General features: G+C 45.7%; 3 protein-coding genes across 6 annotated transcripts; 1 reads left to right on the top strand and 2 right to left on the bottom strand.

The window, feature by feature from the left end:
* Positions 1 to 14508: 14508 nt before the first annotated feature.
* On the bottom strand, positions 14509 to 29163 carry kif28 (kinesin family member 28). The gene is made up of 25 exons (XM_070443290.1): positions 29110 to 29163; positions 28707 to 28898; positions 26877 to 27080; positions 26610 to 26645; positions 26372 to 26491; positions 25296 to 25403; positions 24733 to 24887; positions 24489 to 24600; positions 24004 to 24071; positions 23771 to 23913; positions 23479 to 23600; positions 23299 to 23389; positions 23065 to 23125; positions 22699 to 22822; positions 21579 to 21741; positions 21128 to 21246; positions 20272 to 20379; positions 16745 to 16966; positions 16592 to 16662; positions 16058 to 16192; positions 15771 to 15937; positions 15316 to 15413; positions 15025 to 15160; positions 14789 to 14940; positions 14509 to 14667 (listed from the first exon to the last, which is right to left on the bottom strand). Exons 1-25 carry the CDS (start codon positions 29161 to 29163, stop codon positions 14509 to 14511), a joined length of 3120 nt encoding a protein of 1039 aa, XP_070299391.1.
* A 2860-nt stretch (positions 29164 to 32023) lies between these two features.
* On the bottom strand, positions 32024 to 59901 carry LOC111963117 (protein ELYS). The gene is made up of 36 exons (XM_023986347.2): positions 59645 to 59901; positions 54897 to 55026; positions 54322 to 54575; positions 54014 to 54194; positions 53668 to 53875; positions 53463 to 53579; positions 49388 to 49472; positions 48663 to 48813; positions 48247 to 48379; positions 47802 to 47983; positions 47156 to 47217; positions 46886 to 47014; positions 46621 to 46711; positions 46251 to 46340; positions 45844 to 45984; positions 45521 to 45625; positions 45209 to 45305; positions 44846 to 44969; positions 44618 to 44674; positions 44264 to 44407; positions 43413 to 43603; positions 43161 to 43305; positions 41679 to 41810; positions 41282 to 41429; positions 40839 to 40989; positions 40584 to 40691; positions 40226 to 40385; positions 39736 to 39942; positions 38601 to 39393; positions 37915 to 38020; positions 37716 to 37831; positions 37234 to 37466; positions 35026 to 37081; positions 34741 to 34838; positions 34356 to 34435; positions 32024 to 34187 (listed from the first exon to the last, which is right to left on the bottom strand). The coding sequence occupies exons 2-36, from the start codon at positions 55015 to 55017 to the stop codon at positions 33989 to 33991; spliced, it is 7395 nt and encodes a 2464-aa protein (XP_023842115.1). The 5' UTR covers positions 55018 to 55026; positions 59645 to 59901; the 3' UTR covers positions 32024 to 33988.
* Positions 58995 to 67879, top strand: LOC111963118 (vacuolar protein sorting-associated protein 4B-like). 4 transcript variants are annotated; one of them, XM_023986348.2, is made up of 4 exons: positions 59202 to 59270; positions 63004 to 63233; positions 66919 to 67059; positions 67237 to 67879. In XM_023986348.2, the coding sequence occupies exons 2-4, from the start codon at positions 63231 to 63233 to the stop codon at positions 67336 to 67338; spliced, it is 246 nt and encodes an 81-aa protein (XP_023842116.1). In that variant the 5' UTR covers positions 59202 to 59270; positions 63004 to 63230; the 3' UTR covers positions 67339 to 67879. The 4 variants fall into 4 exon arrangements, 1 of the variants encoding a protein (XP_023842116.1); XR_002877213.2 differs by lacking the exons at positions 59202 to 59270; positions 63004 to 63233 and adding an exon at positions 58995 to 59193; XR_002877212.2 differs by lacking the exon at positions 63004 to 63233 and having other exon boundaries at positions 59191 to 59270.
* Positions 67880 to 72089: the final 4210 nt, after the last annotated feature.

The following is a 72089-nucleotide window of genomic DNA, read 5'->3' as shown; positions in this document are numbered from 1 at the left end:
CAGTCGAGTGTGTGCGGTCATCTCTTAGGGGCAAGAGAAATGACGAAAGCTACCTTGCACTGTATGAGAAAGCAACAACTTTGAATTGACTCTATTGAATCCATTGAGACGCACTCAATACGATTTGCTGGCAAAGCAGTGGATCACTATAAGGGCAAGATTTTTTTAAGTGTTGGATGGTGTGGAGGTTCAGTTTGGCGACCGTTTTGACCAGGACAGTCTAAAGCGTCCTGCAAAATTTGGAAAGAGCGCTTCTCACGGGGGAGTTGGATGAGTCTCTAGATCAGTACCCTGAGCTGAACATAGATTCTCTTTCAGTGCAGATCCCTCTCTTTCACAACAAATACCCTGTAGCAGCGTGGAGAGGCAGCAGAGGTCCTCAGGAGGCTTCCAGTGGAGTGCGGGGGTTGTTTGACCAAGTTGAGGTGCTGATCAGAATTTGTTTGTGGTGCCAGTGTCTTCATGTGAGGCTGAGAGGAGTTTCAGTGCACTCCGCAGGTTAAAGACTTGGCTACGGGCCAGCATGGGCCAAGAGAGACGAACTGGAACGGCGTAGTTGTCTGTAATGTACATAAAGACAGGCTGGACAGTCTCAAGAGGGAAAATATCTGCCAGCAATTTGTTGGATCCATTGAAACCCGCAAACATATGTTCGGTTCTTTTGTTCAGTAGTGTGTATAGCAGTGGTTCTCAACCTTTTTGGGGTACTGGAACCCCTGCATATTTTGAGGCAAGGCAGGCAAGGTTTTGAGCGGTCCTCAGGGACCTCCACTCTATATTATATGTAAACTTACTGGAAACCTTGTGGTACTGACTACATTCATTACACTTTTTTATTTCACGGACACCTTGCAATTAGTCCATGGACCCCTGTTGGAGAACCCCTGGTGTAATTGATATTTGTTCTTTTGTTTAGTAGTTTTCAGTTTTTAGTACATGACAGTACACTTACAAATGATTTATTTAATGTTATTTTATTTAAAATTGCATACTTTGTGTGACATACTTGTCCATAGCTGCTGTTTGAAGAGTTGAGACACTGACTGAAGGATATTTTGTTTGATTTATTTGGGTTTTCCTACTGGCCTTTCTTGATATTGCTGGTTGTAAGTATGAATACCTGCATACATACTGGACTGATAAGGAACACTGCTATAACTATTATTAGTAGTAGTATTATAATGATTTAAACAAGTTGGGACAACCCTTCAGTTAACTACTGTACCTAACAATTATCCAGTAGTAGTGATTATGGTCCCTCAATATACATTTAACATATTACAACGTAGGCTGTGTTACAGCACTACTTTTGGTGTCCCCCTCAGGAATTGCTCCTGAGAAAATGTCATGTAATTGTCCCCTCCAAGGTTGATATCAGATTTTCGCCCCTGGGACCACTGCAGTATGCTATGCCTTCTTCTCTGTCATGTACTGACAAGTGACAGGACAAATCTGTAGGCTCTTTTCCTGTATGGACAACATCAATTCTATGAAGAACTGTATCTTAAAGATCACGTGCTGGACACCTATTTTCTCAGAAAGGTGTTTTTGACACGAGAAAATAAATGAGGTTCTATCCGATCAACTGCAGGAGTGAATGATGGTTCCAGGCAGGAGTGAGGAAGTAGGAGAGAAAGAGCATGCAACAATGGCTGCCAGTGGATTAATCACACTGTTAGGTAAAATAATGTCTGTCATAATCTTGGCTTCAAATAAAACCGGCTTCGAATCTATTTACTGCATATGTGAATGAGTGACGCACTATATTAAAAACCAAATGCAGTACAATTGTATTATTTACTAAAAAAAATGAATTGAAAGTTTGCAAATATAGCATACATAGACAAGATATTTGACTTGATTTGATTTTATTAGGATCTCTTTTAGTCCTCACTTGGACTAATCTTCCAAGAGTCCTCAAACATTAAAATACAATTTATAATACGATCACATTTTCACATTTAACACATTGTTCCAGACATAATACACTGACATATTGACCAGATAAATACCCTTAACAGTCTGAAAAGATAGACTGATTACTTCATTTACCATAGTCCCGCACAAACTTCCTATGTATTATATTTAAATGGTTCTAAAGTATTGTTTGAATTTCTATATTGAAAGGTTTCTGGTTTGCTCAAACAAATTATTCAATGTCTTTATTGCTCTGAATTGAAATGTTATTTTGCCTATTTCTCTTTTCTGTCTGGATAACACATACAGTTGAAGTCGGAAGTTTACATACACTTAGGTTGGAGTCATTAAAACTCGTTTTTCAACCACTCCACAAATTTCTTGTTAGCAAACTATAGTTTTAGCAAGTCGGTTAGGACATCTACTTTGTGCATGACACAAGTAATTCTTCCAACAATTGTTTACAGACAGATTATTTCACTTATAATTCACTGTATCACAATTCCAGTGGGTCAGAAGTTTACATACACTAAATTGACTGTGCCTTTAAACAGCTTGGAAAATTCCAGAAAAATTATGTCATGGCTTTAGAAGCTTCTGATAGGCTAATTGACATCATTTGAGTCAATTGGAGGTATACCTGTGGATGTGTTTCAAGGCCTACCTTCAAACTCAGTGCAGACCATGCAGCCGTCACACCGCTCAGGAAGGAGACGCATTCTGTCTCCTGGAGATGAACCTACTTTTGGTGTGAAAAGTGAAAATCAATCCCAGAACAACAGCAAAGGACCTTGTGAAGATGCTGGAGGAAACAGGTACAAAAGTATCTATATCCACAGTAAAACAAGTCCTATGTCGACATAACCTGAAAGGCCGCTCAGCAAGGAAGAAGCCACTGCTCCAAAACCGCCATAAAAAAAGCCAGACTACAGTTTGCAACTGCACATGGGGACAAACATTGTACTTTTTGGAGAAATGTCCTCTGGTCTGAGTGAAACCCAAAACATTATAAACTGTTTGGCCATAATGACCATTGTTATTTTTGGAGGACAAAGGGGGAGGCTTGCAAGCCGAAGAACACCATTCCAACCGTGAAGCACGGGGAGGCAGCATCATTTTGTGTGGGTGCTTTGCTGCAGGAGGGACTGGTGCACTTCACAAAATAGATGGCATCATGAGGAAGTAAAATTATGTGGATATATCGAAGCAACATCTCAAGACATCAGTCAGGAAGTTTAAAGCTTGGTTGCAAATGGGTCTTCCAAATGGACAATGACCCCAAGCATACTTCCAAAATTGTGGACAACAAAGTCAAGGTATTGGAGTGGCCATCACAAAGCCCTGACCTAAATCCTATAGAACATTTGTGGGCAGAACTGAAAAAGCTTGTGCGAGCAAGGAGCCTACAAACCTGACTCAGTTACACCAACTCTGTCAGGAGGAATGGGCCATAATTCACCCAACTTATTGTGGGAAGTTTGTGGAAAGCTACCCGAAACGTTTGACCCAAGTTAAACAATTTAAAGGCAATGCTACCAAATACTAATTGAGTGTATGTAAACTTCTGACCCACTGGGAATGTGATGAAATAAATAAAAGCTGAAATAAATCATTCTCTCTACTGTAATTCTGACATTTCAATTTCTTAAAATAAAGTGGTGATCCTAACTGACCTAAGACAGGGAATTTTTACTAGGATTAAATGTCAGGAATTGTGAAAACTGAGTTTAAATTTATTTGGCTAAGGTGTATGTAAACTTCTGACTTCAACTGTAGATGGTGGACAATCTATTCCTAGTATTTACTGAAGGTCTCTTACCAACTGAATAAAATACATTTTTATTTGCCACATACACGAATACTGTTGTGAATGGAGTTTGACCGTTTTAAATGGTGTACATTGTGAAATAAAATAAGCAGTTTTTTTCTCCCAATTATCTTGTTGATTGATGACCAACCAAGGGCATTGCGCATGACTACAACTTGATGATGCGTTTCCCCAGACCACAGAACAGTAGTTTACCTGACTCCCAATTAATGCTTGGGTTGTTTGTATAAGAATCTTTCCCGGTAAATATTTAGCTATCCTTATGATCATGCAAGCAGTTTTAATTCTTTTTTTTACATAGATGAGTTATTTGAGACGGCCATGATAAGCAGGTGTCTAGCTGCACTCCTAGTAGTTTGGTTTCTGCCACTTCCTCAATTTGTACTCCCCCCATACTTAATTGTATCCCATGCTGTGTTGGCCTTTTCCTGGTGGAACAGACCAACATAACCTTGGTTTCCTTGGTGTTCAAAACAAGTTTGTTCCGGCAAACTCACTCCCTGATATTTCCCAGATCTATTTGTAGAGCTTGCTGTACCCGTTGAACCGATTGTCTTGCTGTATAAATTGTAGGATCATCTGCAAATATAGTAGCTTGAGTTTTAGATACGGAATAAGGAAGGTTGTTGGTATATATTAAGTAAAGAAGTGGCCCAAGGCAGCTGCCCTGCGGTATTCCACAGTTTAAAGCATGAAGCATGTAAGTTAGATATGACTCTACCCAATTCAATGGAGCTTCCTAAAACCCATAATGCATTAATTTTGTCAAAATGATTTCATGATCCACTAAATCAAATGCTGCACTAAAATCTAAAAATAGTACACCTACAAACCTGCCATTATCCATAGCATTGAGACGCTGGTCAGTCATGTCAACCAATGCAGTGGTAGTGGAATGGTTTTTGCGATAAGCATGCTGATTGGCTGTGATCAGATKATTTTTTTCCCCATGTACTCCCATATTTGTCTACTCACAATACGCTTCAATATCTTACTGAGTGAAGGGAGTATCCTAATTGGTTGACTATTGGCAGGAGTAATGGGTTGTTTGCTGTCTTTCAGGATTGGACACAGTTTAGCATGCTTCSATACATTTGGAAATGTCCCCTTTTCCAGTGACCAATTAAATATGTATTTCAGTGAAGCTGCAATCTGGGGAGCAGTATAGCGAAGCAAACATTGTCCATAAGATCATAACCTGTAGATTTACCATTGGGTAATGACTTCAATAGGTTTAACACCTCCTCTACTGACACCATTTGTAGACTAAAAGCGCAGGGTTTTTTGCTCATAATATGATCATCAATCCATTGGACAATAGCTTTTTTGGAAGAATGGGTGTTTACATTATCGCTCAGTAAAAATATATATATTTTTTTATCAGCAAAATGAATGGCTGGTTTTGTTATTGTTCTCCTGTCAACCTCCATACTAGATGGATATGATGAGATAGATGTACCAAGTAAGCCCTTATTAACTTTATTCAATAGCTTTTTTCATCATTTTTACAATCAATAAAAGCATTTTTGTAAAATAAAGTTTTTTTCTCATTATTTAATTTAACTGCATATTTACGTAGTGTTCTATAATTCTGTTAATCAATTTCTAGTTTAGATTTGGCTGCTAAGACTTTATTTGAGAAAATGCCTCACCTAGATTCATCAATCTACGGAGATGGACGAACCCCAACTGTACTCCTTCTTACTGATGCATGATGGTCCATTACCTCAGTGAGCAAATCAATAAAACATTCTGTAGCGTGATTTAAATCCTCCTCTAGATAAATCCGCTCCCAGGGTACAGCAGCCAAATCATTTAGAAATTGCTCATGATTAAATGTTTAAAAAATTATCTTGACCACAATCCTTGGGAGTTTCTTTGGAACCTCGGTGTTCATGGTTATGGTCACAATATTATGGTCTGTCCAGCCCACAGGCATTGATCTGGCTTTTAAGCATTACAGAAGATCAGATCAATTCACGTGCCCGAACGGTGACCTAACTTATTTGATTATCTAGTATTAAACCACAGCTCTCGGCATATCTCATTAATTTAGTTATATTGGAATTATTATGATCCATCCAATTTATAACAAAATCACCCAAGATAAACACATATCTGTTACTATCTGTGACCTGGTCCAACCCAGTGCATAAGTTATTCAGATAGGACACCTTAGAGCTAGGAGGTCTATACACACATCCTACCAATATGGGTGCCTGGTGAGTCAGATGTACTTGAGCCCATAGTGCCTCTATCTGACATACAATAAGGTCATCCCTCCTCTTAAAAGGTACAGTGGGGAGAACAAGTATTGGATACACTGCCGATTTTGCAGGTTTTCCTACTTACAAAGCATGTAGAGGTCTGTAATTTTTATCATAGGTACACTTCAACTGTGAGAGACGGAATCTAAAACAAAAATCCAGAAATAACATTGTATGATTTTTAAGTAATTAATTTGCATTTTATTGCATGACATAAGTATTTGATCACCTACCCAACCAGTAAGAATTCCGGCTCTCACAGCCCTGTTAGTTTTTCTTTAAGAAGCCCTCCTGTTCTCCACTCATTACCTGTATTAACTGCACCTGTTTGAACTCGTTACCTGTATAAAAGACACCTGTCCACACACTCAATCAAACAGACTACAACCTCTCCACAATGGCCAAGACCAGAGAGCTGTGTAAGGACATCAGGGATATAATTGTAGACCTGCACAAGGCTGGGATGGGCTACAGGACAATAGGCAAGCAGCTTGGTGAGAAGGCAACAACTGTTGGCGCAATTATTAGAAAATGGAAGAAGTTCAAGATGACGGTCAATCACCCTCGGTCTGGGGCTCCATGCAAGATCTCACCTCTCACCTTTGCCCATCATTTACAGATGCATCCAAATGTGTTTCGGTCAAAGCTAAAATATGAATATTATTTATGTTGACCAAGTTAAAAACCTAATGTATTTTGTTAGGAAGGCTACATACATTAACCTGAGCTATATGAAACCCTTTCCTTATCAAGTGTAGATCAATAGAGCATGTATTCATTATAGTTGAAGTTGTCATGATACACTACAACACACAAACTCAGATTTGACCATTTGATTAAAATAGCCAGGGAGTTACTCTAGAGTCCCGATACAGTTGATGTAAAGTTTATCCATCACCAAGGAGACTCGTTGGTTCAGGCAATACTTTTCTTTCATCATGGGATACAGTGCTTTTCTCCTTTCATTGATCTCCGTGGGGAAGTGATCGTTCATTCCAAAAACAGTGTTTTTGAATTCTCTGCCTCTGCTCTTCGCCATTTCCTTTTGCTTAAAATGTTCAAAATATGTAATAATAGCTCGTGGCCTTTTCCCAGAGTCCTTACCCATTATATGGACTCTGGAGAAAGTGACATTACGCTCGACGTCTGTGGGCAGTTTCAGTTGAGTTGACATAAAGTCTCGGACAGTGTCCTCGCAGCAGCTGCTGTTGTCATTCTCCGGTATCCCTGAAAATATGAGATTGTCCCGCATTGATTGACACTACATCAAGCAAGTTTTCTTTAGGTTGTTTGTTCTCCCTTTGCACCACCTCCACCTTCCCATGAATATAGTCTACAGTACCTTTCAGCTCTATGTTCTCTTTCCTTAGATCATCAATCTGACATCGATGTCCTCTCGTAGTATATCCAAGATATCAAGTTTGGCAAGCCTTTCATTGATGGATTTCAACATCCAGATCCGTAAACCTCTCCCTACACTCCCTCTTGCTTGGGGATGGTTTGATGCCATCGTTGATACCACTCGGCCAACTTGGCTTTGGTTTGTTTTGTTGATTGGCTTGGATTTGTTGTCCTTAACAGTGCTTGAATCCTCCGAAACGAGCGACATGTTTCTTTGAGCTTCTGAGTATCTCTCGTCAATTAATTGTTCAAGCTCTTCAAATGATTCTGAATCATCCAGCGTGTTTGCAAGCAGAGTAAAACAAAACAACGGATGTATCTTTCCGGTCCTATACAGGCCTGTCGGGAGATACACCCAATACAAAAACTTTTTTTTTACGATTGTGAACTCACTCTTGCCTGTTATATTGAAATATTTGCCGCAAACAATTAATATGTATAATGCACTTGCTGCAGTGAGACTGAACTGTTTCCGATAGTAATGAACACTGTATGATTAATGTGCTTTCTGAAAGCAGGACCACTTTACAATTCTTACATACTCAGATTATTATTATTCCGCCCATGCTAGCATTTAAAGAGCGACTGACTTTAAAAAGCAACAAATCTGTTTAAAAACGGCCTATCTCTCATCGATATGAGTCCGAAACAATTATTCTAGTGTCAAAATTGACTACAAAGTGTAAATAGGAAAATGTTGGTCAAGAAGTCAGTCTCGTCTAAAACGGAGTTTGGAACATCATTGCGTCACAACGGATAAATGAAGGTTGGGTTTTGATTTGATGTCCGTTTGCCCACTAACATGGGGTGAACAGCTGCAGTGATTGCCCTCTATCCAATAGCATAGACAGTGAGACAGACCTGACCAGCAGACAACTCCTCAGGAATTTTGGGACTTGAGAAATACTGCGCCAAACACCTAGTTAAATGTAAAATTGCGCAACTAAAACATCTTCAGCAAAAACGTCAAAATTAATTACAGATTTCTTGAGTTATTTTTAGATTAATTKTTGGGATTTTGAGGAACTGAAATAGGCTTCCTGTGAGAGAAGGCTCAATATCAGGGGATATCTTTATCTATATATTTCTGGATATCTGACATTTTATTATACAGAGCTAGATATTCTCCGTAACGGGACTGTTTCTACATGTATCCAATTCGGACCTCCGAAATCTCCCTGCTGCCATATAACTCCAGGGAGATATCTGGTGTGATACATTCAAGCCACGCACCTAATGCACATGCACCCATTTTGTAACGTCTGCTTCTAGCTCACACTCTCAAACACCCCTGAACGCAGCTCACACTCCAGATCCCAATCACCTGAATTCTGATCACCTGTTCACACCTGTATGTCCTTATCACACACTATTTAGTTCAGTTCTTTGCACCCCATCATTGTGAGGTATTGTTTGTTTTGTGATACATTTCTAGTTGGAGCGCTAGGTTTCCCGTAATTTAATCCCCCCCATGTATGATAGTTTTGCCTGGCTCACTAACGACGCCTTTTGCCTATTCCCTGCCTGTACTTTAGCCTGTTGGATTTCCTGTTATCAACCTATTGCCTGTTCTCCCGGACGACGTAACTAGCCTTTTCCCTGCCTGTACTGTTGCCTTGTTGGACCCCCTGTGTATGATCTCCTGCCTGCCCCTGGACCCAGCTACCTGTCTCTTCCTGTGGTCCTTTACAATAAACACCGCGTTACCAAAGTATTTCAAGATAAGGTAACGCCATTTAAAGCAACAGTGGCAGCAAATGAGCCTTGCATCTGCGTGCTATTTTAGAAGCTACGTCAGTGTGAATGCTGTTAGGATTTATGTTTATGCACTATAGCCTGTTAGCATATTGTTTGAAGATTAATATTGTTTTGTTACACACACACAAACAATACAGAGGGGGGTGTGTGTGTGTAGGTGTAAGGACTGACCAACACAGGCCATAAAAGCTGTTGTCAGTCTGGAGAGGGGAGGGGTGCATCTCTCTAGGCCAACCAGGAGGTTAGAATACTGGACAATACCATATTAGGAACTGTTTCAGTGTAGAATCGACAGACAAGACGGATCTAATCTACCCAGCAACCAGATGTGGACAAAAGGAACGCGCCAAGGGGCTTGGACAAATCCGAGGGCCAGCAAAGGCGGGGCAAAGTCTAAACCGCGCCCAGCCTCTACTGTGATAGGCCAACAGACGCGTTGGAACTACGTCATCACGGTATAAGAACAGCTGTTTACGTACTTCCTGCAGTTCCCTGTGTACCCTGCGTGGTGATACAGCGAACCCGTATATACGAAAATTGCATTTGCCATTCATTGTTTGCGGTAATTAAACATAATTAAAGAAAGTTAGCAGAACTTGCTTTTTATTTATCCTGACACCGGATGTGTTACACGCAGCGTTCACAATGCGCAAGACTCATATGGGTTACATATCAAACTGAATATGCACAGTCAGGGGGAAAAAACATTGGATATTAAATACAAATCTCAATTGGATTCTTAGGATGGCTGTGTGAACGCAGCCATATTATCAGATGTAGGCTGATACTACATGCTGTATATTTCATGATAATACTTACCTCATGTTTAGTTCACTTTGTTGAGGTGTCACCCAAGCTTTAAGGTGCATAGACATGCATGTTCCATGCAACCCAGTAAGGGTGCTTCATTCCACAGGAGCATGCTCGTTAAGTTCTATAATAATACACATATTCACAATTAGCTATCACCCTTGTTACGCTGCATCATGCCTCCAAAAATGGCAAGGTTGCTCCAGCTATGTTCACTGTTGCCCCTTTAATTGACCGACTGGATCTGTTTCAGATCATTTTGTGCCCTATAGGAATTAATGGTAAATAATGTATTGTGTCATTTTGGAGTCACCTTTATTGTAAAAACACTCCAAAATGACACAATACATTATTTACCATTCACCTCTATTGGTCACAAAATAATCTGAAACACAACCAAAGCCAACCCACCAAAAATGTGTAGAGTCATCATTCAAAATAACCCCAAAAGATGTCTTGAGCACACTTGGATAAGTTCAAATACTGTGCAGTAAGGTATCAATGTGCTAACTTAGCACTTTTCCCACACTGCATTTATTCAAATGCAACATAGACATGTGCCAATAGAGTCACAACATATTCTACATGACATGATAATCACCTCTATGATAATGTGATTGATGTTGACTGCATATAGCAATTGAGTAAAATATGAATTACTTRATTTTTGTTAAATTATTATCATGATTTTCTCAATTTTAATCTGTATCAATAAAGATATTTCCAATTATTACATTGAAATTGATTGATTGTCTCGGTATTCATTTCAATTTTTTTCWAAACTGAAATAAAGAAGTTATTAAACCTCTGATGTTGATCAGGGCCCATATCCTAAAAGCATCTCAGAATAGGAGTACTGACCTAGGACCAGCTTCCCCCTTTAGATGCATGTTTCATGCATGTTAACATTAGAAGCCTCCTCCCTGTGTTTTATTCACTGCTTTAGCACACTCTGCCAAACCGGATGTCCTAGCCGTGTCTGAATCCTGGCTTAGGAAGTCCACCAAAAACCCTGAAATTTCCATCCCTAACTATAACATTTTCCGACAAGATAGAACTGCCAAAGGGGGCGGTGTTGCAATCTACTACAGAGATAGCCTGCAGAGTTCTGTCTTACTATCCAGGTCTGTACCCAAACAATTCAAACTTCTACTTTTAAAAATCCATCTTTCCAGAAACAAGTCTCTCACTGTTGCTGCTTGCTATAGACCACCCTCTGCCCCCAGCTGTGCCCTGGACACCATATGTGAATTGATTGCCCCCCATCTATCTTCAGAGCTCGTGCTGCTAGGTGACCTAAACTGTGACATGCTTAACACCCCGGCCATCCTACAATCTAAGCTTGATGCCCTCAATCTCACACAAATGATCAATGAACCCACCAGGTACAACCCCAAATCCGTAAACACGGGCACCCTCATAGATATCATCCTAACCAACTTGCTCTCCAAATACACCTCTGCTGTTTTCAACCAAGATCTCAGCGATCACTGCCTCATTGCCTGCATCCGTAATGGGTCTGCGGTCAAACGACCACCCCTCATCACTGTCAAACGCTCCCTAAAACAATTCAGTGAGCAGGCCTTTCTAATCGACCTGGCTCGGGTATCCTGGAAGGATATAGACCTCATCCAGTCAGAGGATGCCTGGTTATTCTTTAAAAGTGCCTTCCTCACCATCTTAAATAAGCATGCCCCATTCATAAATTGTAGAACCAGAACAGATACAGCCCTTGGTTCTCTCGAGACGTGACTGCCCTTGACCAGCACAAAAACATCCTGTGGCATTCTGCATTAGCATCGAATAGCCCCCATGATATGCAACTTTTCAGGGAAGTTAGGAACAAATATACACAGGCAGTTAGGAAAACTAAGGCTAGCTTTTTCAAGCAGAAATTTGCATCCTGTAGCACAAACTCAAAAAAGTTCTGGGACACTGTAAAGTCCATGGAGAATAAGAGCACCTCCTCCCAGCTACCCACTGCACTGAGGCTAGGAAACACTGTTACCACCGATAAATCCACTATAATTGAGAATTTCAATAAGCATTTTCCTACGGCTGGCCATGCTTTCCACCTGGCTACACCTACCCCGGTCAACAGCCCTGCGCTCACCAAAGCAACTCGCCCAAACCTCCCCCATTTCTCCTTCACCCAAATCCAGATAGCTGATGTTCTGAAAGAGCTGCAAAATCTGGACCCCTACAAATCAGCTGGGCTAGACAACCTGTCCCTCTCTTTCTAAAATTATCTGCCGAAATTGTTGCAACCCCTATTACTAGCCTGTTCAACCTCTCTTTCGTATCATCTAAGATCCCCAAAGATTGGAAAGCTGCCGCGGTCATCCCCCTCTTCAAAGGAGGAGACACTCTAGACCCAAACTGCTACAGACCTATATCTATTCTACCCTGCCTTTCTAAGGTCTTCGAAAGCCAAGTTAACAAACAGATTACCGACCATTTCCAATCCCACTGTGCCTTCTCCGCTATGCAATCTGGTTTCAGAGCTGGTCATGTGTGCACCTCAGCCACGCTCAAGGTCCTAAACATATCATAACAGCCATCGATAAGAGACATTACTGTGCAGCCGTATTCATTGACCTGGCTAAGGCTTTCGACTCTGTCAATCACAACATTCTTATTGGCAGACTCAACAGCCTTGGTTTCTCAAAAGATTGCCTCGCCTGGTTCACCAACTACTTCTCAGATCGATTTGGCACACTGAACTCTGAGGGCCTGTTGTCCGGACCTCTGGCAGTCTCTATGGGGGTGCCACAGGGATCAATCCTCGGGCCGAKTCTCTTCTCTGTATACATCAATGATGTTGTTCTTGCTGCTAGTGATTCTTTGATCCACCTCTATGCAGACGACAACATTCTGTATACCTCTGGCCCTTCTTTGGACACTGTGTTAACTAACCTCTAGATGAGCTTCAATGCCATACAACTCTCCAACTGCTCTTAAATGCAAGTAAAACCAAATGCATGCTCTTCAACTGATCGCTGCCCGCACCTGCCCGCCCATCCAGCATCACTACTCTGGACGGGTCTGACTTAGAATATGTGGACAACTACAAATACCTAGACTGTAAACTCTCCTTCCAGACTCACATTAAACATCTCCAGTCCAAAATTAAATCTAGAATTGGCTTCCTATTTCGCAAACAAAGCATCCTTCACTCATGCTGCCAAACATACCCTCGAAAAACTGACCATCCTACCGATCCTCGACTTCGGCGTTGTCATTTATAAAATAGGCTCCAACACTCTACTCAACAAATTGGATGCAGTCTATCACAGTGCCATCCGTTTTGTCACCAAAGCCCCATATACACTACCCACCACTGGGACCTGTACGCTCTCGATGGCTGGCCCTCGCTTCATACTCGTCGCAAAACCCACAAAAGCCCCGCCTTATCTCAGCTCACTGGTCACCATAGCAGCACCCACCCGTAGCACGCGCTCCAGCAGGTATATCTCACTGGTCACCCCCAAAGCTAATTCTTCCTTTGGCCGCCTCTCCTTCCAGTTCTCTGCTGCCAATGACTGGAAGGAACTGCAAAAATCACTAAAACTGGAGACTCTTACCTCCCTCACTAGCTTTAAGCACCAGCTGTCAGAGCAGCTCACAGATCACTGCACATGTACATAGCTCATCTGTAAATAGCCCATCCAACTACCTCATCCCCATACTGTATTTATCTTGCTCCTTTGCACTCCAGTATCTCTACTTGCACATTCATCTTCTGCACATTCTACCATTCCAGTGTTTAATTGCTATATTGTAATTACTTCGCCACCATGGACTATTTATTGCCTTACCTCTCTTATCCTACCTTATTTGCACATGCTGTATATAGATTTTTCTACTGTATTATTGACTGTATGTTTGTTTATTCCATGTGTAACTCTGTGTTGTTGTATGTGTCGAACTGCTATGCTTTATCTTGGACAGGTCGCAGTTGCAAATGAGAACTTGTTCTCAGCTAGCCTACCTGGTTAAATAAAGGTGAAATAAAATAAAAAATCATAATTATATAGACAGGGGACCTGATTCTAGATCAGCACTCTGAGACACTTCATGAATACGGGCCCAGAATTGTCAGAGTTGACCTCTGCAGTGAAACAACTCTATTTCTGGTAATACAGCAAAGTCAAGATGTAATGGAGTGTAAACACACAAACACTAGTTGCACTACATTAGTATTGTTAGCATTAGCGTTTACGGGAGTCCAATATATAATCCCAACTTGTTGACGATAAAACACAGGATCAAAAACCTAACTGACCCTTTTCCTCGGCACTTGTGTAAATCTGAAGGGAATGAAAATATGAAAGCAATATGTTGAAACTCCCACCCAGCCAATCATTCAGCAAGGTGGAAGTACAGCACGTTTTTACCTATCAGATCCTTTCATATCTACATGAAGTGCCCTGGCCATAGAGGTTGTGTCCAGGGGTCAATTGGGCATTACATTAGTTTGATGGGGGAGTTCCAGTTGTTCCGTTCAGGACTAGACGAGGATGGGGGTCAGGACCAGATTCCTGAGCGTTCCCGTTTGCGTCGTACAATGGCGGCCACATCCTGTTTGAGACAGGAGACGCTCTGCTCCAGCAGCTCTGAGAAATCACGCAGCAGACCACCCTGCTCATCCACAAACAGCCTGAGACCCAAGAGATCTGACTCCTCCTGGAACACACACACACACACACACACACACACACACACACACACACAAACAGCAGCGATTCTAGATCAGTCAGTCAATAAGAAGGTAAGTAGATTGATTCATTGACTGATTGATACATACACTGGGCCTGTGCCTGCGCAGGCGCTGAAGTTGAACCCTGACAGAGGTCATGCTGTGGTAGAAGACCTTCAGGGCGCGGGCGAACTCTGCATCACAGCTGGGCCGCAGACTGCTGCCCCGCCTCTCTGACCGACCACGTCCCCACTCTGCTCCTACACAGAGAGAGTGAGTGAGAGAGTGAGTGAGTGAGTGAGAGAGAGTGAGAGAACAGTTCAGTTGTTTAGTGCATGTCTGACCGGTCCTAGTTGTATTGAGCTGATCCCTCAGTGTGTTGTTCTCTGTCTTCAGTGCAGCGTTAGTGTTCCTCAGCTCCTCTACATCCTGCTGTAGAGCCCTCAGAGAGCAGCTCAGCTCTGAGCCAGGGTCCACTGTCTGCAACACACACACACACACACACACACACACACTATAGTGGATACACATACTATTTAACCCTTTGAGGTCTCATGTAAATCTATAAGCCTGTCCTACAAATATGACACATTCTAAACCTCTGAGTGGTGTACAGATGTCTGATGTAGACTCACAGTAGCTGTCTCAGTTGCGCCAGCGTGGTCGATGATGAAGCATCCCTCTGGAGTCATCCTCACTCCCTCCAGAGACGACACCAAGTCTCTACATCCCTCTGGACAGGAAAGTATCAAGCGTTATTCAGGTGTGCGTGTACGTGTGGCAGATGGGATCTGTGAAACTCACTCCTCAGCCTGAAGTGTCTCRACTTGCGCTGCGGCATKGCTAGCTTTTCATGGGCGTGGCTGGGTGAGATGCTTCAGGATGGCAGTCAAGTGTGATTGCGAGGCAGAGGTCCTGCGTTCAATCATCGGTATGAGCCGAATCAGGAGAAAGGGGTACTCGCCAAGCAAGCAGCATGACGTCCTTTACACATGCATACAGTATGAATACAGTACGAGTTCCAAGTCGGCAAGTCCCAGGCTTACCCTTACTGGGCTCAGGTTTGTAGGCAAGTCCCAGGCTTACTTACCCTGTAGGCCCCAGAGCTCCAGCACCAGGGCGCTGGTCTGAAGGTGTTCTAGCAGGCCTTGGGAGGTGTGCAGAGAGGTGAAGTGGACCCGCTGGTCCAGCAGGGGGTTGACATTGTGCCACACGGCCGGAGTGTAGAGGGGCTGGGCACTGTCGAACATCCTGAACCTGGCAGGGGAAAGGTGACGTCAGTTATTTAACCTTCATTTCTCAAGGCAAGTCAATTAAGAACAAATACTTATTAATACTAAAGAACAAATACCACCCCCAAACCTCTAGCCCACTCACCCTATCTGAACGCCTCTGTTCCTGGCCTGTTGGACCCAGCGCAGGCCACAGCACTGATCCAGGACCAGCTGGAAGTCCAGCCGTTTCCCCAGTAGCTCAGAGGGGTCGATCAGGATGTCATCCTCTCCCAGAGTCCTGGACACAGGAGGGCCAGGGGCCATATGTATCAAACCTCTCAGAGTGCTGTTTTAGGATCAGTTTTGCCTTTTAGATCACGATGAATAACATTACATGGACAGGGACCTGATCCTGGATCAGCACTCTGAAATGCTTGATACATATGGCCACTGGCTACATAAAGTATCTAACACCCCTGATTCAACTAGTCAACCATTCATGTTCTTCTTCACGTTATTCTAGACTGCAATTATTTAAATCTGGGTTGTGTTCATTAGGGCACAACATAGCAAAATAAAAATTAAGATCTGAGTTCTAATTGGACAAGTTCAGGTTCAAAACGTTTTCTKTGTCCGTACTGAACACAACCCAGTAAAGTGTCTGCCTCCCATTCTTCTGTAATGTAATGTTACCCACAGTCCTGTGGGGCTGCATGGTAGAAGCTGAGCCTGCAGTATGGCCTCCTCAGTGCCCTCTGACCCCAATACCTGTAAACACAGAGAGGGATGAGATTGAACGACGCGTGCACACACACAAACACACACACACAAACACAAACACACACACTACCTCCAGCTGTTCCTCCAGTGCGATACGGAAAGCCAGAGACTGCAGCCAGAGGTGGGCGCTGCCCAAGAGCAGGGGCTCCAGCGGATCCCAAAAAGGGTCTCTGTCTCTGGGCATGGGCGCCCTGGCCGCCCCCTCTCCCTTCCGCTCKGTATGGTGCTGCTGATACAACTCCTCCATCAGGAACTTGCGGTTCACAAACTTGGCCTTGGACCAGAGCCACACCTGTGGGGAGAGGACACTCACCTGAGTTACACACACACCTGACACTTAACTCAGCTCTATGCAGCAACACGGATCCTACATACACTATACAGTGCCTTGCAAAAGTATTCATCCCCCTTGGCGTTTTTCCTATTTTGTTGCATTACAACCTGTAATTTAAATGGATTTTTATCTGGATTRCATGTAATGGACATACACAAAATAGTCCAAAGTGGTAAGGTGAAATGAAAAAAAATAACTTGTTTAAAAAAATTCACGGAAAAGTGGGACATGCATATGTATTCACCCCCTTTGCTATGAAGCCTCTAAATAAGATKTGGTGCAACCAATTACCTTCAGAAGTCACATCATTTGTTAAATAAAGTCCACCTGTGTGCAATCTAAGTGTCACATGATCTGTCACATGATCTCAGTATATATACACACCTGTTCTGAAAGGCTCCAGAGTCTGCAACACCACTAAGCAAGCGGCACCACCAAGCAAGCGGCACCATGAACACCAAGGAGCTCTCCAAACAGGTCAAGGACAAAGTTGTGGAGAAGTACAGATCAGGATTGGGTTATAAAAAAATATCTGAAACTTTGAACATCCCACGGAGCACCATTAAATCCATTATAAAAAAATTGAAAGAATATGGCACCACAACAAACRTGCCAAGAGAGGGCCACCCACCAAAACTCATGGACCAGGCAAGGAGGGCATTAATCAGAGAGGCAACAAAGGGACCAAAGATACCCCTGAAGGAGCTGCAAAGCTCCACAGCAGAGATTGGAGTATCTGTCCATAGGACCACTTTAAGCCGTACACTCCACAGAGCTGGGCTTTATGGAAGAGTGGCCAGAAAAATWGTCATTGCTTAAAAGACAAAAATAAGCAAACACGTATGGTGTTCACCAAAAGGAATGTGGGAGACTCCCCAAACATATGGAAGAAGGTACTCTGGTCAGATGAGACTAAAATTGAGCTTTTTGGCCATCAAGGAAAACGCTATGTCTGGCGCAAACCCAACACCTCTCATCACCCGAGAACACCATCCCGACAGTGTAGCATGGTGGTGGCAGCATCATGCTGTGGGGATGTTTTTCATCGGCAGGGACTGGGAAACTGGTCAGAATTGAAGAAATGATGGATGGCTCTACATACAGGGAAATTCTTGAGGGAAACCTGTTTCAGTCTTCCAGAGATTGAGACTGGGACGYAGGTTCACCTTCCAGCAGGARAATGACCCTAAGCATACTGCTGAACTGGAGCAGTTTTGCCTTGAAGAATGGGCAAAAATCCCAGTGGCTAGATGTGCCAAGCTTATAGAMACATACCCCAAGAGACTTGCACCTGTAATTGCTGCAAAAGGTGGRTCTACAAAGTATTGACTTTGGAGGGGTGAATAGTTATGCACGCTAAAGTTTTCTGTTTTTTGTCTTATTTCTTGTTTGTTTCACAAAAAATATTTTGCATCTTCAAAGTGGTAGGCATGTTGTGTAAATCAAATGATACAAACCCCCKAAAAAATCTATTTTAATTTCAGGTTGTAAGGCAACAAAATAGGAAAAATCCCAAAGGGGGTGAATACTTTCGCAAGCCACTGAACAGTCGTGGCCAAAAGTTTTGAGAATGACACAAATATTAATTTTCACAAAGTTTGCTGCTTTAGTGTCTTTAGATATTTTTGTCAGATGTTACTATGGAATACTGAAGTATAACRGCAAGCATTTCATAAGTGTCAAAGGCTTTTAATGACAATTACATGAAGTTGATGCAAAGAGTCAATATTTGCAGTGTTGACCCTTCTTTTTCAAGACCTCTGCAATACGCCCTGGCATGCTGTCAATTAACTTCTGGGCCACATCCTGACTGATGGCAGCCCATTCTTGCATAATCAATGCTTGGACTTTGTCAGAATTTGTGGGTTTTTGTTTGTCCTCTTGAGGATTGACCACAAYTTCTCAATGGGATTAAGGTCTGGGGAGTTTCCTGGCCATGGACCCAAAATATCGATGTTTTGTTCCCCGAGCCACTTAGTTATCACTTTTGCCTTATGGCAAGGTGCTCCATCATGCTGGAWAAGGCATTGTTCGTCACCAAACTGTTCCTGGATGGTTGGGAGAAATTGTGTTGGTACCATTCTTTATTCATGGCTGTGTTCTCAAAATTGTGAGTGAGCCCACTCCCTTGGCTGAGAAACAAACCCACACATTAATGGTCTCAGGATGCATTACTGTTGGCATGACACAGGACTGATGGTAGCGCTCACCTTGTCTTCTCRGGACAAGCTTTTTTCCGGATGCCCCAAACAATCGGAAAGGGGATTCARCAGAGAAAATGACTTTACCCSAGTCCTCAGCAGTCCAATCCCTGTACCTTTTGCAGAATATCAGTCTGTCCCTGATGTTTTTCCTGGAGAGAAGTGGCTTCTTTGCTGCCCTTCTTGACACCAGGCCATCCTCCAAAAGTCTTCTCCTCACTGTGCGTGCAGATGCACTCACACCTGCCTGCTGCCATTCCTGAGCATGCTCTGTACTGGTGGTGCCCCGATCCCGCAGCTGAATCAACTTTAGGAGACGGTCTTGGAGCTTGCTGGACTTTCTTGGGCGGCCTGAAGCCTTCTTCACAACAATTGAACCACTCTCCTAGAAGTTTTTGATGATCCGATAAATGGTTGATTTAGGTGCAATCTTACTGGCAGCAATATCCTTGCCTGTGAAGCCCTTTTTGTGCAAAACAATGATGACGGCACGTGTTTCCTTGCAGGTAACCGTGGTTGACAGAGGAAGAATGATTCCAAGCACCACCCTCCTTTTGAAGCTTCCAGTCTGTTATTCGAACTCAATCAGCATGACAGAGTGATCTCCAGCCTTGTCCTCGTCAACACTCACACCTGTGTTAACGAGAGAATCACTGACATGATGTCAGCTGGTCCTTTTGTGGCAGGGCTGAAATGCAGTGGAAATGTTTTTTGGGGATTCAGTTAATTTGCATGGCAAAGAGGGACTTTGCAACTAATTGCAATTCATATGATCACTCTTCATAACATTCTGGAGTATATGAAAATTACCATCATACAAACTGAGGCAGCAGACTTTGTGAAAATTAATATTTGTGTCATTCTCAAAACTTTTGGCCACGACTGTATATAGAGATTATAATCAAATATGGCTTTGGAAGAAAACCACAAGTGGACCTTGCAGTAACTTAGGGGTTGATAGTGTTCATAGCTAAATGGGTCAAGTTATGTTCCATGTAGAGATATTAAAGTCATTAGTAAGACAATATTCAGGAGGTGTGATTGACAGCATGGTCTCCCCACCTGTTTGTTTTCCAGTGATGTCACTCTGACAGCGATCTCCTTCTCCAAGTCATGACCTTTAGAGTCTGATAACGCCAGGTTCTTAATCTCCAGTTTAAATTCCACCCCCTGGACACATAATTAGATGATTAGATGATTCATGTAATGGTTTAGCGTTACTCAGATTACGTCCAGTAGTCAACACAAACTGAAATCCAGGGAAATAACACTATATAATTCATTGTGATCTAAACATTACATATTTTCTCACAAACACAAGTAAAGGGACCTTGGTTTTAGGGATGTTGAGAATGATGGGGGATGTTGTGATCTAATGATGCAAATCTCTACCTTATGATCTAATGATGCAAATCTCTACCTTATGATCTAATGATGCAAATCTCTACCTTATGATCTAATGAAGCAAATCTCTACCTTATGATCTAATGATGTAAATCTCTACCTTATGATCTAATGATGCAAATCTCTACCTTATGATCTAATGATGCAAATCTCAGGATGAAAATGTTGCCGCATTAACATGTAAACCATGCATGATGGGGAATTATAAAACAGAATGTCAAACCCATCAGTATTAAAGTGATACTTCGGGATTTGGTCAATCTACTTCCCCAGAGTCAGATTAACTCATGGATACCATTTTGAAGTCTCTGCGTCCAGTATGAAGGAAGTTAGAGGTAGTTTCCCGAGCAAATACTAAGTAACGCTAGTAAGCAATTAGCGACTTCCTTCATACTGCACTGACATACAAATGGTATCTATGAGCTCATCTGACCCTGGGGAAGTAGATAAAGGGCTACATTGACAAAATCAGGAAGTATTCCTTTAAAGGTATAATATTGTGTTTATCTGTCACCTTGTGTAGCTCCTGGCTCATCTGGTTGGCCTCAGCCACCATGGGCATCAGTTTGATGTAGTCATAGAAAACAGCCAGGAGACTAGGGTCAGTCTGACTGGGGACTGCACTGGAGTCACCTACAGGGGGAGACAGAGAGAGCGGAGATACACACATCATCAATTTCTGTGTGAGACACTAATATCTAGGTAATCTCTCTCTTTCTGTCTCGCACAGTAGCTCTCTCTCTCTACGAGACTGATACTTCTCCCCGTTTCTCTCTGCCACTCTCTTACACACGCGTTTGCTCTCTAAAATGGATTATTCTACCCTTTCTCTCTCTTTTTACCTCTGTCACATGCATGCACACCCACATCCACCCACACTCCCTTCCTCTCGCTCTCTCTTTCTCTCACTCTCTCTCTCTCATTCACTCTCTCTCTCTCCCTCCCTCCATCTCTCTCTCTCCTACCCTGTGTCTTCTCCTCACACAGTGAGTGGAGGTTGATGCCCTCAGCGGCTGCCAGTTCAGACTGGAAGTAGTCATAGTCATAGCGACTCCAGTCATCCCCGCCCCTCTCAGATGGGTAGCCAATGAACAGGTAGGTGCTGTTAGAACCCAGGATGAGTCGGTCCTAGAGGCGAGGGGGCAGAGGACGGGTTGATATGAGGGTAGGACTCAAGGACTTAAACCATTGTCCACTTCCGAGGGCATAGTGCATAGGATAGGGGCAGTGGTGGTCATCACAATCTGGTCATGCTAGAGAAGATGGGAGACTAACTATAGTGATTATTACTAGCCATACAGTGCATTCGAAAAGTATTCAGACCCCTTGACTTTTTCCACATTTTGTTAAGTTACAGCCTTATTCTAAAATGTATTAAATACTTTTTTTACACACAACACCCCATAATGACAGAGCGAAAACAGGTTTGCAATTGTTTTTGCTAATTCATTAAAAATACATTTAAAAAATATATTTTTACATAAGTATTCAGACCCTTTGCTATGAGACTCGAAATTGAGCTCAGGTGCATCCTGTTTCCATTGATCATCCATGAGATGTTTCTACAACTTGATTGGAGTCCACCTGTGGTAAATTCAATTGATTGGACATGATTTGGAAAGGCACACACCTGTCTATATAAGGTGACACAGTTGACAGTTAATGTCAGAGCAAAAACCAAGCCATGAGGTCGAAGGAATTGTCCGTATAGCTCCGAGACAGGATTGTGTCAAGGCACAGATCTGGGGAAGGATACCAAAACATTTGTAAATGTGATATTTAAATTGTTGCTTTGTTATTATGGGGTATTGTGTGTAGATTGATCAGGGGGGAAAAAACAATTGAATCCACAAATTGTGGAAAAGGTCAAGGGGTCTGAATACTTTCCGATTGCACCGTAAATGTTATTTTAACCCCTAACCTTTACCCTTACCTCTTATTAAGCCCATATGAAAAACTCGTGCCTTGTTCGTGCTCATCAGTTTTGACCATGATGCGACTAATGTCTGAACTACGCTGAGTATGTGTCCTATAGTTCCACCTGTTTCAAAATGGCAGAAATAGTTTGATTCCATGGAGACGAACCAAGTGCTGCAGCTCGGTCTTCTGGGAGATGGGTGTTCCGTTGACAATGACATTTGACCCCGCCAGTGGGGTCAGGTACACCCTACGCTGGACGTTAATGAACACAGCGTGATGCTCCTGGATCCTGAGGAGGTAAAAAGGGTTTATTGGTGACCTTTATTTTATTTTTTTGTAACTATTTATAAAATGTATGTACCATTCCCAGACTGTCCCTTTTATTGATGTCATAAATGAACCAAACAAAGCAGCACCTGTCTGAAACGCAGTCCGAATTTATTCAGGTTTTGTGCTTGATAAAAAAGTGTGATGAATTCAAAGCCAATTTGCAAGTTTTCAAAATATTTTTTGTGTGTGTGTCATACTCACCCTAGGCCCCTGATTGAGATGGACCTGGGTGAAGAGTCAGAGAGCCCTATATCCCACTCACCTATAAAACACACACACACACACACACACACACACACACACACACACACACACACACACACACACACACACACACACACACACACACACACACACAATTCCCAAAGTCTTGATTGAGTGTGTGTATGTTCATTCGATCGTAAAGCTGTAGTCTGGGGCAGAGGAGAGACTCACCCTCCTGGATGAAGAGCTTGACCACCCCGGACAGCTGAGTATCCTCGTTGATGTTCAGGATGTACGGATGCATCTGCATCATCCTCCGCTCCTGAGAAAGAGAGAGAGACATGGAGAGAGAAGGTGGCGTGAGGAAGGGGGAGATATGAGGGGCGTGCGTGTGTCCGTGTGCACGCGTACCTGTGTGATAGTCGCATACTGCTGCTCCCAGTCCTTCAAGGCCTCCTGTAGATGTTGTTCCCAGAGCGTCTGGATGGCTCTGATCTGCAGCTCGTTATGGGTCAACAGCCGACGCAGCTCCTCTGGACACAGCAACAACAACATAAATACAGCTACATATTAGTATACTAACACTCGCTCCAAGTCCCAACTATGCTGCCTTCGACATCCCTCCCCCCTATCTCCATCTCCACCCTACTGGTTTCCTCATCTGCCCTCCCTCCTTCCCTCCCTCCCTCCCTCCATCTCCTACTGGTTTCGTCCTCTGCCCTGCGTCCCTCCTGTCCCAGGCGGCTGAGTCTCTGCAGGAGCCTGGCGTTCTCAGCCTTCAGCTCCTTCACCAGGCGCTCCGTGGGACTCTCGTTCACCACCGCACGGTTCTGAATACGCTTTGCCCTAAGGGGGGGGGGGGCATCTGTGAACTGTACTGTATATGTCAAATACTAAGAGTTTTCTAACAAAGAAGGAATGCTGGGCCTACTGTACCTTTCAGCATATCGCAGGGTTGAGATAGACTCTTCATAGCAGATATCAGCTGGACTCAGAGCTGCAATCTGAGCATTCTGGTATTTAGTTATGACAGGCTATGGTAAGAGAGCTCAAGACCGACTCACTTTTTGTGAGTTTACCCAACCATAATATTAACACATTTTTGCCCCCCCCCCAAAAAAAGCTAATCATAGGATATGAATCATATCTTTAGATGTTAAGAGGTGCATGCTACACTCTTAGAAAAAAGGGTTCCAAAAGGGTTACGGTTGTCCCCATAGGAGAACCATTTTGGTTCCAAGTAGAACCTTTTCGGGTTCCATTAAGAACCCTCTGTGGAAAGGGTTTTTACCTGTAACCAAAACGGTTCTACCTGGAACCAATAAGGCTTCTCCAATGGGTTCTCCTATGGGGACAGCTGAAGAACCTGTTTAGGTTCTAGATAGCATCTTTTTTTCCTAAGGGTGTAGACAAATGGTTACCATGACAGTACGGCTGTTCCCCCCCAGGGCAGACTGCAGCAGCTTGGTGAGGACAGAGTCTCTATATGGGATATGGACTACTTTCTTCCCTACCGCTACGTCAGCAAGGGCACTGCAGGGAGAGGAGGAGGAAGGAGAGGAGATGAGACAAGTAGGAATACAAAAAGCAGTGCTGGGTAAAATATATGAATATAGAAAGAGTTTTTGGTGACGTGTTGGCGTGGAGGGCAGATCTCTCCCTGACCTGATGACGTTGCCCAGGGTGGTGAGGCTGAGGTTGATGGCTGTGCCCTCTTTGAGCCGGTCGGCCTCGGAGCCTGACACCCGCTGTCTCTCGCTGCCCGCCAGGTCCACCAGGTTGATGTTAGACTGCTTGGTGATGCTCTCCTCAGAGAAGATCTGCAGAGGGACAGGAGAGGGTCAGAGATACAATAAGAACACCAAGGGCCATATCTAACACCCAAATCAACCCCTCTCGCCCCTACCCCCCTTGGCACCTGTGTACATCTGAAGCACAGGAGGTTGGTGGCACCTTAATTGGGGAGGACGAGCTCGTGGTAATGGCTGGAGCGGAATGAGTGGACTGATGCTTTTCCATTTGCTCTGTTCCGGACATTATTATGAGCCGTCCTCCCCTCAGCAGCCTCCACTGATCTGAAAGGATTGGACAGATGTATCCAACAAGGAAAAAGTACATTCTGGCTTATCCAATGGCAAGGTCAAGCTTTTTCCATACTTATCTAATCCTCTCAGAGCAGAAGTGTTTAGGGATTAGGGGCTAGGGGTTGACTGGGCAATGTGACTTACCTGTTTGAGCTGGAGGATGATGAGCATGTGTGAGCGGCTGCTGTTGGCGTTCATGTGTGTGGTGGCCGTGGTACGCATCCTCGTCCCCTGCTCCATCAGCTGCTCCACCTACAATATATATATATATATATATATATATCAATTAATCAATTAGATTAAAATAATAATAATAATAATATTGATACATATACAGTGAGCTCCAAAAGTATTGGGACTGTGACATTGAACTTATACAATGACTATGAGTTTAAAGCTTTAATTTTAGGGTATTTTCATCCGTATCGGGTGAACTGTTTAGAAATTACAGCACTTTTTGTACATAGTCCCCCATTTTACAGGACCAAAAGTTTTGGGACAAATTCACATATGTTAGACTGCTATGTTAGAGAGTAGTAAAAAGTGAAGTATTTGGTCCCATATTCCTAGCACACAATGACTACATCAAGCTTTTGACTCCACAAATTTGTTGGATGCACTTGCTGTTTGCTTTGGTGAGTTTCAGATCATTTTGTGCCCTATAGAAATTAATGGTAAATAATTTAGTGTGTCATTTTGGAGTCACTTTTATTGTAAATAAGAATAGAATATGTCCCTAAACACTTCCACATTAATGTGGATGCCACTACGATAACGGATAATCCTGAAATAATTGTGAATAATGATGAGTGAGAAAGTTACAGACGCACAAATATAGTACCCCCAAGACATGCTAACCTCTCACCATTACAGGGACAGGGGAGGTTAGCATTATTGCGAGGATATGATAATTGTGCATCTAACTTTCTCACTCATTTTTGTAGCGACACAAGCATGATGTAGTCTATGAATGCGTGCTACGAATATGAGACCAAATACTTAACTTTTTACTATTTTAAAACCCATAATATATGTGAATTTCTCCCAATACTTTTGGTCCCCTAAAATGGGGGGACTATGTACAAAAAGTGCTGTAATTTCTAAACGGTTCACCCAATATGGACGAAATCACCTCAAAAGTAAAGCTGACAGTCTGCACGTCGACCTCATAGTCATTGTATTGTTTCCCTGTATGTAGAGATAATAATGACATGTTGCACCTGTGGGGCACTGTCACAGGGGACCCTGCGAAGCCCCTCCACATAGAAGCCTCTCTGCTGCTCCTCTCGGACACGCAGTCCCCCCGGAGACCGAGACCCCCGTGACAACAGGTCAACCACCTGGAGGAGGAGAGGGGCAAGGGCTTGGGGTCAAAACCTGGACAGATCAGCTGTGAACTGTACATGTCAAATACTCAAGAGTTTTCAACAGGCATGACAGAGACAAGCCCAGACTTACCTGTTCATTGTAGATTTCCAACATGCTGAAAAAGACCTTGGGGAACAGAGGAGCCCATTGAAAATGATAAAAATCAAAAATGATTTCTGGCTGTGATATTAGTTATTGTCTTCTTGTTTTGTTTGTGTAATTGTCCTGTGTTGTGGTTGCCTTTTGGTACAGTTTGTCTATTTGTGAGCTGTCAACGTAACAAAACAATGCTTATTTTTTAGTTTATTTCTTATTTGTTTTATAGATTTAAAAAAGTCATATTTCAGACCTACACACCTGGCACTGTCGGCTGTCCTGGTTGGCCCTGATGGCCTGAAACAGTTTGTCACAGAGGGTGGGCACCAGGCCCTTGTTGGGTCCGTACCCGACCATGGAGTAGCTCTTCCCTGAGCCAGTCTGCCCGTAGGCTAGCAGGGTGGCGTTATAACCTTGAAGGGCATTCTCCAGGATCCCCTCCCCCAGGTCCTGGAACACACTACCCTGAGGGGACAGAGAGTGTTACTGCCCTGAGGGAGAATATACAGAGTTACTACCCTGAGGGGACAGAGAGTGTTACTGCCCTGAGGGGACAGGAGAGTGTTACTGGCCCGAGGGAGAATATACAGAGTTTACTAACCTGAGGGAGATTATACAGAGTTACTACCTGAGGATACAGAGAGTGTTACTGCCCTGAGGGAGAATATACAGAGTTACTACCCTAGGGGACAGAGAGTGTTACTGCCCTGAGGGAGAATATACAGAGTTACTAAACCTGAGGGAGAATATACAGAGTTACTACCCTGAGGATACAGAGAGTGTTACTGCCCTGAGGGAGAATATACAGAGTTACTACCCTGAGGGGACAGAGAGTGTTACTGCTCGCTGAGGGAGAATATACAGAGTTTACTACCCTGAGGGGACAGAGAGTGTTACTGCCCTGAGGGAGAATTACCGAGTTACTACCCTGAGGGGACAGAGAGTGTTACTGCCCTGAGGGAGAATATACAGAGTTATACCCTGAGGGGACAGAGAGTGTTACTGCCCTGAGGGAGAATATACAGAGTTACTGCCCTGAGGGAGAATATACAGAGTTACTACCCTGAGGATACAGAGAGTGTTACTGCCCTGAGGGAGATATACAGAGTTACTACCCTGAGGGGACAGAGAGTGTTACTGCCCTGAGGGAGAATATACAGAGTTACTACCCTGAGGGGACAGAGAGTGTTACTGCCCTGAGGGAGAATATACAGAGTTACTACCCTGAGGGGACAGAGAGTGTTACTGCCCTGAGAGAATATACAGAGTTACCACCTGAGGGGACAGAGAGTGTTAATGCCCTGAGGGAGAATATACAGAGTTACTACCCTGAGGGGACAGAGAGTGTTACTGCCCTGAGGGAGAATATACAGAGTTACTGCCCTGAGGGAGAATATACAGAGTTACTGCCCTGAGGGAGAATATACAGAGTTACTGCCCTGAGGGAGAATATACACAGTTACTGCCCTGAGGGAAGATAGACGAGTTACTGCCCTGAGGGAGAATAGACAGAGTTACTGCCCCGAGGGAGAATAGACAGAGTTACTGCCCTGAGGGAGAATAGACAGAGTTACTGCCCTGTTGGAGAATAGACAGAGTTACTGCCCAGAGGGAGAATAGACAGAGTTACTGCCCCGAGGGAGAATAGACAGAGTTACTGCCCCGAGGGAGATAACAGAGTTACTGCCCTGTTGGAGAAATAGACAGAGTTACTGCCCCGAGGGAGAATAGACAGAGTTACTGCCCGTGAGGGTAGAATAGACAGAGTTACTGCCCCCGAGGGAGAATAGACAGAGTTACTGCCCTGAGGGAGAATAGACAGAGTTACTGCCCTGAGGGAGAATATACAGAGTTACTGCCCTGAGGAAGAATAGACAGAGTTACTGCCCTGAGGAAGAATAGACAGAGTTACTGCCCTGAGGGAGAATAGACAGAGTTACTACCCTGAGGGAGAATAGACAGAGTTACTGCCCTGAGTGAGAATAGACAGAGTTACTGCCCTGCCCTCCTCAATGTATCATCCTCCTCAGCTAGGTACAGGCAAGAGAAGTATCTTCTCCTCCTCTCCTCTCCTCTTCTCCAACTCCTCACCTGGTCAGCATATCGTCCTCCAGGCTCCTCAGGTACGTACAGGCCAGAGCAGTCTCTGGTGAAGCCGCTGTGGGACCAGTAGGCATAGTCAAAGCAGAAGGAGCGTGGGCTCTGGCTGTTCCGAGGGTCCTGGATGGTGATGGTGCTGGAGGCCATAGAGATAATGCAGCGGCCGCCCGCGTCCCTCTCTCTCTGGGCACGGGAGGAGAGAGACGTGGGGGTGGGGGACCAGTGCAGCAGGTATAGTATTGGTGGAGGACCACATAGTACACAAAACACAGTGCAGATTGGCATGATAGCATGACACAGTCTGATGATGGATCATGTCCTAGAAAAAGTAGTAGGAGAGAAATACTAAACCGAACAAACAACTAGAAACATCCCAGATCTGTCCACAACTGACCTTGTTGAAGGGTCTGACGCGTACGGCCACTTTGACACAGTCCTTCCCCGGCATCTCTGCTCCTTTAGCCCTCATGATCGTCCCTGCTTCTGTAAGGGAAAGGCTGGGTGACACCCTGCACCCACTGACAGCAGCACCAGGGCTGCAGCTCAATAGTCTAGAGCAGCTTCCTCGTCATTGTCTTCTCTCCTCCGTCTGCACTGATGTTTTGGCTCAGAACCAGACAGGTGAAATAGATGTCCTGAAATCCATCATCCATGTTGCTTTCATCAAGTCTGTATTTTCAGGTGAAGGAGAGGAGACGGGGAGAGGAGACCACTCCAGGCTATTGAGATGCAGCGCAGGCGAGTAGCTAAGTAACCTGAGCAGCCAGGTGATCACTTTCKCTCTGCATCTCTCTGTATGAATTATACACAGACCCAGCGCCTTTTATAAAGGAAAGCTACGCACCTTTTATAAAGGCTACAGACACACAGCCTTTTTTGAAAGGGAGACTACAGACACACACACAGAAACCTTTAGAAAGGAAGATTACGAACACTCACAGTTCACTTTTGTCACCGTATGAGCCAGTACTAACACCCCCCTGCCCACATATAGTAGCCATCRGTCTTATACCACCATGGCATAATTCTATCACACAAATCATCCCAGAAAAGGTCCTAGGAATCCTGTTCAAACCGGTTTTGAAACTCCCAGCTCAGAGTAGGTTAAAGGATGATGTTAAGACATCTTGCCCAGACAAGATCTGAGCGAGGAGCATAAACAATTCATAAAAGTTTATCTTGGCTGGTAATCATGACAGTTTGATGCTCATTGACGTTGTTGCAAATGATGGGGAATAACCAATCGCGATGAGGCATCGCCAGCTGTGAACTCTATGGGTAACACGCTTCAGACAAACACGGTGAATGTGACTGTACATAAATCAAATGTTGTAATGGTAAAAAGTTATGTAATTTTCACCTGGCACGATCAATTAATTTGCCTACTCTTAATTATTGCCTAATATTGAATTATTATTTTTTTACCAAAGTTTGGGAAACCGTGCCCTAGATTTCTTCATTTGCCCAATTTATAGGCATTCCCAGTTTAGACATTTTTTAACAACGTGATGTTATACTCCAAATGGATAACATGAAATAACACGATGAAGGTAATTAAATAATCAAAGGAAAAACATGTTTATTGATTAGCCTCGTGGTTATAAGTATTTAGACATATAATTGTAAAATAGACCTCATGTGAAATCGTTGTCAAAAGCGCAAGAGATACTGTTACATGTACAGTAAGTCTAGACTATTAGTAAAAATACAAGTACTGCTGATAATACTGCCATTGTCATCAAGGCAGAGGACATGTATGCGTAGACCATGTATCTGATGCTGTCTGGACAAAAAGAGTATGGCATGTCATACTCAGGCTACATACAGTAAGACAGAGGGGCTGACAGCATCATGTTTCACCCGCTCGGATGCTTTCAGCCACTTGCGAATTGAAGGAAAGTTGGCAGGTGCTCTGTTCGGATGCTGGAATTATTTTMGYWWAAWMMMSSYAYGMWAKCRWKRTTTTMYAYMMYKKAWRKYYWWAAAAAACATAATGACTGGTTGTGTTCATGGCACATTACACGGTAATACATTGTTACAGTTAAATTTGTCGTAACTATAAAACCCATWAAAAAATAGGAGGTCGGGACTTCCAAATCACTAAGTCTGCCRCTGCTCATGAGGTCTCCTAAATATCTGTAAACTAGGTGGGAATCTTATGACTAAAGAGGCTTTATGAATAGCTTTTGTTTTTACCCATAKAAGTAGGAGTAAAATGTATCTATTCTCAGCATTTACGACCAATTTCCTACTCATGATTGGCCCCTTTACTCTCATGTAAAACCTTTAGCTCGACCTGACCTTGTTCTTAATTATTCATGAGTCAGTAGCTAGGTCTCCATCCAATTGGTGACAGATTTTCAGGCGAATATTCAAAAATCTGCATAAAATCAACATGCGCATTTGCTCACCAGAGAAGTTTATATGAAATTGACTTGTGGTCGATGTGCGTGATGACGCAGTGCACATAAAAATACCCTTWGCTGTTAAATTCCCATGTACCGAAAAATAAATACAAGTATATATACCCTACARGAGATTATGGACAAAAGAGCAAGTATATTTTTCAAACGACAGCCAAGCGTCAATCTTCACGTCACCAGAATAAGAACCTCGAMATTTTTTGGAAAGGAGCATCAAGCTCATCACCTTGCCCTTTTACCATCCTATTAAGTTTTGCGTTTATTTCATTAGTATCCTAATAAACAGCAAGCTTTCCCGACGAGTTGTAGTTGGACCACACGTTATCGCGTGCGTGACTCCGTTTAATTTGGTYTGGTTATTATAATCAATATTTGCYCATTAAAGCACTTCKGACATWTCTCGCATAATACATTTTAATGACACAAAAAGATCCCACCTTGGTCTAGCGTATTGTTTTCTCCACATTTGMAAAGTTTACCGACAAATGTTCTTTTTACATCAAGSCCTGTCATGACATTTTTATCCAACATGTACTTTACTCGCATAAAAAGGTTGGATGGAAACCTGGTTGGTGTGACAATTCAAATACTTGTGTCCGACTACTAGATGTACACAAGGTTTCTAGKCATCCAGGATCCAGTTTTAGTACTTGCTGCTTACTGGCAATAGCAGAACATTGGACAGACATGAACTCGTCTTAAAGAGCAACTGAAAAAGAAAAAAAACGAATTCTCTAGTTGAAAACTGCCTGTGGCATCGATGAGTCAGAAATATTTATTCTAGTCAAAATGTACTAAAGTGTAAATACGATAAWTGTTGGTCAAAGTAAATCCTAAACAGAGATTTGCGAGATTAGGAGAAAAAGTCACGGAATGAACGGTACATACATTCTTTGGGATGGTTTATTTAAATACTGCCCACATAGRCACAGCACCAAGGTAATCATCAATTCAGAACGCAGCTGCATGCAACACGATTGTAATGTTCAGCACACTGACCCGATGGCGCTAGTTAGGGACCAGCACTAAATTAGTGTACATGGGACACTAATTKAACATTTCCATAGATCCAAATTTCAATGAAATAACCTAAATCAACTATAAATTGTAGTAATTCATATAAAAATTGAAAGCATTTGAGAAAACTAAGTGTGCAACATGAAAATAGTTCCATTTACATTGTGTAATATATTGACGTCTCCAATTAGCCCCACAGATAGGTTATCCAAAGTCAAACCATGGTTGTACACCGGCCCGCTGAAGCTAATTGGCGAAATCAATTCTAAGCTACTTAAATTAAATAAATAAAAAAACAGGTTACACGGTTTCAAGTTCAATGTGTACTGTTTTTTCAGAGTGCATGCACAAACGCTTCCCACATGTGACCACACTCAAGAGACACGCACATCAAAGCATGCCTCAAAGACCCAAATCTCGTTCAGTTGCATTTCCTAATGAGGACGATTGAAACAGAGGCGAAAAATCAGTTAAGTTCAGCCCACCTTTAATGAAATACTTCCGCTTTTACCATATTGTCAGTCACTGAAGACATTCTACATTCATCTGAAAATAGCGTTCGGCTGGTCAAATGACCTTAAAAGCAAACAAGCCTCATCACCCCCAGTGGATTGATTCACTGTGCAGGTTATGTACATGTTAGTGATACAGTACATTATAGGAAAATAACCCCAAACAAACAAAATTAGTGTGAAATGATCTAAAAAAAAAAACAGCAAATTAACTTTACAAAATTGTCTTTTAAGGCTGACATCGGCAATATGATTATGAGACAAACATTATTGAAAAATTGAAAAGCTACAACAGAACCGGCCCAAGCTGGTTACCTTCCTGCAATTGTACACATTTTGCCCTGTATGATTTACATTAACATTTTAGTCAGTCATTTAACAAACGCTCTTATGCCATTATAATGACWTCTGAGCGAAAGTGACTAACGAAATCCATGGGGGGCCCCCTGGGCACGTTCCCTGTGTGTCCGATCAGTAATTCAACCATGATTACTACAAGTTTAGATTGCTGGACTAATTTAACAATCTAAACAAATGTAGGTGACATGGGCTAATTGAGTGACAGAGAAAAAATGTTGGACAACCACATTTCGAAATTACACCTTGTGTATTGTTCTATTGTAACTCTTAACACTAAGTTGAGACCCCTATCAATAAAATTGGGGTCGGGGCCCCCTAGCGGCCGCGGGGCCCTAAGCGTTCTCTTAGTGGCTAGGGCCGGCTCTGCACTACAAATAAAATCAACAGATCATTCACAAGTATTAAACTTTATTCATAACATAGCAAAAGAGACCATTACCATAGCCATCAATTAATATAAATGTACGAATTCTCCAGAAAAAAAAGACTATTTTTTTTTTGTTCAAATACCGGTCTTCCTCCCTGTAAACATTACAATAATTTATATAAAATTATCTCCCAAATTAAATCTGATTATTCATTTWAAAAAATGTTCTCCACTGGTTTGTTTGTCTTCTTAAATATAAAACAGCAGGCTGCAAAAGTTCTTAAAAGAAAGGAGGAGAATAAAATCGCTTCCTAGGAGTAGAGGTAAAAGCTTCAAGGAAAGATACGAGTCCAGTCCACGGGTGCATCTCTATAGTCTAAAGTGGATTCCTCTCCGTCTCCTTTCCTTCATCTGCATTGACATGTATTGGAAATACCCAGTAGGCACCATACCCCGCCCCCCCCCCATCCTATTTTTCAGAGCAGTTCAGATGAAGGAAAGGAGATGAAGACGCACCCCCCATGAGTTCTGACCGAGTCTGGAAGACTCCCAAGTTGATGCTGTAGTTTTGTTCAGGGTGAAAATGGCATCCGATCATAGCTTCTTCCGGCGGGTGACTGGTTTGGGGAAGATGGCCTCCAGCACTCGTTTACGTCGGAGGTTCATCCGGGGGGCTTTGTTCTCCGCCACCACCCTCCTCCTCCTCCTCCTCGTGGCACGCTCGGCCGGGCTGGGCATGGGAGAGATCAGAGCCACCTTGGCTGGGGTAGGGGACGCCGGGGCTGCTTTGGGCCTGATGGAGAGTTAGGGAGAAACAGTCATCTTGTTGTCACTTCTGGAATAAACACAGCCGAGGGAGTGGGGTAGGAGCATTCACATTGCAGATGGTGTGCTATTCTGAGGACAGATAGGGGAAGAAATRGAGAGAAAACACAGAGGGCTGTATGTCAAGAGGACTTACTTGGTTGTTCGTCTCTTGGTTGTTCTGGTTTTAGCAGCCGCCATCTCGATCTCCACATCCTCTCCTGACGAGTTCTTGTCCTGAGCAACAGGAAGATACACACAGCAGAGACCAAGCTTGAATATGACTTTGACCAACAGCAACCTGACATGTACCTAAAGACCACGTCCCAGGTCCATTTCAACCCCTAGCTCCTTCTGTGTTCACAGCTCTGAGAGGACYGGATAGTTGAGCAAAATATGGCAAAGGCACCACTAATCGTATTGGAGGGATAGGCGGAGCCACCGTCATCACCACCATGGAGGCTGTGGAGGAAAATGAAACACGGCCAGTCCTGTGTCTTGTCTAACGGTTAGTTTCAGTCTAAAGGACGTGACCAACTGACCTCGTTAGCAGGGCGTGCTGTGCGGGCGTCCGGTCGCCTGGTACGGGTAATGGGTGGCGCAGACACGTCATTCTGACCCGGCGACTCTGCTATCCTACCTGTCACAGACAGAAGGTCATGCCAAACGTAAGAGACAGCCAAAACATAAATATTCCTCTACAAAGTTTGACGTTGTGGTCCAGGCCCAGTTACTGTAATGCGCTTTGTGACAACTGCTGATGTAAAAAGCGCTTTATAAAATACATTRGTGTGATTTGATTGTGGTGAAGACGTGGAGCTCCTAACCTCTAGTTCTCCTCCGAGGTGGTGAGTAGATGAATGAGTCCCTGACAGGGCTTCCCTGGTCGGCCTCGGACACCATCATCTCCACAATCGGGGGTGGAGAGGGCGCCCGCTGACCCTGCGACTTGATACCTCTTCTATTGGCTCGCACCATCTCCGTGACGACCAAGGTCTCACCCACTTCCCGTTTGGCCTCCTCGTCGTGGAGTCTCTTGATGAGGGCGTCGGCCACAGGTGTTCCGGAGTCCACCTCCAGGGGCGTCTCCAACAGGGGCAGGTCCTCCTCCTGGTGGTTCCACAGGCGGCTCCTGGTTGGTCGACAGAACGACACAGGGGCATCTTTTGTCTTCTCAGCGGTGCCTTCGCCCCTCGTCTTCCTAAGGCTGCGGGGAGGGTCCACGGTGAACACTTCCTCTTCCTTGGTGAAGAGGGCGAGGGTCACACCCCTTCGGGTCGACTTGCGGGTCACCCTGCCTGGACTGCTGGTCTGCTTTTTGTCCTCTTCATCGTTTTGCTTCTCTTCCTCAGGGACCGCTGGCTGAGTCTGGGTGGCTGGGGTCTTGGTTCCAGTTCGGCTCTTCCTAGCACTGCGTGTAACCGACAGCGCTGACCCCTTGCTGGCTGTTTCATCCATGGCTGTTGGTTCCTCTTCGCCCTCCACCTGGGTGTTCCTGGTCCGCCGGGTTCCCGTCCTCGGAGTGGCCTTCTGTTGGGTGCGCCGTTTGGCCCGGGTGGGCTTGGAGTTGACCACAGCAGCCTCTGTGATGAGGACTGAGACCTCTTCCTCTCCTTTCCTCTCCTCCTCTCTCCGAGGCTCGGGTTCTGGCTGGCGTTCGGTTTTCCGAGCGCTCCGTCGAGGGGTGACGGGAACTCTGGAGTCCTGGCCGTGACGGCAACTCCTGGTGATCCGTCTGGGTGTGGCCGGGACCTGAGAGTCCGTCTCCATCTCAGTCTGTCCTGCCAGCCTCTCGTCACCCTCTGACCCAGGTCTCTCTGGCTCCACTGAGGTGAACGTCACCGTCTTCCTCTGCATGGTGGCCCTGCGCGTCGGGGCTTTCCTGACCTCGAAGGTTTCAGACACAGACTGGATGTTGCGAGGCTTGATGGGCTCCCTCTCCTCCTCACTTGCTGTAGAGAGCTTTGCGGTTTGAGGGGTAGCCACAACGCTTATGGCTTCTCCCTGGGCAGGTTCATGGTTGTCTGACTGGATGGGTCCTTTGCTTTCTACCTGAGGCAGAGGCTGGTCTGCAGGGACAGCGACAGGCTCCTCCATCTCTTTCTCAGCATCCAGCTCAACGACATCAGCCTTCATCTCCTCCTCTTGACTCTGAGCACACGGGACAGTCTCCTCTTCCATGGTCACTTCATCTGTTCCCTTCCTCGCTCTGCTGGGCTGCTCGTTCTCAACCAGGACGGGTGAAGGCTCTTCTGCTTCGGTTGGTTCAGCAGGGATCTCATCTGGCTCTTCTACATTGTCTACGTCAACATCATCTCCAGCTGATCTGGTTGGTTCAGTCCTGGTCAGTTCATCTTCAGCCACCGCCTCAAAGGATTCAGGCAGGACGTCTGTGACTTGAGGAACATTCTCCTCCGACAAAGCCTCAGGTCCATCAGTCTCTGCCTCCGTCCAGCTATTAAAGTTTGCCTCCAAGGTGTCCATCCCCTCCAGGATGTCTATCTCAGCCCCCTGTTCCTCCTGGGGATCAGCCTCAGCAAGGGGGATGTCCTGGTCGTCTGTGCCCAGGCAGATGACCTCCGGGTCAGCAGCAGTCAGATGCTCAGTGGGTTCTAGTGGTACCTCCAGTGGTACAGGGCCTGCATTCCCATCCTCAGCCTCCAGCATAAGAGAGAAGCTGCTGTGGGCTTCAGAGAGGGGTACCTCTGGCTCACTGCCTTCCCCCACCTCGGTTAGCGCCAGGCGGACTCCGTCTGCCTCCAGCAGCTCCAGAGGAACCAGCAGGGTGGTGGAGGGCTTCAGCTCTGTGTAGCAGACCCCCTCGTCTCCTGCTGCCCCCAGCCTGATCATCACCACCTCCCCGTCCATGTCATCCTCCACCATCTGTAGGGGAAACACACAGAGAGACGCATGAGAACTTTRATAGAGCACAATCTAGGTTAACAACCACAAAACAAGAGAGAACAGTCACCCACAGTATTTAGGTCTACACACCGCTTATATGCATGAGTTAGAATTTCATAAGACCGCTTTACTTTTAGGTCTGCCTCTGGGGTGACCAATGAGAGCACGGCTGCGTCCTGCTCCGATAGGTCAGACAGGAACTGGGGCTGTAGGGCCAGGGGGGCTCGCTGCCTCCCGTTCCCCTGCACCTCCTCGATGATCTCCACCTCACTGCCAGAGTCCTCAGCAGGGGCGTCTGACGACGACTCTTCATCCTCCGACGCAGCACTAGAGAGTTCCTCACTGTCGTTCAGGCTCACCACAGCTACAGGGAGGAGGGAAGAGATCCATCAATTACAGAGTCACTGATACAGGACAACAAAAAGTAACAAGCTATTCTGAACATTCCACACCATTATTGGTCGGTATTGGCCCGAGAGGTGCCACCTCCGCTGCCGGCCAATCAGAACACATAATCCTTTGTGATTGTAGCTTGTTCAGTTGGCCTGCGTTAGATCTCTGATCGCATGACCTAGGGTCAAGGGGTAAAGGTCACAAGCAAGAGGTCACTCACAGTGGGAGTCGGTGCCGGTGGTGTCTGACGAGGCTACAGACTTCTGGGTGGTGAGGGCCGGGGGGCCGGCTATAAGGGCAGGCTCCTCCTCCTCTACCCCGCCACACACCAGTTCACTGCACAGGGGGGAGAGGTTTAATATCAATGAATAGTTGTAAACACATACACACCCAATGCTGTTGTTGGGATGCGCTTTCACCTGTTGAAGGAGGTCCAGTTGTCAGAAGTCTCATGGATGCACGAGTGGGTCAGGGGTGTAGACGGGTCACTGCCAAATAGATGGCACTCTACAAACTCGTCCAGTTCTACAAGAGGTAGCGCGAGAGGGAGGGAAAAGGCACAAGAGAGGGGTTCAACAAGGTCATCATCATTATGCATAGGTTAAAAATCAACTGCATCGAGATCAGTCTTCTCTGTGTAAAACTCGTCTAAGCGTCATATCATATGCTGTTAGGTTTAGCTCCGTCAGCTTTTCCCACTGTGGTTATATCAGAGTTCCCTGCACTGAGCTCCACTCACAGGCCCTTTGCACATTATCAAAGTAAAAATCACTTGAAATGGTTGCGCCCTTGGCTTGTACTGTGTTGGAAGCTCTAAACTGTGCAAGACTCCCTAAAACCATTTAACGTTTTTGATCGTCTTGGGTCATTTTAACCCATCCCTTCAATTGAAAACCTCAACCTTGTGCTGGACGCACGCTCAATTTGGGTGTTCCCTTTGACTCAAGACTACTCCCAAGAGAAGAATTTAACACTATATATATATATATATATATATATTCACAGAGCTGAAACCAAGCAGGACATGAATGCAATGTTTTTAAATTTGGCCCCTGGAGCAGCTATAAATTATTCCTAGCGGAGTCCTCACAAGGGGAACCCTCACCTGCATGTTCCATGGCTTCCACTGGTTCAACTGGTGCAGTGGGTTGTGATTCATCCTCTTGAGTCTCCTCTACCACCATCGCCACCTCTGGCTTCTGGTCAAGGTTCAGTTCCTCAAACACTTCAGTGTCAGGAGTCAGTACTACTTCCTGTGTGAGCCTTGGTTCCACTACAATTTCCTCATCCTGTTTAGCCTCAGGCTCTTCTTGTTTGGGGTTGACCTCCATCTCCTCTACTTCCTGGTCTGACTCCTGATCTACAGCCACTTCCTCTTGGCTGTTGACTGGCTCTTCCTTTACTTCCTGCCCTTCCTCCACAGACTGGAGGAGAGTTGGCTCATTGGCTGTTGCGGGCTGGACTTCTGGTACTGCTGGAGTTTTGAGGTTAACCACCACTTCCTCTTCGTCTACGACTTCATTGGCTGGCTGTTTAAGCGCCTCCTCCCTCTCCAGGTCTTCAGGGAGAGGTGCATCATGGAACTCAAGGGTGGTGTCTATTGATAGGACAGAGGCCTGGCTCGTTTCCAGGCCCAGGCTGAGTCGTCCTGGCAACGTGGTTAGCACAACGACCTCTTGGCCAGAGGAGCCGCTCTCAGACTCTCCTTTCTCTGGTGAGGGCTCGCAGAACGGTGGTGGCTGGAACTTCACATGTGTCACCTTCACCTCATCCTCCTCTAACTCTTCATCATCATCCTCATCAGCAGCAACTGCAGTGTGTGATGTCCAGGCCATCAGTCCAGCCTTGGGCAGTGGGGAGCCTCTGGTCAGCAAACTAATTTCATTCTCTGTTGCGATCTGTACAAAATAACAGAAATCATTAACACACACAAGGGATAAGTATCTGAACGGTCCATGTTTGTTTACAAGAAGAAATCTCAAAATTCTAGGCGCCGGCAGGTAGCCTAGTGGTTAGAGTGTTGGGCCGGTAACCGAAAGGTTGCTAGATCGAATCCCCGAGCTGACAAGTTAAAAATCTGTCATTCCGCCCCTGAACAAGGCAGTTAACCCACTGTTACTAGGCTGCCATTGTAAATAAGAATTTGTTCTTAACCGACTTGCCTAGTTAAATAAAGGTTAAATCATAAAAAATAAAAAATAAATGTTGCTAAATGAGGCCCAGTGGTCCGGGCGTCTTACCCCATTGCTCCAGCGGAGGGGGCCTTTCTCTGGCATGGCCGTCTCCTTGATGAAGGTGATGCGGCTCTCCTTGGGGCGTGGCGGGGGGGTGACAGAGCGCCCAGGGGAGGCAGTGGGGGTGGCCATGGGGCGCAAGCTGCTCCTCAGGATGGATTGGGGGGTGAAGGCCGAGAACACGGGGCCGGATGCCGCCAGCGCTCGTGCTCGCTACGGAAAGAGAATAACCATGCAGACAGTGGCGTTCAAACAAACAAATTCATTCAAAATGGAGGAAACGTTACAATGGTACCCGACTGCAGCAGGCAGGCTCATGTCTCCGGCACAGTGGTATCCCAGACTAGTTGGAGTTAATTTCCAACCTAGCTTGAAAATCCTATAAAACTAGTGGTCACCCCCGTGCCAGTGAGCCTCAACAGTGCCTTGGAATGGATGTGAGAGCCCGTGTGACAACGGGGACAGTCGACGCCCTTCCCCTTGGTCGGTGTCTCACCTTGACCACCTGTGGGGTCTGCAGCAGACTAAGCTCTGGGGCCTTGTTGATGCTTTTTGGGGGGTTCCAGGAGGTGGCCGACCTGGGGGGCGTCAGCAGTGGCCATGAGCCCTCCGGGGAAGTGGTCTGAGAGGAGGGGTGCACCACCAGTTCTAGCAGCCTGGGGGCAGGAAGAGGAAGTTAAGAAAGCATGTCAGATGTATCAGAACCATCACGTCAAAGCCCTCTATACAATAGAGCATCTTCCATACAAGCACACACTTGAGAAACATATACATTACGAGAACTTCCACCCACATCAATATATTATTTATTAGACGCAAAAATGTCAAGTTTGGGGGTTGGCCCCGTGTCGTACCTGGACTTCCTCTTGGAGGTCATGGTGATGGGCATGCCCACGAAGGCCTCGGACAGATCCCGGGAGGGGAACAGGGGACTGGGACACAGTACCTCTGCTGTACTGGGGCTGGGTGGTGTGGAGAGTGGACAACCATTCAATGAACAGAGATACAAAACTAGTGATGGAAAACCCCATCTCTACCACTTCCCATTCACATCTTAGAGTCAAACTAAAGGATACGGGTGGGTTTGGGACAGGAACGAGCGGTCTCACCTCTTGAATGGGGAGGACTGGGGCGTGGGGTTCCCTCCCACCCACACCTCCTCGATCTTCGACAGGACATTGTTGATGAACGCTGCTCTGGTCAGCACGCTCTCATTGGCCGACCGCTTGGCGATGGTCGACAGCGGCTGTGGTCGCGACACTGTAGGAAGAACACACGAGGAAGTCAAGGGTCACGGAAAAACATACACAACACATCCGTTTTATACAAAAGGAATCAATGCATCCAAAACAGAGGCTGAAGGTCATAGTTRGTTCCACAGAATAGAAGGCTGTGACACAAACACACTTGCTCCAATCCAATTCACTTGATGGTTGAATCCGAACAGAAGTACCACCAACATCCAAGTCAAGCGTATTCTAGTCTGTTGAACACTGAACGTGTGTGTACAGAGTAGTTAATGAGAAGCTAGAAGTTGGGTGAGATCCCGTACCCTCTCGGAGGATGGTGGCGGGGTGGTGGTACGGCTTAGACCTCTCAGTGGCCAGCTTCCTCTGGACCCGAGGGAGAACTTTCCCGTACTGGTCCAGGATAGAGTTCCTCGTGTGGGTTCTCTCCTTCAACTTGGGATCCCTCTCATTCTGGAGAACCGTTATATGAACGGAATGGAAACATTTATGGAAACATACAGAAACACCGCACAATAACGCAACTGTCGTCTCAACACGACCGTAACCCATGTTGGTGTTACTTGATTTACTTATTTCTAACACTTGTATTCTTCTCATTCCAACTTTTTACAGCATTTCTAGTTGTATATTTGAGCATGATGAAGTGTATTAATGAGTTTGACTCACTTGAAGTTTATTCAAATGTAAATGTGTACGTACCACCATGTTCATCTTGAGGGTGTGGTTGAGCTGCAGGGCGGGGATGTAGTTGGCCTGCTGCAGGTAGTGCACCATCAGAAGCTCCCTGTTCTGGAGACCTCCTGTAACCTGTAGGAACCTCTCCAAGCACTCCTACACACACACACACACACATACACACACACACACACACACACACAAGGACGGGATAGGCACAACGTCTAAACACAATAACTGTCTTTTTTTATTTTTATGATGAGCATTCCGCGAGCAACGCCAGGGTTCTGGGTTTGATTCGCACCGAGGCCACCAATACCAAAATGTATGCACTCACTGTTGTAAGTCACTTTGGATACAAGCGTCCACTAAATGGCATAATATATTGCATTATATATTTAGGAAATATACACTGAACAAAAATATAAATGCAACATGTAAGTGTTGGTTCCCTGTTTCATGAGCTGAAATGAAATATAATCCATCCACCTGACAGGTGTGGCATATCAAGAAGCTGACTAAACATGATTATTACACAGGTGCACCTTGTGCTGGGGACAATAAAAGCCCACTCTAAAATGCGTGCTTTTGTCAAACAACACAATGCCAAAGATGTCTGAAGTTTTTAGGGAGCATGCAATTGGCATGCTGACTCGAGGCATGTCCACCAGAGCTGTTGCCAGAAAATGTAATGTTAATTTCTGTACCATAAGCTGCCTCCAACGTCGTTTCAGAAAATTTGGCAGCACGTCCAACCCGGCCTTACAACAGCAGACCATGTGTATGGCGTTGTGTGGGCGAGCGGTTTGCTGATGTCAACGTTGTAAACAGAGTGCCCCATGGTGGAGGTGGGGTTATGGTATGGGCAGTCATAAGCTACTGACAATGAACACAATTGATCTTGAGGCCCATTGTCATGCCACTCATTCGCCACCATCACCTCATGTTTCAGCGTGATAATGCACAGCCCCATGTCGCAAGGATCTGTACATAATTCCTGGAAGCTGAAAATGTCCCAGTTCTTCCATGGCCTGCATACTCACCAGACATGTCACCCATTGAGCATGTGTGGGATGCTCTGGATCGACAGCATGTTCCAGTTCCCGCCAATATCCAGCAATTTCGCACAGCCATTGAAGAGGAGTGAGACAACACTCCACAGGCCACAATCAATAGCCTGAACAACTTAACGTGAAGGAGATGTGTCACACTGCATGAGGCAAATGGTGGTCACACCAGATACTGACTGGTTTTCTGATTCACGCACCCACCTTTTTTTTTTTTAAGGTATCTGTGACCGACAATTCATATCTGTAATCCCAGTCATGTGAAATCCATAGATTAAGGCCTAATGAATTTATTTAAATTCACTGATTTCTTTACATGAACTGTAACTCAGTAAAATCTTTGAAATTGTTGTATTTACATTTTTTGTTCAGTATAATTTAGCTTCCTGGTTTCAGTCACCCTGTCAGAAAGGAAACCCAGGGGAACATGGCATCGTACCTGTTCAGCGAGGCCCAGGGGCAGTTTGAGCAGCTCCTTCATGAGACCCAGCTCCTGACAGGTCTCGTAGAGGAACCGTAACAACTCCTCCGCGTTCAGACGGTTGGAGTGCTGCCTCAGCAAGGCCAACGCCTCCACCAGACACCTACACACATGGAGGGGAGGAGGAGAGATCACACACACACACGTTTATGTTATCAAAACTCACAACGCAGTCACTGTTGGCAAGGATGCCAGGAAACACACCCCCACCTGTTGTGTAGCAACACGGAGAGGCAGAGTTGGGCCTGAGCAGTGGAGGAGAGAGGGGGCTTCATGACGTGGAGGTAGCGTAGGGCGACTCCGTGTTGCCCCTGGCACATTAGAGCCTGCAGGACGCGGCCGTGCTGCCAAACCCACAGGGACGGGGAGGTGGCCGGGTGCAGCAGAAGCTCCAGGGAGTTCTGGAAGGGTCAAAGGGGACAAATGGACGACTGTTTTAGCACTACCAACTATCTACCAACTAATCATTCTAGAAAATATAACAGTATACGCTGAGGGTACAAAACATCAAGACAACCTGCCCTTTCCATGACATATACTGACCAGGTGAAAGACATGATTCCTTATTTATCTCCCTGATTAAATCCGCTTCAAATCAGACTAGATGAAGGGGAGGAGACAGGTTAAAGAAGGATTTTTAAGCCTTGAGATGGATCGTGTATGTGTGCCATTCAGAGGATGAATGGGCAAGACAGAAGACGGGTAGTAGGTGCCAGGCACACCGGTTTGTTTTAAGTCCTGCAGCGCTGCTGGGTTTTCCACGCTCAACAGTTTCCCTGTGTGTATCAATAATGGTCCACCACCCAAAGGACATCCAGCCAACTTGACACAACTGTGGGAGGTTTTGGAGTCAACATAAGCCAGCATCCCTGTGGAACGCTTTCGACATCTTGCCCTGACAAATTGAGGCTGTTCTGAGGGCAAAAAGGGGAGGGAGGAGAGCCCAACTCAATATTCGGAAGGTGTTCCTAATGTTTGGTTTACTCTGTGTACATGACAAACTCCACATGGGAGTGTATGACAATGCTCATCAATTGTTGTGTGTGTGTGTGTGTGTGTACCTGGTGGTCGTGGTGGTCCAGCAGCCAGAGGCCCTGCACCAGCTTGACCAGGCCGATGGGGATTGCGAAGGCATTGGGGAAGGACTCCACAGACGCCCCGCTCTTGTTAGAGAAGTACATCACATCCAGCAGCAGGTAGATCACCTGGGGGAGGGGTTAAGGCTCAAACACACAGAAGGGGGATGTTGTGTATCACTATTCAGTGTGGTGATTCTGGCACCTGGACATTGTAGTCCAGGTGCTAGAATGTGGGTTAGGAGTGTAAGGACTGGACAAATCAAATTAAACCAACTCCCGGATATGAATATGTGGTCAAATAAGATGGACGGTGGGAAACAGAGTAGATCAGGATACGAGGGCGTGCTTAGCAGTTTCATCAATGTTTTCCAGGAGGTAAATATCAAGCAGGCCCTGTGGACAGCAGAGAAGATGATCAACAAAACCTGCGTTTGTTTGAGCTTTCGTCGTCACATTTCCACATCGGAATGTAAATTCCATGGCATCAGTCAAAGCGTCGGCTCAAGGTGGGATTGTGATCATTTTTGGGCTGTGAGTGAGTATGCCTAGGTACCAAACGCTTACGTGTAGCGTAGGGGGCGGATACTGTCCCGTCCCACCCTCGTCCCGTTTCCACAGGTCAACCAAACGAGCCCCGCATTGGGCGACCAAGCCGTCAATCATCAGGCAATCTGCACACCACTTCCCCCTGAGCAGACGCAGGTGGTTAATTCGGAAGAGCTTTCCAGAACAGTGTAATTCGCAGTATGCTTAGAACACAAAGACCGTTGACACTAATATCACAGACAAAATTATCTTCATATCCAATATTACTGTACATAACAAAATAACTGAAGTTAAACTTTTCCAGTCTTGGGTCGAGGTGTTTTACTGTTAGTTCTGAACCAGCTCTTTGCAGGTAAACGGCCTGATGTGAACAGCACTCACTTGGACAGTTGCRGCAGCTCCTCTCTGCGGACGGTGTAGTAGTTCTGGATAACTGAGTAGCTGTAGAACGGCCTGGAGATCTGCACAGCGTCCTCATCTGGTTGGGAGGGGGGGGACAATACCCACTATTATACATCTGTAACCAGTGGACATCTCTAGGGCTGCATCCGAAACSGTGCCCTATAACCTAGGAAGGCCACTACTTTTGGTGTACATGATGAAAGTGGTCTGAAGAATAGTCTCCAAAAAGGGTTCCCTGGAATATGGTCTGACCTCAACAGATGTTTGAATTGCTACAGCACACGGTCTTACCGGAGCCCTCAGGCAGGAGACCGGTCCGACAGAACCATAGGACCACCCGTGCGTACTGGGAGATGAGGCTGGACACCAGGTTCTTATTGAGGAGTCCCAGCAAACCTGCACACAGAAAATCTTTAAGATGCCCAACTCTGACACCTCATGACGTGTGAATGTGTTGAGGAGTGGAGGCCACCGACACATGCACTTGTGTGCCCCAGTCTCTCCCTCTCGAAATGTTGCTGCTCCGCTTGGTCAACGGCCAGCGCGTCGACGCACCCACCCAGCTTCCCATTGAATTGAATTTTCCCCCTACAACAATGCCCCTTGGGCTTTACCTCTCTGAGTGAGTTCCTGTGCCTCGCTGAGCAGACAGTGGAAGATGGTGCTCAGGTTCCCCAGTAGTCTCTGGCTGTGCTGCAGCAGCTGGAGGGTCTGGGGGTCCGTGAAGTTAGACGAGCTGTCAAACAGGGGAGCACCTGGGCAGAGACACGCAGTTAGGAAAGATGGAAGTCAGAAAACACATCCCAAATCTGTTGCGCCAAGAAAAGATTGGAAATCCATAAATGCTTCTAGAATTRTTTTTTTTTTTTTTTTGTATCTAAAACACAGCCACAAGTTGCTACAGTTACCAAGCAAATACGCAGCTGCGAGTATTAAATAATCTAATGTAAACCAATTCCACAAGAGCTGTGTTGACAGCCAGTGTCATACGGATCACTGTAGCAGGGAAAGAAAAACTCACATATGCCGTCCAGCTCTTCCTTGGTGTGAACCACCTTGTCCCAGGCCCACTCCAGAATGTAGCGCAGGTTCACCGCAGAGCCTGGTTGCTCTGTGAAGGCCAACAATGTTACTTTAGAGAAATCCAATCTAGTGGTACATCTCAATAACTTAAACGGGCTCCCTCTCCTCATCTCCATCTGCTTGGATGTGAGTGAACTGGGCTTGGCGAGCAAATTCTGGGCCGGCTTCCACCATTARTGTTTTCACCAGTCCTGTGTCTAACGATCAGTGTATATGTAGTAGAGGAGATGAGGAAAGGAGGCCACCGTTCAGTAGTGAGACGCAGCCAGGGTTTATCTAACTAACAGTGTGTCGGTGTGTGGTCTCACCTTCAGCGGTCCACTGTTTGATACAGCCAGTGATCAGACCTAGGGAGCTGGTCTCTACCGCCGTGGACAAGATGGCGTTTAACTGCTCCTCCTGAGCAGAGAGYGGGAGAGAGTTTGGCCCATTTACAAAACACCCTTCACCGCAGAGCTTTATCCATGACCTCGTAATGCATCCACGTGGAATTACATAGTTCCTAAACTTTTAGACTCTAGAAAGTTGGTCGGACAAACAGGAGCGACCTGTGAAAAGAGGCGGTGTCTGTACCTGAGAGAGGCTGGAGGGCTGCACGTCGGCCAGGCGAGAGGAGAGCAGGCCAGACATCAGGCAGCGGGAGTAGCCGTTTGAGATGACTTCACTGGAGCAGGGAGCAGCCTTCTTCAGGAAGCTCAGAGTCTGAGACAGGAATCACATTAACTGTTTATGCGAAGATAAAATGATACTGTACGGACTACGGATGACAATAGGATGTTTAGCCAATTTGTTATGACACACGATTATAACATCCATTGTACCTGACAACTAGGGTTAACTCACCTCTTTCTGATAGCCAGAGCAAGTTAGGTGCACGAGACCAGTGTTGAGCAAACAGGTTGCATCTGTTTCAAGGAAAAAAACAAATTAGCATGTTAAAGACATTTACAATGATCTCAATGGCTCCAAAGAGCTACAAGTATTTCCAATTACTCCAATTACAATTAGTGCAACAAATGTCTCTGAACATAGTCCTCTTCTCAACTGAAGCCTTATCCTTTATAAAACCTTTTACTGTGAGGGTGTTTAAAGCAGTGGTCGGCAACAAGCGGCCCAAAACCTTCCAACAAGTCATTTATTTTGGCCCCCCGCAAAAGCTCTTTAGTGTGGGATTTTTCATTTTTCGGCTATTTAAAAAAWAATAATAAAAAAATTAGACTGAAACCACCAGGAATCCAGCAAAAAAATTGTTTAAGAAATCTGTTCGCAAGAATTCCCACAATATAAAAATGTAATCAAGGTATGAAATTGCTTAAAAAATATATTTWAAAAAATCTCTTTTTGGGTTTAGTTTTAGTCAATTTGCAGTGTTCACATTATTATAATTATGKTCCGCTCCAACAAAATCAGCCCTGAATCTAGTTGCCTACCCCTGGTCTAAAGGCTCTTGCAGCGTGTGGGTATTTATGCGTGTGTGTGTGTAACTTGCCGAAGTTGTATGTGGTGGGTTTGAAGAACTGTTCTGGCGGGGGGCAGGTGTAGGGCAGGCCACGGCTCAGGCTGCGCTCGTGCACCAGGATGTCCAGCAGGGGGCAGGGCGACGTCATCTCCACCACCGTGTCCAATGACCACACGGCAAGGTAGGGACAGCTGCGCAGAGACTCCCCCGTTCTGACACACACAAAARCAACCATTGCTGATTTGCAAATAATTTCACATTGACATCTAACAACGTAGACTTGATTGTAAAAATCTCATCTACAATATATGTGAAAATACATGCAGAAAACATAAGTGAGAACTAATAACAACTAATCTGATTCATAAACGCCTGGCATTATGGGCAGTTGGGCACAACACGAAATTTGAGGCGGAAACCGTGGTCACATTTACATGTGGACTGTTGATGGGATATTTCGACGGCAGAATGCTACCTTAGAGAGTCGGGCATCTGTGCGTGGTACCATCGGTTTATGTCAAAGACGCCGATGTAGGTGGAGGGGTTGCCCTGTCCATAGGCCTTCACCTGCCAGCTGAAGATGGACACGCTAGTGTCTGGAGATGCAACTAACGAGGAGAGAAGGAAGCCTTAGGACTAGCAAASACCACAATGAAAAAGCAAAAACCACATTCATTCTTTCCCCCTTAGGGTCAGATGAATTAGTGCACACCGTAGAAAATTGTTACGCAACGGACAAGTTCAGGTCTCCGTTTCGGTCCGTTTGGTGTCTAGTAAGTCAATACCATCCAGGTAGGTTACTGAGAGAGTATTTTCTGGTAAATAAGACACCAATCTAATCCTAAACAGAAAGAGATGGGATGAGTTGAGATAAAATGAAGGCAGGGGTACCTTCATTCATACTTTCGTCTCGATCTGGGTGGTGTCGGAACTTCTCAATGGTCTGGCAGCTGAGCAGGCGGGTGTTGGTGGCCTGAGCCCCCAGGGGGAAGGCGGTGCTGCTCAGCTCCTGACTGTACCGCTCCTCACAGTACTCCAGACCCTAGGAGGAGGGAGGGAGAGGTAACGATGGAACGTTTAAAAGGTCTCAAAGCAGTGCATTTTAATATGTCCAAGTAAAAAAGGAGTATGGTTGTGATTAGGAATAACAGGTGACTAAATTAAATCTTTAGGACTGAGAAAGCCCCAGAGAGACTTTGAAACAGTCACYCTTTTGGGCTTTAAAAGCATGTTACCAGTCCAAATACTTGACCCAAAGCATTCGGTTGACAGTCCACACTGAGTCTTTCCCAAACAAAGGGGGCATTGAACAGAAGTTGGACCCAGCGCGATCCGCGGCTGGACGCGGGAATAGCTCCTTATTTCATTTAGAAAGACTACGATCCTTGAGGTGAACAATTCTGTATCCATTGGGGGCTCGAAAGAGACCAGAACAGATGGGCCATTTACCAATTACACAGAATAGATCTAGACAATAAGGCTGTGTTTACACAGGCAGCCCAATTCTGATCGTTTCCCTGTAATTGGGCAAAATAACAAACTTGGGTTACTTGAATAAACTCAGCCTAAGAAGGTAGCTAAGTAAAAACCTAGAAGACGGTTGATATTACGGTTACCTCATAGAATATCTTCCCTGAGGCCAGACACTTCCTCTCACTGAAGGCCAGCTGGAGCAGGTGGAGGCTGACCCCGTCCCCTTCACTAGAGAGAAACAAAATGWACAAAAATTGAAAATAAAACAATTAGCGTAATTTCCCCAAATCTGAAACCCTTATTCAAGGTTTCAAAGACCTTGAATGAGAATAGACGACCCGTCCTATTGGGGGAGGACGCAGTGCTGTGGGTTGGCAGCGCACTACATTGCTGCCTGCCATAAAATGAGGGACAGTGTCTGACAGACCAAACAACCTGTCCTCTATGCAATTATTATTATTTTTTTAATATAATTTTAAAAAATTATTTTACCCCCTTTTTTCTCCCCAATTTCGTGGTATCCAATTGGTAGTAGTTACAGTCTTGTCGCTGCAACTCCCGTACAGACTTGGGAGAGGCGAAGGTCGAGAGCCATGCGTTCTCCGAAACACAACCCAACCGCACTGCTTCTTGACACAACGCACATCCAACCCGGAAGCCAGCCGCACCAATGTGTCGGAGGAAACACCGTTCAACTGGCGACCTGGTCAGCGTGCACTGCGCCCGGCCCGACACAGGAGTCGCTAGTGCGCGATGAGCCAAGGATATCCCTGCCGGCCAAACCCTCCCCTAACCAGGACGACGCTGGGCCAATTGTGCGCCACCCAATGGGCCTCCTGGTCACGGCCGGCTGCGACAGAGCCCGGGCTTYAACCCAGYATCTCTGYTGGCACAGCTAGCACTGCCTTAGACCACRGAGCAACKCGGGAGGCCTATGCCATTGTTATTTTGACCCTTGATTATTGCTGTTACTATTGTCCCGTTGACAATATTGATGATTATTAATATTATAATTATGTTAATATTGTAAATTAGTACTCTTTGGCAATATATACACTACCATTCAAAAGTTTGGGGACACTTAGAAATGTCCTTGTTTTTGAAAGAGAAACACTTTTTTTCTCCATTAAAATATCAGAAATACAGTGTAGACATTGTTATTAATGTTGTAAAATATTATTGTTGCTGGAAACAGCAGATTTTTTAAATGGAATATCTACATAGTGGGCCTCTGTACGCCTATGTAAATATTACATTGAAAAAATCTGCCATTTCCATCTACAATAGTCACTTAACACTGTATTTGTGATCAATTTGATGTTATATTAAATGGACAAAAAAAAAGATTTTATTTCATAAACAAGGACATTTTTTTTTTAAATTTAATTTTACCCCCTTTTCTCCCCAATTTTCGTGGTATCCAATCGCTAGAAATTACTATCTTGTCTCATCGCTACAACTCCCGTACGGGCTCGGGAGAGACGAAGGTCGAAAGCCATGTGTCCTCCGAAGCACAACCCAACCAAGCCGCACTGCTTCTTAACACAGCGCGCCTCCAACCCGGAAGCCAGACGCACCAATGTGTCGGAGGAAACACCGTGCACCTGGCCCCCTCGGTTAGCGCGCACTGCGCCCGGCCCGCCACAGGAGTCGCTGGAGCGCGATGAGACAAGGATATCCCTACCGGCCAAACCCTCCCTAACCCGGACGACGCTAGGCCAATTGTGCGTCGCCCCACGGACCTCCCGGTCGCGGCCGGCTGCGACAGAGCCTGGGCGCGAACCTAGAGACTCTGGTGGCGCAGCTAGCGCTGCGATGCAGTGCCCTAGACCACTGCACCACCCGGGAGGCCCAACAAGGACATTTCTAAGTGACCCCAACCTTTTGAATGGTAGTGTACATTTTATGTAATGCCAATAAAGCAAATTGAGAGAGGGTGTATTAAAAGGCAGCAAATACACCAAGTCATGTATTTGCAAGAGGTGGTTAATACTGTATGGGTATTAATGCAAAAATAAAGGCAAATCCTGAGTTGAACAGTGTGATGTGAGCGCAGTGTACCACGGCTGCATTTACCGGACTGAGGCTAAGTTTGCATACAAGCAGTGAAATGCGGAGCTTCCACTGATCTAGTACTCTCAGACATGTGAACACCAAAGGGGCTGGGAACCCACATTTTTAGTTCACCTTTATTTAACCAGGTAGGCCAGTTGAGAACAAGTTCTCATTTACAACTGTGACCTGGCCAAGATAAAGCAAAGCAGTGTGACACAAACACAGAGTTACACATGGAATGAACAAACGTACAGTCAATAACACAATAGGAAAAAATCTATATACAGTGTGTGCAAATGAGGTAAGATTAGGGAGGTAAGGCAATAAATAGGCCGTAGTGGCGAAGTAATTACAATTTAGCAATTTACACCGGAGTGATGTGTGTGCAGAAGATGAATGTGCAAGTCGAGATGCTGGGGTGCAAAGGAGCAAAAATAAATAAATAATAATAATAATAATAATAAAAATAATAATAATAATATGGGGATGAGGTAGTTGGATGGGCTATTTACAGATGAGCTACGTACAGGTGCAATGATCTGTGAGCTGCTCTGACAGCTGATGCTTAAAGTTAGTGAGGGAGATGAGTCTCCAGCTTCGTGATTTTTGCAATTCGTTCCAGTCATTGGCAGCAGAGAACTGAAGGAAAGGCGGCCAAATGAGGAATGCTTTGGGGGTGACCAGTAAAATATACTGCTGGAGCACGTGCTACGGGTGGGTGCTGCTATGGTGACCAGTGAGCTGAGATAAGGTGGGCTTTACCTAGAAAAGACTTATAGATGACCTGGAGCCAGTGGGTTTGGCGACGAATATGAAGCGAGGGCCAGCCAACAGGTCGTATATGGGGCTTTGGTGACAAAACGGATAGCACTGTGATAGACTACATCAATTTGTTGAGTAGAATGTTGGAGGCTATTTTGTAAACGACATCGCCGAAGTCAAGGATCGGTAGGATAGTCAGTTTTACAAGGGTATGTTTGGCAGCATAAGTGAAGGATGCTTTGTTGCGAAATAGGAAGCCGATTCTAGATTACATTTTGGATTGGAGATGCTAAATGTGAGTCTGAAAGGAGAGTTTACAGTCTAACCAGACACCTAGGTATGTGTAGTTGTCCACATATTCTAAGTCAGAAATGTCCAGAGTAGTGATGCTGGACGGGCGGGCAGGTGCGGGCAGCGATCGGTTGAAGAGCATGCATTTAGTTTTACTTGCATTTAAGAGCAGTTGGAGGCCACGGAAGGAGAGTTGTATGGCATTGAAGCTCGTCTGGAGGTTAGTTAACAAGGTGTCCAAGGAAGGGCCAGAAGTATACAGAATGGTGTCGTCTGCGTAGAGGTGGATCAGAGAATCACCAGCAGCAAGAGCAACATCATTGACATATACAAAGAAAAGAGTTGGCCCGAGAATTGAACCCATTGGCACCCCCATAGAGACTACCAGAGGTCCGGACAACAGGCCTTCCGATTTGACACACTGAACTCTATCAGAGAAGTAGTTGGTGAACCAGGCGAGGCAGTCATTTAAGAAACCAAGGCTGTTGAGTCTGCTGATAAGAGTGTGGTAATTGACAGAGTCGAAAGCCTTGGCCAGGTCGATGAATACGGCTGCACAGTATTGTCTTTTGTCGATGGCGGTTATGATATCGTTTAGGACCTTGAGCGTGGCTGAGGTGCACCCATGACCAGCTCGGAAACCAGATTGCATAGCGGAGAAGGTACGGTGGGATTTGAAATGGTCGGTGATCTGTTTGTTAACTTGGCTTTCGAAGACTTTAGAAAGGCAGGGTAGGATAGATATAGGTCTGTAACAGTTTGGATCTAGAGTGTCTCCCCCATTGAAGAGGGGGATGACCGGGTGCAGCTTTCCAATCTTTGGGGATCTCAGATGATACGAAAGAGAGGTTAAACAGGCAAGTAATAGGGGCTGCAACAATTGCGGCGAATAATTTTAGAAAGAGAGGGTCCAGATTGTCAAGCCCAGCTGATTGGAGTTGAAACTGTTCCATCAGCTCCATTGTGCCGGGCAAGTGAAAACAAGCACACCTTTTTTGAAATACACATCTGGTGTGTGCAGTACACACTACGACCCCTTCCTAGAGGCCTCGAGCTTTGCGGCCCAGGCAGGCAGGCAGACCGGCAGGTGGAGAGGGAAGGAGAACTTACTGGTCCTGGGCAGACTGGACAGCCCACAGGTAGCAGCAGTTACGGGGGTCGTTCTCTGGCTCCTGGAAGGTGAAGGCGTACACTGGCACCCTTCCGCCCTCCAGCTGAGAGTGATACCTGGGGGAGAACACAGAGGCCATCAGACCAACCCACACAGCTACATCTGTGGCTTTCCCATCACGTCATCACTGGGTCGTCAACTCACTCCTTCTTGAGCGTCTTCATGTTCCAGAGTTGCAGGTATCCGTCGGAGAAGCCCACGGCCAGCTGGTTGGTGCGAGGGATGTACTGCAGGGCCGTGGCCCCCGTGCCCGTGGGGCTGCTCAGCTGCAGACAGAGGTGTCTCCCCTGGCGCGTCTCCTGCTCYCGCAGCCGGGGGATTTCAGCCGGGGACTTAGTCACTACCTCCAGGTCTGGAGAGGATGGATGTTAGAGATGGAGAAAAAAAAAACGAAGACACATTGAACACTCTCACACAATCTTCAGAGGGACTGCTGTCCAGTACAGTTTAGGTTATGTAAAGTTAAGCACACACACACGCAAAGGCTGACCTGAGGCCTCCAGCTCGCTCTGGCTGCAGGACAGGTCATCCAGACACAGGTCCACCAGGAGGACGTGTCCCAGGTCCGTGACCACAGCTGCCACACCAAAGAACCAGCGCAGGCTTTGGTGGAGGTGCTGTGTGCTGGCACTGGCCCCGCCATAACTCACCAGGGGCTCGATGGCCGTGATCTGCCAATCAACACATTAGCAGTTAGTCAGCCGACGTCACAATCAATCAAATCAACCGGTTGATGAAAGCGAAAGGAGTGGAGGGTGAGAGAGAAAATGAAAGAGACAGGAAGATGAGAGCACTCACCCTGCCCGGTACGACCACGGCCTTGACCACTCGGGAGATGCCCAGGTCGTAGAGACACAGCATGCTACCCTGGGCCTCCTCCAGGCACACCAGCAGCCCCGTCCTCTTCAGCCAGGAGAAGTCCCTGGCCGCCAGCACGCCTGGGGGGTGCTCCCCCTCGCCGCTAAAGCAGTAGGCGGACAGACGCTCACCCGTCACCGCATGGARCACCTCCAGCTGGGGCCCACATGCCAGCCAGGCCAGCCCGCTGCGACCTGCTCCCAGGGAGAGGGGGGCACGTCAGTGAGGAAGCAGACAGGCTGGTTGACAGTTTATTATAGAACCCCTCCATTTATAAACATGATACTSCATGCTTGGTTTCATTTGTATGATATGAAGACTGAAGAATGCAGGAATGCAAAAGGAGATGGCTAAAGCGTAGACAGGAAACCCAAACTTTRTTMGGGTTGTTGTGAAGTTTGGGAATTYAGGGTGCCGACGGTACAGGCCTAATTCGTGACRATGCCATACTTCCATCCTCTCCAGCAGGGTCAGATGGTGAGCGATGGCCGCCGTGCAGACACACGTCGACTTACCGATGGTGAACTTCCCGCGCAGCACAGAGTCCAGGGTGATCTCATCCTCCCCCAGAGCATCTACAGTCACCCTCGGGAAACGCAGCAGGCTGCTGGTGACCTGGGCAGCCAGGTCACGCATGTTCACTCACTGCACACAAAACATGACAGCGTTACGTACACAAACAAACAAAACATTTAACATTACTTTTGCAATTCTTTAGAAAGTACTTCGTATTGTCCAAACTTTGTGGATGTGACACATACGGGTGTCAAAACCTACAGGGTTCTCGTTGCTTTCTACAGTAGCACCACGCTCCAAGGTTTAGCAACTAAACTCAAATCAGACAATAAGAGAGTGAAAACTGTTTCTCTGTAAGCCTACACTAGGTTTTTATCTTTGGGGCTATTGGAGGGGACTCGGGGAGGGGGGACAAGAGAGGTCTTTCAGCGGAGTTATGGTTCCCAGTTGTCAACGGTTTGGGCTCTGGGCCTGCTGGAGTAACAGCTGCAGCCAGCAKGAGTGTCTGTGCACATGTCCTTGTCTTGGTGCTGAGTAACATGTTGACAGATGTGAATCTAGTAGKCCATTGCCATCCAGTATCATATACAAGTTTGAGCTTTGAGGATGATTCAAACGCTCCTACATGGCATGTTGCTCTGTGTTAACTTTTCACCATGGTTAACRGTTTACCCACTTCATTCCCCATGACAGAAAATGTTATCTTGGGGACCTATCGTAGAGAGCCTTGTATAGATGTACATTCAAGGGTAACTATTCAACAATTGTCAGAGAGCAAGCACAGCTTTCTGTGCCACTGTAGTGCAAAGTRTGACCAAACTCTATTCAAGTATGAGTCTGGCCTAGAGCAAAACAGCGTCTTTCACCAAAGAATTACAAGACTAGCCTTGGAATTTCATAACATGGTCATGTGTCATGCAAAGGTCAAGGCACCATTGCAAATACCACTAGGCTTCGGAGCGATATACCGTATACAGGGGTATTTGGAAATAGCCACAGGATGGTTTTACAATACCTACATTTTTAATATTTGTAGCTGCTTTTTAAGTAAATGCCTTTAGTCAACTTGTGCAATGTTAGGAGATGAAGCAGATTGCGTTCTTCATTTCACCGGTCACATCATTTAACATTATGAAGCTTACGTAGTTTCCAGAACAGTCGAGCCAGTCACGTGTTTGTTCGTCAATACCYCAACAGGAGAAAGCGGGAGCAGGTGAGTCCAGCTGTGTATTGAGAGGGGTAGCGTTTTACATTGAAAGTCAAGTGTTTTTTMGGCTTTAATAGAGTGACCGGGGACGTGCAACTATAGCTATCCTTGACAGAAAATACAGTAGCGCAAAACATTTGGCAATAAACAGCTTAAATTCTCATCAGATGGCAACACTGTTTAGCTGGCAGCCACATAAATGAGCTTAAAATGAAAAAGCAGTCTTTCTGCAGAAAACAATGCACGGCCATCATATTTCTAATGTTTATTATAAAACGAATGTAACCAGRGGTATTTCCTAATGTTTAGCTTCAKGTTTATTTTGTATTTTACCSGAAGAAAGTAGGCTGGCTGCACAAGGTACTGAAGAAAAGTAGCTACACATCAGTCAGAGTACTGTCTTTTGCTAGATGACAATTCACGAACGGGCATCCTGAGTGGAGAAGAGCAACTAAAGCACAAAATGCGTTTGATGCTGAGTAGGGTTGCACATTTTGGGGAATATTCAGTGGAAAGGGAATACTGCGTGATCCTTCGCATCTCCCAAAAATGTTTTGAACATACATGTGTAAAATGATAGTTTCTAGACTAAAGCTTTGGTTGTCTTCCTCTCGGCCTTCCATGTCRTCTCCCTGGACCTCCTCAATGTCCACCTCTTGAACATCAGACTGAGGCCTCATCTTCACGGTCCCTTTCCAACCTTGCTGAGGATGGCTCATAGGCTCAAAAAGTCTCAAATTTGCCCGGATGGCCACCAATTTTTCAACCCTCGTATTGGTCAGCCTGTTGCGTGCTTTGGTGTGTGTGTTCCCAAACAAGGACCAGTTACGCTCTGATGCGGCTGATGTTGGTGGGATTTGGAGGATGAGGCAACAGGGGAAAGAGCCTCAGATCCACAAAGTCTACACAAGTCAAGGGGTCTGAATACTTTCTGAATGCACTGTGTAAGTATTGTATTTGTTACTCCTAACAATTAACCAGTCGACAAATTGTGGTCAGCCCTAAATCTAACACAATATGATCCCCCGTGACCTTATTAATTCYTCCACTTACTTAGATACCTAGCACGTTAAAGTAAACGTGTTAAACGTGTTAACCCTCGCAAGGCTGCCGGCACAGACGGCATCCCTAGCCGCGACCTCAGAGCATGCGCAGACCAGCTGGCTGCTGTGTTTATGGACATATTCAATCAATCCCTATCCCAGTCTGCAGTTCCCAAATGCTTCAAGAGGGCCACCATTGTTCCTGTTCCCAAGAAAGCTAAGGTAACTGAGCTAAACGACTATCGCCCGGTAGCATTCACTTCCGTCATCATGAAGTGCTTTGAGAGACTAGTCAAGGATCATATCACCTACACCCTACCTGACACCCTAGACCCACTCCAATTTGCTTACCGCCCCAACAGGTCCACAGACGACGCAATCACACTGCCCTAACCCATCTGGACAAGAGGAATACCTATGGGTCCCTGGGTCTCGACCCCGCCCTGTGCAACTGGATCCTGGACTTTCTGATGGGACGCCACCAGGTGGTGAGAGTAGGAGACAACATCTCCACCCCGCTGATCCTCAACACTGGGGCCCCACAAGGGTGCGTTCTCAGTCCTCTCCTGTACTCCCTGTTCACCCACGACTGCGTGGCCATGCACGCCTCCAACTCAATCATCAGGTTTGCAGACGACACTACAGTGGTAGGCTTGATTACCAACAACGACGAGACGGCATACAGGGAGGAGGRGAGGGCCCTCGGAGTGTGGTGTCAGGAAAATAACCTCACACTGAACGTCAACAAAACAAAGGAGATGATCGTGGACATCAGAAAACAGCAGAGGGAGCACCCCCCTATCCACATCGATGGGACAGTAGTGGAAAAGGTGGAAAGTTTTAAGTTCCTCGGCGTACACATCACGGACAAACTGAAATGGTCCACCCACACAGACAGCGTGGTGAAGAAGGCGCAACAGCATCTCTTCAACCTCAGGAGGCTGAAGACATTTGGCTTGTCACCAAAAACACACAAACTTTTACAGATGCACACACAAGAGCATCCCGTCGGGCTGTATCACCGCCTGGTACGGCAACTGCWCTGCCCYCAACTGTAAGGCTCTCCAGAGGGTAGTGAGGTCTGCACAACGCATCACCGGGGGCAAACTACCTGCATCACCGAGGGCAAACTACCTGCCCTCCAGGACACCTAAACCACCCGATGTCAGAGGAAGGCCAAAAAGATCATCAAGGACAACAACCACCCGAACCACTGCCTGTTCACCCCGCTATCATCCAGAAGGCGAGGTCAGTACAGGTGCATCAAAGCTGGGACCGAGAGACTGAAAAACAGCTTCTATCTCAAGGCCATCAGACTGTTAAACAGCCATCACTAACATTGAGTGGCTGCTGCCAACATACTGACTCAAATCTCTAGCCACTTTAATAATTAAAAATTGGATGTCATAAATGTATCACTAGAAACTTTAAACAATGCTTACATAACCTACATTAATAATCTCATATGTATATACTGTACTCTATACCATCTACTGCATCTTGCCTACGCAGTTCGYRCATCGCTCATCCATATATTTTTATGTACATATTCTTATTCATRCCTTTACACTTGTGTGTAAAAGGTAGTTGTTGTGAAATTGTTAGATTACCTGTTAAGATATTACTGAATGGTCGGAACTAGAAGCACAAACATTTCGCTACACTCGCATTAACATCTGCTAACCATGTGTATGTGATCAATAACATTTGATACGTCTTGTGTTTGAGCCGTTGAACTACACTGTTTGTATTCAACCATATTCCCAGTCACCTTGCCATGGTTAAATGCGGTTGTTCGCTCTTTCAGTTTTGCGCAAATGCTGCCATCTATCCACGYTTTCCGATTTGGGTAGATTTATCCAGATGATGCTGCGTCACATTTTGCGCAAGAAAACACTATCGGTGTGGTCGAGGCATGAAACAATACTTCAAAGCAAACGCAGCGTTACATTGGAAATGATTGTCCTTCTGGTGTACTGAAATGGAATAATCCGTACGATCGAGGCGTTCCCTAAAACGGAGGCGTGACAACGACATATTTTGGAGGTATGGCAACGCGAGACTACCAAAGCACAGACATCACGTTAGTTGCAGCACATCTAAAGTAAAATAATGTTGTTCAGGTAAATTGTTTGTGGAAAATGTGGGGGGGATTATCTAACTAACTTGCACACCACACTAACTAGGTCACTGATGACACTTCTATATGTCTTACGTTGACGTTATGATTGTGAGGCGGGTGAATCAAAACCTCGCATGAGGTAGCATTATGCTAACATTAGCTGCCTAACTAACCATCTAACGTTTGCAACCTAACTAAAATAGCTAGCTAACGATAGGTACAAGCCGATTTAGCTAAATGTACTACTCACTTGTGCTTGACAGCTAATCCCCACATTCTACCAACTGGCAGCGTAGTTAGAATACAAAACCTGTTCTAGTTGGCTACCTACCGGTAACTGTACAACAACCGTAACTAGCAAGACGTTAACGTTACCTGTCTGATGTTGTCGACGTACTAAAATGCGGTAATGTKTTTTCGGTTGCGACTCTTCTTCGGCCCTGTCATAATAATACGATTTTCTTCCGAATCCCTTTTGTTTTTTAAGACAAATGTCGATAACCCACAGATATTCTAGTATGAAGGACCGTGTCTTTAACAAGTCTTCTGAACTAGATTAGCTAGCTACAGAACTGTCTTCTTGCTAGAGTTCAACGCGGGCGCCATTTCCATGAAAAGCTAGCTACTGCGCAGCATTGTGAAACTAGCGACATTAAGGTCACGTGATCACGCTTGATATTTTTTTCAAAATTAAAGTCCCTGAAAAATGTTACTTGGATGTTAACAGGACGTTTTTATGATTTAAAACCACAAAAAAAAGTGTTTTAAATTACTAAACATACATTTATTGAAAATATAAACAAGATATTATAGAAATCAATTAAAAAATATCGATTTACTGTTTGATTTTGCATACTATAATGATAATGAGGTTTTTTGTTATAGTCCCCTGTACAAAACAGCAACAACACAATACTAACACTGTTGCTGGAATTATTAGTGTTTTTTAACTGGTAACAGAACAGTATTTAAATAATAAACACAACATGTAAAGTGCTGGTCCAATGTTTCATGAGCTGAAATAAAAGACCTCAGAAATTTTCCATACACACAAAAAGCTTATTTCTCTCAAAATTTGCGCACAAATTTGTTTACATACCTGTTAGTGAGCATTTCTCCTTTGCCAAGATAATCCATTCACCTGACATGTGTGGCATGTCAAGAAGCTGATTAAACAGTCGTGAAGAGGGCATGACAAAGCCTATTCCCTCTCAGGAGACTGAAAATGTGTCATGGGTCCTCAGATCCTCAAAAGGTTCTACAGCTGCACCATCGAAAGCATCCTAACTGGTTGCATCACTGTCTGGTATGGCAACTACCCAGCCTTCGACCGCAAGGCATGACAGAAAGTAGTGCGTACGGCCCAGAACATCACTGGGGCCAAGCTTCCTGCCATCCAGGACCTCTAAAGCAGGCGGTGTCAGAGCAAGGCCCTAAAAATTGTCAAAGACTCCAGTCACCCTAGTCATAGACTCATGGCAAGTGGTACCGGAGCACCAAGTCTAGGTCCAAAAGGCTTCTTAACAGCTTCTACCCCCAAGCCATAAGACTCCTGAACAGCTAATGAAAGGGCTACCCAAACCCCTCTTTTACGCTGCTGCTACTCTCTGACTCTACCTATATGTATATGTACATATATGCTATATACATGTATATACATGTACATATTACCTCGACAAACCACTGTCCCCGCACATTGACTCTGTACCGGTACCCCCAGTATATAGCCTCGCTATTGTTATTTTACTGCTACTGTTTAATTATTTGTTACTTTTATTTTACATTTTTTACTTATCAATTTATTACTTAACACGTAATTTTTCTTAATACTTCTTAAAGCATTGTTGGTTAAGGGCTTGTAAGTAAGCATTTCACTGTAAGGTTGTATTCGGCGCATTTGACAAATACAATTTTATTTGAAACAGCATGATCATTACGCAGGTGCACCTTGTGCTGGGGACAATAAAAGGCCACTCTAAAATGTGCAGTTTTGTCACACAACACAATGCCACAGATGTCTTTTGAGTGAGCGTGCAAATGGCATGCTGACTGCAGTTATGTTAACCAGAGCTGTTGCCCGATAATTAAAGGTTAATTTCTCAACCATAAGATAGTTTTAGAGAATTTGGCAATATGTCCAAACGGCCTCACAACCGCAGACCACGTGTATGGTATCGTGTGGGTAAGCAGTTTCCTGATGTCAATGTTGTGAACAGAGTGCCCCATGGTAGCGGTGTGGTTATGGTATTGGCAGGCAGGCATAAGCTTTAGACAACAAACACAATTGCATTTCATCGATGGCAATTTGAATGAACAGCGATTCTGTGACGAGATCCTGAGGGCTATTGTCGTGCCATTCATCCGACGCCACCTTTGGCTTTAACGCCACATCCCCACCATCTCATGGTCGAGGATGAAAATGTATTTGGTCATGTATATCGACGACATCCTGGTCTACTCGGCCGCCTTGGAGGATCACATCGCTTACGTCCGAGTAGTCCTGGAACGCCTCCTGGCAAACCACCTGTTTGTCAAGGCTGAGAAGTGTCAGTTTTATCAGGAGTCTGTCCTTCCTTAGCTAGCAAATCAGCCAGCAAGGAGAGAAGATCGACGTCAAGAAGGTAGATGCAGTCAAGTCATGGCCAGTCCCAACCACCATAAAGGGGTTACAACGGTTTTTGGGGATTACCAACTTCTACCGCCGTTTCATCAAGAACTTCCTCTCCATCGCCACTCCTCTCACCTCTCTCGTCAAGGGGGGTACCCGAAGGTTGGAGTGGAGTCCAGCAGCTGACGAGGCCTTCCGCCTACTAAAGGGACGTTTCCCCTCCGCCGCATTGCTCAAACACCCAGATCCCATGATAACCTTTGTGGTGGAGGGGGACTCGTCAGAGGTGAGCGTGGGGGCAGTTCTGTCTCAACGAAAAGGTCATCCACAGAAATTGTATCGGTGTGTGGATTACCCTAAGAAACTATCCCCTGCAGAGAGAAATTACGACGTCGTGATCGAGAGATCCCAGCGGTGAAGTTGGCATTAGAGGAGTGGAGACACTGGCAGGAGGGCGCCAAGGACCCATTCGTCATCCTCACCGACCATTGGAACCTGGAGAACATACGGACAGCGAGGAGGCTGAATCCACTTCAAGCAAGGTGGGCCATGTTCTTTACAAGATTTGACTTGCCCAGGTTCAAAGAATACCATAGCCGGTGCCCTGTCCCATCTCTACAATTTGAGAGAGGATCCTGTCCAGAATGCACCCACAATCCCTTCCTCTCGAGTTGTAGCTCCTGTGGTCTGGGACGTAGATGTGGACATCCGCCAGGCTCTGGAGAGTGAGCCCACACCCACTACCTGTCCTCCTGAGCGCATCTACATTCCCACAGGGATAAGGGATTGGCTGCTGACCTGAGCGCACACAGCTGTCGTCGATTGGCATCAAGGTATTTCTCGCACTACCCAATCCATCTCCGAGAAGTATTGGTGGCCTACTTTGGCGCATGACGTTAGTCGCTACGTCATCTCCTGTCCTGTATGTGCTCAGACCAAATCTCCCCGGCATGCTCCAGCAGGGAAACTCCTTCCGGTGCCTCAGCGTCCCTGGTCTCATCTATCCATTGATTTTGTCACTGATCTCCCCTCCTCTGACGGTTTCACCACCATTTTGGTGGTTGTGGATAGATTTTCTAAATCCTGTCGTTTCATCCCTCTCTCTGGTCTCCCTACTGCTCTCCAGGTCGCTGAGGCACTATTCCAGCAGGTCTTCCAGGCATTATGGCCCTATGGAAGACATCATCTCCGACCATAGCCCCCAATTCACATCATAGGTATGGAGAGCCTTTATGGAGAAGCTCATGGTTGCAGTCAGTCTCACTTCCGGGTATAGGCCTCAGTCTAACGGGCAGGTGGAGAGAATGAACCAGGAGCTGGGGAGGTTCCTGAGGAGTCACTGCCAGGACTGGCATGGTGAGTGGGCCCAATTCCTTTCATGGGCGAAGTACACCCAGAATTCATTATGCCACTCCTCCAATGGGCTGACACCCTTCCAGTGTGTTCTGGGTTTTCAGCTGGCTCATTTAAAAGGCTAATTGATCATTAGGAAACACTTTTGCAATTATGTTAGCACAGCTGAAAACTGTTGTCCTGATTAAAGAAGCAATACAACTGGCCTTCTTTAGACTAGTTGAGTATCTGGCGCATCAGCATTTGTGGGTTCGATTACAGGCTCAAAATGGCCAGAAACAACAAACTTTCTTCTGAAACTCGTAAGTCTAGTCTTGTTCTGAGAAATGAAGGCTATTCCATGTGAGGAAATTGCCAAGAAACTGAAGATCTCATACAACGCTGGGTACTACTCCCTTCACAGAAATGCGCAAACTGGCTCTCACCAGAATAGAAAGTGGAGTGTGAGGCCCCGGTGCACAACTGAGCAAGAGGACAAGTACATTAGAGTGTCTAGTTTGAGAAACAGATGCCTCACAAGTCCTCAACTGACAGCTTCATTAAATAGTACCCGCAAAACACCAGTCTCAACGTCAATAGTGAAGAGGCGACTCCGGGATGCTGGCCTTTTAGGCAGAGTTGCAAAGAAAAAGCCATATCTCAGAATGGCCAATAAAAAGAAAAGATTAAGATGGGCAAAAGAACACAGACACTGGCAGTGGCGGACTGGCCGTCGGGAGCACCGGGACATTTCCCGGTGGCCTGAGGGTCGTTTTGGCCTGCCGTGAATAGTCAACTTGACCAGCGATAATATAGCATGCAGGATTGAGTTGACGGAGAATCCACTCTTCAGGTGCGACTCTCACGCTCTCGCTGCAGTGTCCCCGCACCAAAAATGACATCAAGTCTCTCTGCGACACACATAGCAACCGTCTACCTGCTTCTCTACCGATAACATTTTAGACAAGTTGCACGGCGAAATGGACGGTCAGAAAAGGAAAGGTGGAGCAGAGAGGGAGAGAATAAAAAAGAGTAAGGCCCTTGCCACAGACGCAGCTAAATGCTGCAAAATAAGCGACATGTTCGCCAGTAAGGGACCAGGTCAATCAAAACCACTAGCTAAAACACATACTGACACACACACGACACCAAGCTTGGCTAGTTAAGTAGCCTAGCTAATAATAGTGACACAACGGCCGGTAGGCTAAACAGTTTGCACGTCTTACGTCTTCGTGGAGGAATTATATCATGGCAATGAGTGCAACATAGCGATCATTATATGACGTTGAATGACATTAATTTAAAAAACTGTTTGCTAGGTGTAGGCAAGACCKTAAGCGAATAGGTAAACTGGGATATGACTAAAGAGTTAATCAAGGTGATTTTTCCACAAATAGACAGGTGCTGTATTTACCTTTCCATGGTRGCAAGATCTTATCTATTTTTGTTAACTTTCTATTAAAATGTATTGGAGTGAGATCATTTCTTTCTTTTGGGATATGTATACAGAGTATGTCCACATCCCGGATCAGACCATTTTATTGTTAAATTACAAGGTAATGTAAAAGTTGTATTTTTTGTGATCCAATAAGTAATATGGTACAATTATCATAATTTGGTTGTAATCCASAGAGRTAAGAAAAAAATATCTAGATCCTCTATGAGGCTGTGGAGGGATCCAAGTTGTGAATTTAAAAGAAAACATGAATCATCAGCGTACAATGACATCTTTGTTTTAAAGCCATGGATTTCTAATCCCTTGATATTATTGTAGGATCTGATTTTAATAGCTAACATTTCGATGGCCATAATAAATAGATATGCCGATAGTGGACAACCTTGTTTTACTCCTCTTGACAGTTTAAAGCTTTCTGAGAAGTAGCCATTATTTACTATTGTCACATGTGCTCCCTCTCTGGCCTCTAGGTCACCAGGCTGTTCGTTATGGCGCACACCTGTCACCKYCGTTACACGCATAATGACACTCACCTGGACTCCATCACCTCATTGATTACCTGCCCTTTATATGTCACTCCCTTTGGTTTCTACCCCATTAGTCATTGTTGCTGTTTCATGTCAGTGCGCTGTTTGTGTTTCTTGTTTTGTTCATTTAATAATTAATTAAATGTATTCATTCCCTGAACTTGCTTCCCGACTCTCAGCGTACATCCTTACAACTATTTTACACCTAGGGTTACTATACATGATTDTAATCCATTTTATAAGAGATTGTCCAAAATTGAAATGTTCCAGGCATTAATATATAAACTCCAGTCGTACTTTATCAAAAGCCTTTTCAAAGTCAGCTATGAATAGCAGGCCTGGTTTCCCAGATTGGTCATAGTGTTCTATTGTTTGCAGTACCTGCTTTAAATTATCTCCAATATATTGTCCATGTAAAAAACCTGTCTGATTAGAATTAATAATGTCCGACAATACCTTTTTAATTCTATGCGCTATACATTTTGCTAGCATTTTTGCATCACAACACTGAAGTTACACTCCAATTTTTTTATGGACTGGATCTTTATATTTACCACTTTGAATCCTGTTTCAGTAATAATGAAGGAGTGGTTAAAAKATGCTAATAACGGTCCTCTGAGTATATCAAAAAAGGTTTATCAGAGTTATTGACCTCACAAGAAGTCAGATTCGAGTAACTTACATTGTGGTGCTGAAATTTGAAGCAGCAGCCACGGCACAATCAATCGGAAATGGACAGCTCATGGTGCTGAAAGTAGGCAAATTTGAGTAAACATTATTCATTTAAAACGTCTCAATTTTAATTAGGGATATGTGTTGSAGCCTATTTCTTCCTATTTAAGAAATAAGAGGTAGGCCTGCCTGTTTGACAGATGAAATTAGGCTATAGGCTGCTATATCCATAGATTTGGTAGTCAATTCCTCCAACCGCCATGCACTCTTTAAATAGCCCACCTCTGTGTCAAGGAAGGGCTGTTAAGACTTGAAGTTAGTTTGTATGAGAGGGTGTGCCATAGGCCTACCTCTTGTTAAAGAAAAGGGCAAAAAGTACACTGTTAGTTTAAGATTTTGAAGAAAATGAAACGGATGTGATTATATACAGTTATCTATAACAGCGCTTTGGTCCGCGATACTTAATGCTAGAAACAAGCTGTAAAATAGGAATACCCGGGAAAGACGTGACTCTGATGCATATGGGGATATCGTTGTTTAATTTGGAAATAATCWAATTCTGTCACTATCAATTGATTAAGCTATTCACGTTCTGTACAATAAAATACATTTAAACACAGACAGCTTTTAGGGAAACACTTGTGACCTCTCGTTGGGTTAAGCCAAGGAAGAAGATTAGCCATCAGTTGAAGCTTACATTATTCTGCGTCAGTAGGCCTACTCGGTCTGGGGTGGAAAGGTAGGCCTAACTTGAAAGTACCATGCTCAGATCCCTATTGACGTCTCAGATTTAATTATTTACAAACAGGGACAGTTTCATTGCAAATAATACACACTGTTTTGGCATTGTAGAAATATAATAAGATGAACATATAGGACTATCTCTCTGTCTATACTGTAATTTCAGTCATTTGTGATTTATTAAAAAAGTTTCTGCTAATACTGTATGGCAACTCTATTGAAGTCGACTCTTGTACAGAACACTAAAGGTGTATCTCTTTCTCTACAATTTAGGAGATTTTAAGATATTTGGTTGTTTGTGATGGTACTCTAGGTGCGAGGGCCATCCTGTGCCACCAGTCAATTGATGGTGGATGACCTTCTGACCCCGTGCTCGCCAGGTGACCCGGCTGCCATAGAATTGACCTGGATGGATGTGCCTAGCGCCAAGCTGCTGGAGCCCATCATCTGCATGGTGAGAAACACACATTCACAGCACAGACATACTCACATTCACTGTTCACAAACATACTGGAACATGCTGTTTCAACATACACATCCAGGCATTGCAAACTGACTCTCACATTTGTGTAATTACTGAACCATGCTCATGATTTTGTTTSTCTTCTGTGTGTGTCCCTCTGCCCTCCAGTCCGACATGCTGCCCTCACTATCCACCACGCAACCCACAGTCAACATGGAGGTCTTGTTCAAGGTCAGGAAGTTCACAGAGGACTTAGAACAGGAGGGTTGAGAGCTCCTGGTTGGCAGGGGCTTTACTACTTCCTACTCAGTCTCTCCTATCAAGACCCAACTCCAGTCAAAGAGTAGCTACAGTATTACAACAGTATTACAACACTACGAACCTGCATTGACAAGAATGATGGAGCATTTTAARTTACACACAATTGTGCAATGGACATGTTTTTTTTGTTGCATATCCCAACTCCCCCTGAGACACCCACAAGTGCCTTGCTCAAGGGCACAGCGACATCATTATTTATTTTCCCACTGTCGGCTCCGGTATTTGAGCCAGCAACCTTTCGGTAACTGGCCCAATGATCTAACCTTGAGGCTACGTGCCGCCCCTTAGTGGGTCTGCAGGGTGACTCCCCTAGTGGGTCCTGAACCCAGGTCAGCAGCACTACATTGCTGTGTGTCTGTATAGTTGAGGGTATATTGTTTTTGTAATACTCAATTCAGTTCTGGTCCCAGAGGGGATCTCAATGCTGTTACACGTAGCCATGATAACCAAGCTACCCTGACTTAATAAAACCTGAATTCAAAAAGAACAAGATGTGCTTGTCATTATTTTATTTTAACTTGTATTATAGTATACCCACATTTCTGTCCACAACTTTTGAATCAGGTAGTAATTAAACAGATACATGTGCTGCCTTTCCAACTGATGTAAAGTTCCAACACAAATATTAATTTGAAAAAGCAATAGACTTTCACATTGTAGGCCTGTTGTTTAAACAATGTAATCATAATATATGCCATTTAGCAGATGCTTTCATCCAAAGCGACTTACAGTCATTTGCACATGCATTTTACGTATGGGTTGCCCCGGGAATCGAACCCACAACCCTGGTGGTAGGATCGGCATGCTCTACACAGGATCATCATTTATAATGTAGTATGTGTTTATAACAGTGAATGACATTGATAATAAGTCTATAGCAGTGTAATAGGTGTTTATAACAATGTACAGCACATCTACCAATGCACCGATGCGTTTCAAGAGCCTAAACTATTTTGTTTCAGAATCCTCAGACCCCTGACAGAGAATAGCATAGGGGATAGTGCCATCTAGTGGAATGGAAATTAAACTATTATTCCAGATATTATTTAATAAAGAATATTGAAAACCTAAATTACTTTTCAGAGATCAGAGAAACGAAACAGAACGCATCTTGAAACAGGGAAATATACCACAATTTGTGATGTGTTCAAGTAAACGATGGACTTTTAATTTGAAGCTTTTTGCTCGATTTGGACCCGTTAATGTCGCTGATTTCAAGGAGCTCTCCTGCGCATCATTTACTTCACAAAATCCCGCAAACGTGAAAGCGCCAGAAATAAACATCGCGAGATTGTAAATATGTGTGAGAGTTAGAGATTTGAAAGCAGACGCTTTTATCCAAAGAGATTTACAGTAATGCTTACATACATTTTACTTTTGGGTGGCCCAGGGAAATGAGACTTTTTCGAGCTTTTCGAAGCAAATTTTGTATCTCTTTCTTTGTAATACTGTATGTATTCAATCATTTCGAATTGATCACTTCCCAATTGGCACATAAATCAATTCAATGTTTATTCCACGTTGGTTCAACGTAATTTAATTGTGAAATACATGGATATTGTGTCACAGTGAATTTATAATCTGCAGTCAATTTCATTATGTTTTCATGTGCCGTGATCCTGACATTTGACATACACTGCCTCAAAAAATAAAGGGAACACTTAAACAACACAATGTAACTCCAAGTCAATCACACTTCTGTGAAATCAAACTGTCCACTTAGGAAGCAACACTGATTGACAATAAATTTCACATGCTGTTGTGCAAATGGAATAGACAAAAGGTGGGCAATTAGCAAGACACCCCCAATAAAGGAATGGTTCTGCAGGTGGTGACCACAGACCACTTCTCAGTTCCTATGCTTCCTGGCTGATGTTTTGGTCACTTTTGAATGCTGGCGGTGCTTTCACTCTAGTGGTAGCATGAGACGGAGTCTACAACCCACACAAGTGGCTCAGGTAGTGCAGCTCATCCAGGATGGCACATCAATGCGAGCTGTGGCAAGAAGGTTTGCTGTGTCTGTCAGCGTAGTGTCCAGAGCATGGAGGCGCTACCAGGAGACAGGCCAGTACATCAGGAGACGTGGAGGAGGCCGTAGGAGGGCAATACCCAGCAGCAGGACCGCTACCTCCGCCTTTGTGCAAGGAGGAGCAGGTGGAGCACTGCCAGAGCCCTGCAAAATGACCTCCAGCAGGCCACAAATGTGCATGTGTCTGCTCAAACAGTCAGAAACAGACTCCATGAGGGTGGTATGAGGGCCCGACGTCCACAGGTGGGGGTTGTGCTTACAGCCCAACACCGTGCAGGACGTTTGGCATTTGCCAGAGAACACCAAGATTGGCAAATTCGCCACTGGCGCCCTGTGCTCTTCACAGATGAAAGCAGGTTCACACTGAGCACGTGACAGACGTGACAGAGTCTGGAGACGCCGTGGAGAACGTTCTGCTGCTGCAACATCCTCCAGCATGACCGATTTGGCGGTGGTCAGTCATGGTGTGGGGTGTGTCACGTTCCTGACCTGTTTTCTCTTGTTTTATATGTCTTTATTGGTCAGGGCGTGAGTGTTGGGTGGGCAGTCTATGTTTTCTATTTCTATGTGGGTTTTTGTGTTCGGCCTGGTATGATTCTCAATCAGAAGACAGGTGTGTATCGTTTGTCTCTGATTGAGAGTCATACTAAGGCAGCCAGGGTTTCACTGGTGTTTTGTGGGTGTTTGTTTCCTGTGTTAGCGTTTGGGCCACACAGGACTGTTGCAGGTTAGTCACGTTTGTTGTTTTGTTAATTTGTTAGTGTTTGTTGGTTTGTCATTAAAATCATGAATACCTCCTACTCCGCATCTTGGTCCGATCCATGCTCCTCCTCGTCTGAGGAGGCGAACGACATTGACAGCCGTTACAGAAACACCCACCAAACCAGGACCAAGCGGATTGGAGAAGGACGGCAAGAACAAAAGCAATGGAGAGAAGAGGAATGGACATGGGAGCAAATACTCAACGGAGAAGGACCCTGGGCTAAGGTGGGAGAGAATCGCGCTCTCGGGAGGAGAAGGAGGCAGCCACAGCCCAGGAGCGCTGGTATGAGGAGGCAGCACGTAAGAGAGGCTGGAAGCCCGAGAGGCTCACCCAAAAATTTCTTGGGGGGGGATAAAGGGGAGTGTGGCGAAGCCGGGTTGGTTACCTGAGCCAACTCCCCGGGCTTACCGTGGAGTGAGAGGGCGTCGTACTGGTCAGACACCGTGTTATGCGGTAAAGCGCACGGTGTCCCCAGTACGCGTGCTTAGCCCAGTGCGGGCTATTCCACCTTGCCGCACTGGGAGGGCTAGGTTGGGCATCGAGCCGGATGTCATGAAGCCGGCCCAACGTATCTGGCCTCCAGTACGTCTCCTCGGGCCGGCGTACATGGCACAAGCCTTACAGGTGGTGTCCCCGGTTCGCCTGCATAGCCCAGTGCGGGCTATTCCACCTGCCGCACTGGCAGGGCTACGGGGACCATTCAACCTGGTAAGGTTGGAGAGGCTCGGTGCTCAAGAGCGCGTGTCCTCCTTCACGGTCCGGCATATCCGGCGCCACCTTCCCGCCCCAGCCAGTACCACAGTGCCTAACCACGCACCAGGCTTCCAGTGCATCTCCAGAGCCCTGTTCCTCCTCCCCGCACTCGCCCTGAGGTGCGTGCCTCAGCCCGGTACTCCAGTTCCGGCACCACGCATCAGGCCTATTGTGCGTCTCAGCCGGCCAGAGTCTGCCGTCTGCCCAGCGGTGCCTGAACTGCCGTCTGCCCAGCGGTGCCTGAACTGCCCGGCTGCCCACGCGTCTGAGCCATCTGTCTGCCAGCGCCGTCTGAGCCATCTGTCTGCCCCCAGCGCCGTCTGAGCCATCTGTCTGCCCACGCCGTCTGAGCCATCTGTCTGCCCAACGCCGTCTGAGCCATCTGTCTGCCCAACGCCGTCTGAGCCATCTGTCTGCCCAACGCCGTCTGAGCATCTGTCTGCCCAACGCCGTCTGAGCATCTGTCTGCCAACGCCGTCTGAGCCATCTGTCTGCCAACGCCGTCTGAGCCATCTGTCTGCCCAACGCCGTCTGCCATCTGTCTGCCAACGCCGTCTGAGCCATCTGTCTGCCCAACGCCGTCTGAGCCATCTGTTGCCCAACGCCGTCTGAGCCATCTGTCTGCCCAACGCCGTCTGAGCCATCTGTCTGCCACGAGCCATTAGAGCGCCCGTAGTCAGAGCCGCTGAGCCGTCGTCAGTCAGGAGCCGCTAGAGCCGTCCGTCAGTCAGGAGCCGCTAGAGCCGTCCGTCAGTCAGGAGCCGCTAGAGCGTCCGTCAGTCAGGAGCCGCCAAGAGACGCCAGGCCAGGTCAGGAGCCGCCAGAGACGCCAGCAGTCAGGAGCCGCCAGAGACGCCAGCCAGTCAGGAGCCGCCAGAGACGCCAGCCAGTCAGGAGCCGCCAGAGACGCCAGCCAGTCAGGCGCCGGACCGTCGGGAAGCCGCCAGAGACGCCAGCCAGTCGGGAGCCGCCAGAGACGCCAGCCAGTCGGGAGCCGCCAGAGCCGCCAGCCAGTCGGAGCGCCAGAGCGCAGCCAGTCGGGAGCCCAGAGACGCCAGCCAGTCGGAGCCGCAGAGACGCCAGCCAGTCGGGAGCCGCCAGAGACGCCAGCCAGTCGGGAGCCGCCAGAGACGCCAGCCAGTCGGGAGCTGCAGA

This window comes from Salvelinus sp. IW2-2015, linkage group LG4q.2, assembly GCF_002910315.2.
Source record: "Salvelinus sp. IW2-2015 linkage group LG4q.2, ASM291031v2, whole genome shotgun sequence".
Classification (NCBI taxonomy): Eukaryota; Metazoa; Chordata; class Actinopteri; order Salmoniformes; family Salmonidae; genus Salvelinus; species Salvelinus sp. IW2-2015.
Note: the sequence above shows the minus strand (reverse complement) of the source record. Positions and strands in the feature narration are given on the sequence as shown.

What these genes read in the sequence shown, in the direction of transcription:
- LOC111963118 (XM_023986348.2), top strand. An exon ending in TGGAGCCCATCATCTGCATG is followed by an intron (nt 67,060 to 67,236) that starts GTGAGAAACACA and finishes TCTGCCCTCCAG; the next exon opens with TCCGACATGCTGCCCTCACT.